General features: G+C 38.5%; 3 protein-coding genes and 3 pseudogenes across 3 annotated transcripts; 5 read left to right on the plus strand and 1 right to left on the minus strand.

The window, feature by feature from the left end:
• The first annotated feature begins 5,194 nt into the window (after window positions 1-5,194).
• LOC122912660 (cyclin-dependent kinase 8-like) lies at window positions 5,195-7,466 on the plus strand. The gene has a single exon (XM_044258701.1). The coding sequence runs from the start codon at window positions 5,531-5,533 to the stop codon at window positions 6,641-6,643; it is 1,113 nt and encodes a 370-aa protein (XP_044114636.1). The 5' UTR covers window positions 5,195-5,530; the 3' UTR covers window positions 6,644-7,466.
• A 7,328-nt stretch (window positions 7,467-14,794) lies between these two features.
• On the plus strand, window positions 14,795-16,417 carry LOC122913556 (annotated as a pseudogene).
• Window positions 16,418-30,114: 13,697 nt separating this feature from the next.
• Window positions 30,115-31,080, plus strand: LOC122914243 (olfactory receptor 688-like). Its single transcript, XM_044260873.1, has one exon. It carries the CDS (start codon window positions 30,115-30,117, stop codon window positions 31,078-31,080), a length of 966 nt encoding a protein of 321 aa, XP_044116808.1.
• Window positions 31,081-39,023: 7,943 nt separating this feature from the next.
• Window positions 39,024-41,397, plus strand: LOC122913557 (annotated as a pseudogene).
• A 164-nt stretch (window positions 41,398-41,561) lies between these two features.
• Window positions 41,562-42,527, plus strand: LOC122914244 (olfactory receptor 688-like). Its single transcript, XM_044260874.1, has one exon. It carries the CDS (start codon window positions 41,562-41,564, stop codon window positions 42,525-42,527), a length of 966 nt encoding a protein of 321 aa, XP_044116809.1.
• A 14,942-nt stretch (window positions 42,528-57,469) lies between these two features.
• LOC122913558 lies at window positions 57,470-58,425 on the minus strand (annotated as a pseudogene).
• Window positions 58,426-59,654: the final 1,229 nt, after the last annotated feature.

Raw genomic sequence — 59,654 nt, forward strand, 5'->3', positions numbered from 1 at the left:
GAGAGAGAGCATCTAATTATACCTGAGGGATCAGGGAAGGCTTCACAAATAAGGCAACATTAAAGAAGAAAGTTTAAGAGTGGAATAGAATATTCCAGAATGACTTACTAGCCTGAAAAGGAGCTCCAAATTCAAAAAGTGTGGAATTCTGGATGAACAGATAAGAGATCAATATTGAGGGAACAGTGCAGAGGGATGAGGCTTGAGAGGAAGGAATGTAGTAAGTAGATTCAAAATGGTTACTGCCAGTAAAGTTCAGGTGATGTTTTTCTTTGATCAACTATGATATGAGTCAAATCACCAAGCTGCACATTGTAGCTTCAGATATCAGTAGGGCTTTTTGAACCTATGAATAAGTGATATTATTGTAGTATCAAATTCATAAATATTTTGCTGGTGGGCAGGCACTGGGTTTTCATAAATCTACCCATTACATTTCATAAGAGAGACTCCCTGTTTTCCATTGCCTATAGCTCTTGTGCTAATAAAGGCATGGATCAAGATGCATAGTCATCAAATCTTAGCCAGTTTATTTTCAAATTTTCATTATACTACTGAGTCTGAATGATATGGATAAAAAGATACCCTTTAATCTGTAAGGGGTTAGAAGTTTTCTTTATAATCTGAACTGGAGAATATGAGCCACATCACTCAATATTATCATAAATCTTAGAATAGAATATACTTCCATAGTACTTATATAGAAAGGTAAAAGAGTAAGCTCTTACAAAAAGTCACTATCAGCCATACTACCATATCTCTAAAATTTCTTTAAGACATTATTAAACTCACCTTCTCTGCTACATGCTCTTAGCTTTTCTAATGATCCTTCCTCTTTTAGAACTTGTGTCAGGTTCTTCTTAATCTTCACCATCCAGTCTGAATTTGTTTTTCTAAATAACCTCAACACTTACATATGTACAAGTTTTAGTATCTGAGTTCCAGCCTCATGAACAACTTTGGGCCTTCAAGGAACAAATGCATAAGGTCAACCCTCAATAAGAGAAAGAAAGTGAAAAACAAATTAATATAAAAATACACCTCTAAAATAGTTTAAATGATGATTTGGGGTTGATGTCCACTGGCAAAACCTCAGTAGTGGATATCACCCAAGAAAATAATGTAGACTAAGAAGAGATAGGTTGAGGAAAGAACACAGGGAAGTACAAGCATTAAACATAGGACACAAAAAGAAAATTCAGGACACTGAAAATATGCAGCGCTGAAGTTGAATTAATAAGAGTTGATGAAAGTAGCTGGATTCTATACTAATATTTTTACTATATGTTAAAATATATAATGGAGTACAGAGAGTATGGTGTTATAGGAGCAGAGAGAAAAATATTCAATATAACATTTGTTAACATCATTATCAGCCATCAACTCAGAGTTATGAGGAATAAAATAACGGATAAAACAGGCCCAGCTCCTGCTCTCACAGAGTGCAAAGCAGTGGAGAAAAGAGACACATAACGGCAATTATAATGCTATCCAAAGACTGATTAAAAGGGGAAATTTGGAGCATTATGGTAGTACACAGGAATGGGATCTTAAAAAGACCAGGAAAATCAGGAAAGGTTTCTTAGAAGAAGTGATACTTAGGTTAGAAGCCAAAGACTAGTAAAAGTTACCCACATGAACATTAAAAAAAAAAAAAAATTCATGAAGAAAGAAAAACATCTCTGGATGTATTTGAGAAACGAGGTTAAAGAAAGAGAAATATGAAAAACTTCCCATTTGATTGAATAGTGTGAAGTATTGTGGGTACACAAGCAGACTACACAGATCCCTCTTCAAGGAAGGACTTTCTGCCAGCAGGTAAGAGAGAAGACATCCTCCAGCTGTTATTCTTAGGGACTCCCTTGGGTATCAAAAGACCAAAGTCACACCAACCCCTAAGAAGACCCCGTTTAGTGACAGTGTGAAGTGGGGTTATGACAGCTGAGACACTTTGGTTTTCTGTGGATTAAACTGTGGTGGGCACAGTTCCCTACTTTGAGTTAGTTAGCTGAAGCTTTGTCATGCATTCATTACAGTTTGATTTAACAGATATACTCAGAACAGTCCATTCTAAAACAGAAGAATATGTATTCTCAAGTGTACATGAACATTCTCCAAAACAGATCACATGTTAGCCCACAAAACAAACCTCAACAAATTCAAAAAGACTGAAATTATACCATGCATATTTTCTGATCATAATGCCATGAAACCAGAAGTCAACCACAAGAAAAAATCTGCAAAGACCACAAATATATGGAGGTTAAATAAAATGCTACTAAACAATGAATGGGTTAAACAGAAATTTAAAGAAGAAACTAAAAAGGACAGGGAAACAAATGAAAACGAAAACACAATGATCCAAAACCTCTGGGATGCAGCAAAAGTGCTTTTAAGAGGGAATTTTATAGCAACACAAACCTACTTCAAGAAACAAGAAAAATCTCAAACAACCTAACCTTTCACCAAAAGGAAGTAGAAAAATAACAAACAAAACCTAAAACCAGCTAACAGAAGGAAATAATAAAGATTAGAGGAAAAATAAATGATACAGAGGGATGCCTGGGTGGCTAATCAGTTGAGCAGCTTCCTCTTGGTTTCAGCTCAGGTCATGATATCAGGGTCCTAGGATCCAGCCCTACATTGGCTCCCTGCTCAGTGGGGAGTCTGCTTCAGGATTCTCTCTCTCTACCCTCCCCACTCTCACTTTGCCCCTCCCCCTGCTTGTTCTGTCTCTCTCTCTCTCAAATAAATAAGTAAATCTTTTTTTGAAAAAAGAAAGGATCTGTACTTGAGGCACTATGGAACACTCATGAAAGAAATCAAAGAAGACACAAAAAGATGAAGACCATTTCATGCTCTTGGATTGGAAGAATAAACATTGTTAAAATGTCTATACTGCCTAGAGCAACCTATACTTTCAATACCTTTCCGATCAAAAGTCCACTGGTATTTTTCAAAGAGCTGGAGCAAATAATCCTAAAATTTGTATGGAATCAGAAGAGACCCCAAATTGCTAAGGAAATGTTGGAAAAAAAAAAAAAAAAAAGCAAAACTGGCGGCATCACATTTCCTGGTTTCAAGCTTTATTACAAAGCTGTGATCACCAAGAGAGCATGGTACTGGCATAAAAACAGACACATAGACCAGTGGAACAGAGTAGAGAGCCCAAATATGGACCCTCAACTCTATGGGCAAATAATCTTTGACAAAACAGGAAAAAATATACAGTGGAAAAAAGACAGTCTCTTCGATAAATGGTGTTGGGAAAACTGGGCAGCTATATGTAGAAGAATGAAACTCGACCATTCTCTTACACCATACACAAAGATAAACTCAAAATGGATAAAAGACCTCAACGTGAGACAGGAATCCATCAGAATCCTAGAGAATATAGGCAGTAACCTCTTCAATATCAGCCACAGCAACTTCTTTCAAGATATATCTTCAAAGGCAAAGGAAACAAAAGCGAAAATGAACTTTTAGGACTTTATCAAGATCAAAAGCTTCTGCACAGCAAAGGAAATGGTCAAGAAAACAAAGAGACAACACACAGAATGGGAGAAGATAGTTGCAAATGACAGTACAGACAAAAGGCTTATATCCAGGATCTATACTCAAACTCAACACACACAAAACAGACAATCCAGTCAAAAAATGGGCAGAAGATATGAACAGACACTTCTCCAATGAAGACATGCAAAATGGCTATCAGAAACATGAAGAAATGTTCATCATCACTAGCCATCAGGGAGATTCTAATTAAAACCACATTGAGGTATCACCTTACACCAATTAGAATGGCCAAAATTAGTAAGACAGGAAACAACGTGTGTTGGAGAGGATGTGGAGAAAGGGGAATCCTTTTACACTATTGGCGGGAATGCAAGTTGGTGCAGCCAATTTGGAGAACAGTATGGAGATTCCTTAAGAAATTAAAAATAGGGGCGCCTGGGTGGTTCAGTGGGTTAAAGCCTCCTCCTTTGGCTCAGGTCATGATCCCAGGGTCCTGGGATTGAGCCCTGCATCGGGCTCTCTGCTCATCAGGGAGCCTGCTTCATCCTCTCTCTGTCTGCCTCTCTGCCTACTTGTGATCTCTGTCTTTCAAATAAATAAATAAATAATCTTAAAAAAATTAAACCAAACATTTAAAAAAGAAATTAAAAAATAGAACTTCCCTATGACCCTGCAATTGCACTACTGTGTATTTACCCCAAAGATACAGATGTAGTGAGAAGAAGGGCCATCTGTACCCCAATGTTCATAAAAGCAATGGCCATGGTGGCCAAACTGTGGAAAGAACCAAGATGCCTTTCAACGGACGAATGGGTAAGGAAGATGTGGTCCATATACACTATGGAGTATTATGCCTACATCAGAAAGGATGAATACCCAACTTTTGTATCAACATGGATGGGACTGGGAGAGATTATGCTGAGTGAAATAAGTCAAGCAGAGAAAGTCAATTATCATATGGTTTCACTTATTTGTGGAGCATAACAAATAACACAGAGAACATAGGGAGATGGAGAGAAGGAAGTTGAGGGAAATTGGAAGGGGAGATGAACCATGAGAGACTGTGGATTCTGAAAAACAATCTGAGGGTTTTGAAGGGGCAGGAGGTGGGAGGGTGGGGGAGCCAGATGGTGGGTATTATAAAGGGTACATATTGCATGGAGCACTGGGTGTGGTGCATAAACAATAAATTCTGTTACACTGAAAAGAAATTAAGTAAATAAATAAAAAGAAATGATATAGAAACTGAAATAAATAAATAATAGAACAGATCAATGAAACCAGGAGATAATTCTTTGGAAAAAAAAAAAAAAGTCAATACAATTGCTAAACCTATCTCCAGACTTACCAAGAAAAAAAAAGAGAAAGGACTAAAATATATAAAATCGCAAATGAGAAAGGAGAAATAACAACAAACACCACAGAAATATGAATAGTTATAAAAAAAATTGTGAAAACTATATGCCAGTAAATTGGACAACTAGAGGAAATGGATAAATTTCCAGAAACATATAGACTACTAAAACTAAAACAGGGAGAGAGTGTATGGGAGAGAGAGTGAGTGAGTGAGTGTGAGCATGTGTGTGAGAGGGTGAGGCGTGAGTGCGAGTGTAAGAGAAGGAGAGCCGGCCGCGGCCGCCCCGCCGCTCCCCGCAGCGGGAGCAGAACGTGCGGCAAGAGCGAGCAGGAGAGCCGGCGCCCCGGGAGCCCGCGGGGACAAGGGCAGAGACGCCGCTCCCCACCCCCAGCCCTCGTCCCTCTGCTCTCCTTCGCCCGGGGGAACCTCCCCGTCCCCCCACGCTCTCGGCCGGCCTCTGCCCCGCCATCCCCCTGGATGTCCCCGGCGCTCTCGCGGGGCCTCCTCCTGTTCTTGCCGCATCAGTCGGGCTGGTGCTGCGGCCGCCGGGTGTAGAGCGGGCGGGTTCCCGGGGGCTGCGGCTGCCGGTGCTTCCCCGGTCCCCACCCCTGTCCCCCGGCCCCCCGACCCAGCTCCCCGGCCCCGGAGGCTGTGACAATGGACTATGACTTTAAAGTGAAGCTGAGCAGCGAGCGGGAGCGGGTCGAGGACCTGTTTGAATACGAGGACTGCAAAGTTGGCCGAGGCACTTATGGTCACGTCTACAAAGCCAAGAGGAAAGATGGGAAAGATGATAAAGACTATGCTTTAAAACAAATAGAAGGAACTGGGATCTCTATGTCGGCATGTAGAGAAATAGCATTACTTCGAGAGCTTAAGCATCCAAATGTCATCTCTCTTCAAAAGGTTTTTCTGTCTCATGCTGATAGGAAAGTATGGCTTCTGTTTGACTACGCTGAACATGACCTCTGGCATATAATCAAGTTTCACAGAGCTTCTAAAGCAAACAAGAAGCCAGTTCAGTTACCTCGGGGAATGGTGAAGTCACTATTATATCAGATCCTAGATGGGATTCACTACCTGCATGCTAACTGGGTGTTGCACAGGGATTTGAAACCTGCTAATATTTTAGTTATGGGTGAAGGTCCTGAGCGAGGAAGAGTAAAAATTGCTGATATGGGCTTTGCCCGATTATTTAATTCACCTTTGAAGCCTTTAGCAGATTTGGATCCAGTAGTTGTAACATTCTGGTACCGAGCCCCAGAATTACTTCTTGGAGCGAGACATTATACCAAAGCTATTGATATTTGGGCTATAGGGTGTATATTTGCAGAACTACTAACTTCAGAACCAATATTTCACTGTCGACAAGAGGACATCAAAACTAGTAATCCTTATCACCATGACCAGCTGGACAGAATATTCAATGTAATGGGATTTCCTGCAGATAAAGATTGGGAAGATATAAAAAAGATGCCTGAACATTCAACATTAATGAAAGATTTCAGAAGAAATACGTATACCAACTGCAGCCTTATCAAGTATATGGAAAAACATAAAGTTAAACCAGATAGTAAAGCATTCCACTTGCTTCAGAAGTTACTTACCATGGACCCAATAAAGCGAATTACCTCAGAACAGGCTATGCAGGATCCCTATTTCTTAGAAGATCCACTTCCTACATCAGATGTTTTTGCCGGTTGTCAAATCCCTTACCCAAAACGAGAATTTTTAACAGAAGAAGAACCTGATGACAAAGGAGACAAATAGAACCAGCAGCAGCAGCAGGGCAATAACCATACTAATGGAACTGGTCACCCAGGGAATCAAGACAGCAGTCATACACAGGGACCCCCGTTGAAAAAAGTGAGAGTTGTTCCTCCTACCACTACCTCAGGTGGACTAATCATGACCTCAGACTATCAGCGTTCCAATCCACATGCTGCCTATCCCAACCCTGGACCAAGCACATCACAGCCACAGAGCAGCATGGGATACTCAGCTACCTCCCAGCAGCCTCCACAGTACTCACATCAGACACACCGGTACTGACTGCGCTGGAATGTTGTCGATGCACTGTTGCTAGCGCTGCAGGACTGACGGGGCAGCTCTCTGCGGGAACCTGGTATGGGCCATGGGAATGTACTGTACACCCACATCCTCAAACTGTCCGGTAGCCAAGTTCCACCACTTTTCACAGACCGGGGTAGTGGCTTCCAAGTTGTACCTGTTTTGGAGTTAGACTTGAAAGAAAGTGCTAGCACAGTTTGTGTTGTGGATTTGCTACTTCCATAGTTTACTTGACATGGTTCAGACTGACCAATGCATTTTTTTCAGTGACAGTCTGTAGCAGTTGAAGCTGTGAAATGTGCTAGGGGCGAGCATTTGTCGTTGTATGTGGTGAATTCTTTCAGTGTAACAACATTATCTGACCAATAGTACACACACACACACACACACACACAAAAGTTTAACTGGTACTTGAAACATACAGTATATGTTAACTCAACAAAATAACCAAGACTCAAAGTGAGATTATTTTGGTACACCTTTCATTTTAGTGTCTTATCAGTGGGTTGATTCATTTTCTACATTAATCCGTGTTTTTCGACCAAGGCTATTGCTTGGGTTTTTTTGAAAGTACAAAAGCCACATAGTTTTTCCAGAAAGGTTTCAAAACTCCCAAAGATTAATTTCCAACTTATAAGTTTGTTTTTATTTTCAATCTATGACTTGACTGGTATTAAAGCTGCTATTTGATAGTAATTAAATATGTTGTCATTGATATAAACCTGTTTGGTTCGGCAAACAAACTGAAATGATTGTCATAGACAGTGTTTTATTTTTCCTGTTGGTGTTGCTGATTAGTGAGCATGCTTTAAGATGAAAAAAGCATGAATGATAACTTCCTCTGAAAGGTGCGGCATCCCATTCAGATATTTTGTCCTGATTTTAAAGCTGGTTGGTGTAGTGCTATTAAAATTTTGTTCAGTTAATTTTCCTTTTTAAAACTTGTTCGCACGTTGTTTAGGGTGCCCTTACTTCAGCAAAGGAGAAGGAGTAGGAGAGCCTTAGAATTTTTGAGGAAAAAAAAAAAAACCTATAACATACAATGTACTGTATCAAACTATTTTACATGAATGACACAAGTATTCTGAATTTAAAAAAAATTGAACATTGTTAAAAACAAGGTGTTATGTAATAAATTTATTTTTCATAAATCAAAAAAAAAAAAAAACTAAAACAGGGAGAAACAGATAATTTGAACAGACAGATAACCAGTAAAGAAATTGAGTCCGTAATCAACACACTCCCCACAAACAAAAGTCCATGTCCAGATGGCATTACAGGTGAATTCCACCAAATATTTAAAGAAGAGTTAATACCCATTCTTCTCAAAGTATTCAAAAAAAAAAAAAGAAGAAAGAAAGAAAGAAAAAAGAAAAGAAAGGAAAACTTCCAAATTTATTCTATGAGGCCAGCACTACCCTGATGCCAAAATTTGATAAAGACTCCATTAAAAAAGAGCACTAACTATATAGGTCAGTATCCCTGATGAACATAGATGAAACAAGTCCTCAAAAAAATACTAGCAAACCAAATTCAACAATACATTAAATAAATCATTCACCACAATCAAGTGGGATTTATTCCTAAATTGGAAGTGTGATTCAATCCTCACAAATCAATCAGTGTAATACATCACATTGATAAGATACAGGATAAGAACCATATGATCATTTCACTAGATGCAGAAAAAGCATCTGACAAAGTCCAACATCTATTCATGATAAAAACTCTCAACAAATTAGCTTCAGAGGGAATGTACCTTAACATAATCAAAGACCATCTATGAGAAACCCACAGCTAACATCATCCTTAATGGGGAAAAACTGAGAGCTTTTCCCCAAGATCAGGAACAAAACAAAGATGTCTTTTCTCACCACTTTTATTCAGCATAGTACTAGAAAGTCCTAGCCACAGCAATCAGACAACAAAAAGAAATAAAAAGCATCCAAATTGGAAAGGAAGTAGTAAAACTTTCACTATTTGCAAATAACATGATACCATATATGGAAAACCTGAAAGAACAACAAAGAAAGAAAGAAGGAAGGAAGTTCTATCAGCTAGAACTGATAAAGCAATTCAGTAAAGTTGCAGGATACAAAGTCAATGTACAGAAATCTGTGCATTTCTAGACATCAATAATGAAGCAGCAAAAAGAGAAATTAAGGAAACAATACCATTTACAATTGCACCCACAATAATAAGACACCTAGGAATAAATCTAAACAATGAGGTGAAAGACCTCTGCTTTGGAAACTATAAAACACTGATGAAAGAAACTGAAGAGGACACAAAGAAATGGAAAGACATTCTATGCTCGTGGATTGGAAGAACAAATATTGTTAAAATGTCTGTACTACCCAAAGTAGTCTATACACTTAATGCAATCTCATTCAAAATACCAACAGCATTTTTTACAAAACAAGAATAAACAATCCCCAAGTTTGGATGAAACCACAAGTCCCCAAATACCCAAAGCAACCCTGAAAAAGCAAAGCAAAGCCCAAGGCATCGCAATTCTAGATTTCCACATTCTATTACAAAGCTGCAGTGATCAAGATAATATGGTACTAACACAAAAATAGACACATAGATTAAGAGAACAGAATGGAAAATCAATAAATAAACTCAAAATTATGTGGTCAATTAATCTTCAACAATGCAGAAAGAATAGCCAATAGGAAGCTAATATCTTCACCAAATGGTGTTGGGAAAACTCGACAGCAAGATTCACAAGAGAGAAACCTGACCACTTTCTCATGCCAAACACAAAAATAAATTCAAAATGATTTGCAAATGACACCTTCAATAAGGGTTACTATCCAAAATACATAAGGAACTCATAAAACTCAACATCTAAAAAAAAATCCAACTTAAAAAATGGGCAGAAAACATGAACAGACGTTTTTGCAGAGATAAAGATGACCAACAGATACATGAAAATATGCTCGACATCATTCATCATCAAGGAAATGCAAATTAAAACTACAGTGAAGTATCACCACTTACATGTCAGAATGGCTGAAATCAACAATATGAAAAGCAGCAAGTATTGAGGATGTGGGAAAAAAGGAACAGTAGTGCAATTTTGGTGGGAATGCAAACTGGTCCGGTCACTCTGAAAAACAATAAGGAGGTTCCTCAAAAAGTTAAAAATAGAGCTACCTTATGATCCAGCAATCACACTACTGGGTATTTACCCAAAGAATACAAAAACTAATTCAGGGGGATACATGCAGCTCTATGCTTATAGCAGCATTATTTACAATAGCCAAGATATGGAAGCAACCCAAGGGTCCTTCAATTGATGAACGGATAAAGAAGATGTGATACTTTACCTCTTTGGTCAGGTTTATTCCCAGGTATCTTATGGTTCTTGGTGCTATAGTAAATGGAATCAATTCTCTAATTTCCCTTTCTGTATTTTCATTGTTAGTGTATAAGAAAGCCACTGATTTCTGTACATTGACTTTGAATCCTGCCACATTGCTGAATTGCTGTATGAGTTCTAGTAGTTTGGGGGTGGAGTCTTTTGGGTTTTCCATATAAAGAATCATGTCATCTGCAAAGAGAGTTTGACTTCTTCATTGCCAATTCAGATACCTTTTATTTCTCTTTGTTGTCTGATTGCTGTTGCTAGGACTTCTTTTTTTTTTTTTTTTAAGATTTTATTCATTTATTTGACAGAGATCACAGTAGGCAGAGAGGCAGGAAGGGAAGCAGGCTCCCCACTGAGCAGAGAGCCCGACGTGGGGCTCGATCCCAGGACCCCAAGATCATGACCTGAGCCAAAGGCAGAGGCTTTAACCCACTGAGCCACCCAGGCACCCCGCTAGGACTTCTAACACTATGTTGAACAAGAGTGGTGAGAGTGGGCATCCTTGTCTTGTTCCTGATCTCAACGGGAAGGCTGCAAGCTTTTTCCCATTGAGGATCGTATTTGCTGTGGGTCTTTCATAGATAGATTTGATGAGGTTCAGGAATGTTCCCTCTATCCCTTTACTTTGAAGCGTTTTAATCAGGAACGGATGCTGGATTTTGTCAAATGCTTTTTCTGCATCAATTGAGAGGACCATGTGGTTCTTCTCTCTTCTCATATTAATTTGTTCTATCACATTGATTGATCTGTGAATGTTGAACCATTCTTGTAGCCCAGGGATGAATTCCACCTGATCATGGTGGATAATCTTTTTAATGTGCCGTTGGATCCTGTTTGCTAGGATCTTGTTGAGAATCTTAGCATCCATATTCATGAGTGATATTGGTCTGAAATTCTCTTCCCTATGACTCTGCAATTGCACTACTGGATATTTACCCCCAAAGATACAGGTGTAGTGAAAAGAAGGGCCATCTGTACCCCAATGTTTATAGCAACAATGGCCACGGTCGCCAAACTGTGGAAAGATGCCCTTCAATGGATGAATGGATAAGGAAGATGTGGTCCATATACACTGTGGAGTATTATGCCTCCATCAGAAAGGACGAATACCCAACTTTTGTAGCAATATGGAGGGGACTGGAAGAGATTATGCTGAGTGAAATAAGCCAAGCAGAGAGAGTCAATTATCATATTGTTTCACTTATTTGTGGAGCATAACAAATAGCATGGAGGACATGGGGAGATAGAGAGGAGAAGGAAGTTGAGGGAAATTGGAAGGGGAGGTGAACCATGAGAGACTATGAACTCTGAAAAACAATCTGAGGGTTTTGAAGGAGCAGGGGGTGGGAGGTCGGGGTACCAAGTGGTGGGTATTAGAGATGGCACAGATTGCATGGAGCACTGGGTGTGGTGCAAAAATAATGAATATTGTTATGTTGAAAATAAATAAAAAATAAATTTTAAAAAAATCTATGACAAAAAAGAAAAACATAGATTCTGATTGGAGAGAATCAATGGATAAAGACATCAGCTCTTCCATAATCAATTCGCATTTTTAAATGTAATACTCCAAAAAAAAATAGCATTTAAATTAGTATTAATTTAAAACATATTTTTGAGGTTATTACTAAGAATGTCCCCTATCATGTGGTAAATACATGATTCAATTGGTAGCGATACTAAAAACAGGAAAGATTGTCCTGGAAGGCAGTGATTTTTGAATACAGGCTGAAATTTAATATATGAAAAAAGGGCATTTAGAATAATAGGAAAAAAGAAGTCTCATTTATTGAATGATGCTGAGATAATAGTTTAACTATTAGTGGTGAGAAATTAATTTAGATACTTTTTCACCCCATGGGAATTTTCTATTATTTATTTATTGATTGATTGATTTTAGAGAGAGGGTTAGGGAGAGAGGCAGAGAAAAAAGGAGAGAGAAATTCAAGCAGACTCCCCACTGAGTATGGTTTAGAGAGAGAGAGGGTTAGGGAGAGAGGCAGAGAAAAAAGGAGAGAGAAATTCAAGCAGACTCCCCACTGAGTATGGAAACTGACCTGGGGCTCAATCTCACAACCCTGAGAACAGACCTGAACCAAAACCAAGAGTTAGACACTCAACTATGCCACCCAAGCACCCATGAAATTTCTACTTTTTTAAAAAACTAAGTTAAAATAAATTTTCATAAAGAATATGCTAGTAAATATTTATTAAAATAATGGATTTTACATCATTAAAAGTTTAAAAGTCACAAAAAAATATAAAAGGTAGAGTTTGTTATGACTACATAAAAGTTTGTGTATGCATGTGTGTAAATCATTTTTTAGAAAAGACAGACTTTAATGGAAAATGAATTGAAGGAAATATTTCCAAAAAACTCAACAGAGGTAATATCCTTAAGATATAATGAAATTTAAAAAAAAGTTATAGAGAAACCCATACAGTGAGCATTTGAAAAACATTATTTCATTTAATACTGTAAGTTTCACATAAAGACAAAAGAGAAAATTAGTAAAGAAGCATGTAAGTGGAAAATAAATCCTTGAAAATCTCAAAGTTCAAAAAAAGAAAGAAAATGTCAACAGTCACTCAACAGTGAGGTGAAAACTGAACCAAAATTGAAATACCAATTTTTACTTACTCTATTAATAAAGATTTTTAAATTAAAATTCCTAATTTGGGATGTGATGAAATGGATGGATGTGGTGATATAAACACAGTCCCAAGCAAAATTGTATATGTATGTATACATAAAGTGCTACAGCATATCTATGAAGCAACACTTTAGTATACATCAAAAGCACTTAAAATATACATATTTTCACACAGGGGCAGAATAACTTCTTGAAAAACAATCTGGCAATATCAATCAAAATCTTTGTTTTTCATTTCATCCCCCCAATTCATTCAGAAATTACCCTATCAATTACCCTATAAATAAACTTACACATATGCATAAAGATATATGAACAGTACAGTTAGTACATAATTTTTTACAGTAACAAAATCCTGGAAACAAACTGAAAGTCAGAAGTTCTTATTAAATTATCAGATATCCATGTGGTAGAAAATCATGTACAGTGAGGCATATCTAGTTTGTGATATGGAGCAGTCTCCAAGATAATTAAGTAAGAAAGAAAAGGAAAGGAAACAAAGGCTAAAGGCTATGTTTAGTATGCTAACATTTGCATTTGTCTTTTATAAGAAAAATAAACATATATTCTTACTCATGCAAAAACTATCTCTGGAAGGATTCCTAAGAAACTGTGTTACTGGCTGCCTCTGGTGAAAAAGAAGGGATTTAGGAGACCCAAGCATAGAAGTCCTACTGTCTGTTGTTTATATTTTTTTTAATTTTATTTGACTTCCCTATGACCCTGCAATTGCACTCCTGGGTATTTACCCCAAAGATACAGATGTCGTGAAAAGAAGGGCCATCTGTACCCCAATGTTTATAGCAACAATGGCCACGGTCGCCAAACTGTGGAAAGATGCCCTTCAATGGACGAATGGATAAGGAAGATGTGGTCCATATACACTATGGAGTATTATGCCTCCATCAGAAAGGATGAATACCCAACTTTTGTAGCAACGTGGACGGGACTGGAAGAGATTATGCTGAGTGAAATAAGTCAAGCAGAGAGAGTCAATTATCATATGGTTTCACTTATTTGTGGAGCATAACAAATAGCATGGAGGACAAGGGGTGTTAGAGAGGAGAAGGGAGTTGGGGTAAATTGGAAGGAGAGGTGAATCATGAGAAACTATGGACTCTGAAAAACAATCTGAGTGGTTTGAAGTGGCGAGGGGGTGGGAGGTTGGGGTACCAGGTGGTGGGTATTATAGAGGGCATGGATTGCATGGAGCACTGGGTGTGGTGAAAAAATAATGAATACTGTTTTTCTGAAAATAAATAAATCAATTTTTTTAAAAATCAAAATATTACAGAAAATAAAATGTTAAGATGGCTATGTTCTTTTTATGTATCACTTCTTTATCATTTTTAAAATTCTACTTAAAGGAAATAATCTGAAAATAAGATAGTGGTGAGTCAGTTATGGTACAGCCAAATGTAGAAATATAAAATAGTCATCCAAATTAAGATTCTACCTTACTTTTAATGATAATGGAAAAATTGTGGTTTATTTATTCATCCATGCCATAAATTTTTACTGAGTGCCTACTTTATGTCCTAGAACACAATACTAAAATACAAAGGCAAGATACAACATTATCCTCATATAATGATATAAACTGCTTAAATATAAAATGGAAAAATGGAAGGAAACCAAATATTAATAGCTGTTATCTACTAGTAAGAAGATTATTCTTGATATATATGTATTTGAACATGCTTATTAGATACACAAGGGTACTGATAAATGGTTATTCCAATCCTTCTGTTTAGAAAAAAATTTGGCTTGTTTTATTACTCTCCCGTGGAATATTTCCAGGAGAAAAAAAAAAAGTCACACATGAAAGAAACTGGATCACTGGTGAGAGAATGCGTTATGAGGACCCTGAGCTGAACTCTCAAATGCACTCTTCTTCCTATTTCAGTTTTATGGACAGACACTGAGAACGGAGCACCTATACCACGAATCCCTCCACTAGAGTTACCAACCGTTTCAGCCTCCAGATTCCCACTTCATCCTGATGGAGCTCCCAGGCATTCATAAGTGGCAGCCCTGGCTTTCCCTGCCCCACCTCTGCTCTACTTCTTAGCTCTTTGTGCCAACCTCTTTGTCATGGTCACCAACCAACATGAGGCCACACTGCACACGCCTATGTATTCTGGGTCTACTGGCAGTTGTGGACATGGGGCTGGCCACCACCATCACGCCAAAGATCCTGGCTATCCTCCGGTTGGATGCCACGGCCATCAGTTTCCCTGAGTGTGTTGCTCAGATCTACGCCATCCACTGCTTCTTGTGCATGGAATCTGGTATCTTCCTCTGCATGGCGGTAGACAATGTAGTCATCTGTCACCCCCTTCATAGTCACGTAAGTTTTTGTGATCAAAACCACAGGATTTATGGTGCTCAGGAATGGCCTGTTTACTACCCCAGTACCTACACTGGCTGCCCAGCAAGGCTACTGGTCCAAGAATGAAACTGATCACTGCCTGTGCTCTAACTTGGGAGTCACCAGTCTGGCTTGTGATGACATCACTGTGAACAAATTTTATCAACTGATTTTAGCATGGGTCCTGATTGGGAGTGATATGGCTCTGGTTTTTTCTTCTTATGTATTAATCCTTTGCTCTGCAATCCAGTTGAACTCATCAGAAGCAATGTCAAAGGCTCTGGGTACCTGTAGCTCCCACCTCATCCTCATCCTCTTCTCCTACATAGGTATCATTGCACTGTCTGCCATACACCTTGCAGAGAAAAAGATCCCCCTGATCCTGTACTCCTTAATGTGCTGCACAACGTTATCCCCCCTGCACTCAATCCCATGGGCTACGCACTCAGGATTAGGGTTAGGGTTAGGGCAATTTGAAGCAATTTGATAAAATTTACTGAAATGTTCATAAATATTCATATTCTTTTATCCAGCTATGTTATATTTAGAAAAACATCCAAAGGAAATAGTCTAAATGTAAGCAAAAATTTATTCAAGAAAATTCATTAATACTAATGGAAAATGAAAACTGTTTGTATGAATTAACTCTAACTTGCACATATTTATGTGTTTTACATGTCATTTTCATAAAATGGAAAAGAAAATAAATAAATGTCTATTTTAGAAGACAGAAAAAAGTTTAAATTCATACCAGATAATCTCAATAATAATAATAATAATAATTAGTTAGTTAGTCATTAACAAGTGCTAAGTACTTCTCATAAGTCAAAGAACTGAGATACACACACACACACACACACACACAATCTAATTTAATACTCACAATAACCCTGTGAGGTGCAAACAGTATTATTCCCAATGTATAGCTAAGGGATCTAGGCACTGGGGGTTACAGAATTTTCCACCAGCTGTGATTCTACTCCTTGGAAGTCTGATTTCGAAACCTTTGCACTCTTTTCCCTGTTCCTCTTGCTCTGTTCCAGAATCTCTACACGATCTTGAGGAACTTGTGAAAGCTCACTCTGCTTCAATTCTTCAAGTTAAAGTAGTAATAATCATAGCATTTTGTTGATTCACAAAGTCACAGCATGCCATGACAAGCAAAAGAGATAATAAAGAAAACAGGCTTTGAGATATGATATACACAGGGAAAAACTGATCTAATTATGCAGCAAAGTTTTCTTTCTAGGAAAGGAAGAAAATAGTCCCAGAAAATGCCCTAGAAAAGTAGCTACAAATAACCAGTTAAATCTAATTTAAATTTTATCATTTGCCCATCTAACAAAAATGTACACTTTTTGGGGTACCTGGGTGGCTACGTGGGTTAAGCCTCTGCCTTCGGCCCAGATCATGATCTCAGGGTCCTGGAACGGAGCCCCACATCGGGCTCTCTGCTCTTTCTGCTTCCTGTTCTGCCTACTTGTGATCTCTATCAAATAAATAAAGTCTTTTTTAAAAAATATACACTTTTGAGGGACGCCTGGGTGGCTCAGTTGGTTGGACGACTGCCTTCGGCTCAGGGCGTGATCCTGGAGTCCCGGGATCGAGTCCCACATCAGGCTCCCAGCTCCATGGGGAGTCTGCTTCGCTCTCTGACCTTCTCCTCGCTCATGCTCTCTCTCACTGTCTCTCTCTCTCAAATAAATAAATAAAAAATCTTTAAAAAAAAAAAAATAAAAAATATACACTTTTGAGTATAAGAACGCTGATCCATGTTCATTTTGTACCTTCTCTAAGCCTAGTACAGGAACTCCGCACATGACAGATGCTTAATACTTGATTCATCATGTGGCTGGTCAGCAGTATAAGTTAGTCTGTGGACCTACGTATCAAATATCCTGGACCATGATATGAAGAATGACATCAAAAAGTTTGCATGAGTCCACCTTGGAAGTCTTAGAAGACTGCTCAGAGCTTAAGCAATGCCATGAGCTCATCCTACCAGAGAAGTGAGCACTGGGCAGGGCAGCAGAACTGGGCAGAAGTCAGTTCATATGTTGTACAAGCCATCCTAGGAGTAATGCTTGAACACTTACTCAAGAACAGAGACTATAAGCTTTCTCCAAAAGGAGCTATTACTTCACCCTTGACCAACAATGGCCGCTGATTCAGACTGAAGCACTCCTCCAGTAAGAAAAGGTATGCAAGAGGCAGTCACAGAAAAGGGCTTGAACTTAAGCCAACTTCCACTGTTTCTACCCCAAAGGAGTAGGGCAATAACATCTAACCTTAAAGACTTCTTTACACTTTCCCACAATGGATCAACTAATTTCATGTAGTCTTCATAGCAGCCTTCTTAGATAGGAAACATAGTATACTATTAACCCTTTTTCACAAAGAAAAGGCACTCAGGTTGAATGATTATACAAGTTCATCAACTAGTAAATTGTTGGGAGCCATGAGGCGTGGTCGAGGGCGCTGCACCACTAGGTTAAGGTTTGAACTAAGGCCAGCCTAACACCTGCCCTGCCGGTGACAGCTGAGGGTGGGACAGCCTCACAGATAAGCCTGGTCTGTTAGTCTCTTACCTCTTCCTCTGATCCCCGTTCTCTCTCTCAAATAAAGAGCCCCTTGCTAATCTGAGGCAAACATCTCTCAGGCTTAAGGACTGGAGCAACTCCAAGGAGGTAAATTATTCTGTACCTACAACAATGGAGAACTTTAGAGGTGTACCGCAGTAGACAGTTTCCTATCTAAGTTGATGTTTGTCCAAGGCTTTCACAAACCGAGTCATTAAAATATACCCTGCCTCCTACAAAGGTAACGCCTTCTCATTCCTACTTCCCTCCCTACTTAGTTTCTCCAGATAGCTTCTCATTTTCCATTAATCTGTCTCCTGTTTTCCTGCAGTTCCTTACTATCTAGTTCATCACTAAAGCTTCTCGTTTTCCATTGACCTATATCCTGTTTTCCTACAGTTCTTTATTATCTAGTTCAACCCTATAGCTTCTCGTTTTTCATTAACCTATATCTTGTTTTACTGCAGACCCTAAAATAAGTTACCAAAAAGCACATATCTGTGCTAACTTCCATGGCTTTCTGAGGGACGTGATTACTCAAGAAGCAAGACCCTGTCTCCCATCCCTGGCACCAATCTGTACCATTATGGTTTAACTAAAATAACGTGTGGTGAACAAAGAGAAATTATATGATGAATGCTTGGAACCCCCTACCCCAATTAAACTGCCTATATAAGAAGCTCGATAATCAGAATAAAGATGGAGATGCCTGACTACTGACCAGAACTCGCTATGTGGCTCTCTCGTTCATCTCCCCAATGCCACCCCTCCTTCAGGGACACCTGTACCTGCCAAGGCTGGATCCCGGCAGTAAAGCAGTGTTGAGCCATCCTCAAAGCTGCCTCCAAGCTTTCATTCACATATTTATTTCATTTATTTATTCATTCATTCAAAAACACACAGCATGGGTCTATGTGTAGGAGCCCCAAGTTCCACTTTCAATAACTTGCTGGGGATGTGTCTCTCAGTTCCTTTGAAAATATGCAAACATCTCACATCCAACCTGGAAAACTCTGACACAACAGAAAGATAAGAGCAGCTACTTATTCTTTCCACTCACTCTATGTGCCATGTGTATAAAAAGGGATGTGCACTCCGTTTTATCTTTATAAACTATTCCTCTTTGTCACATGCTTTACATTTACCCATTTGTTCTGCCCTTTGTGATTTTAATACTGTCACACTATTTTATTTTTAATTGCCTATCTGTCTTTTCTAGAACATTTATTTTCATACCAGCTGACAATTTCATTTGAACCTGTCATTTCGAAACAGCATTAGCTATGTCTTCATTACCGTGTAGAACAAAACCACAATGAGATACCACTCCCACCTACCAGGATGTTTATAACTCTAAATACGGAAAGCCAGTGTTGATGAAGTTATGGAGAAAATAAAACACTCACACGGTGCTGGTGGGGACATAAACCAATGCAGCAGTTTCGGAAAAGAGGCAGGCAACTCTTGGGGGTGATTAACAAGTCACCCCATGACCCAGCAATTCCACTCTTAGGTACCACCCAAGAGAACTGAAAACATGTATGTCCACACAAAAATTTGGACATGAATATTTATTCCTAAATATTCCTAATAGTCAAAAAATGAAGACAACTCAAATGTGCATCAACTGAGGAATGCATTTAAAAAATGCAGTATACCCATGCAATGGAAAATCAGCCAGCTGGAAGAGTACTGATACTTGCTACAACATGGATAAAACTCGAAAACATTAGGCTAAATGAAAGAAAGTCAGACAGAAAAAGATACATATCGTATGATACCATTTTTATGAAATATCTAACATAGGCAAATCCGTAAGGACAGAAAGGAGCTAAGTAATTACCATGGGCTAAAGGAAAGGGAAAGTGAGAAACAACTATGTACAAAAGGGTTTCTTTGGAGATGGTGAAAATTTCCGTAATTAGAAGTGATAGTAGTACAACATTGTGAATGTACTAGAAGCCACTGAATTAAATACTTTAAAATGGTTAAAATGCTGAATTGTATGTTGTTTGGATTTTACCTCACTTAAACACTAACCAAAAAAACCACAAACCTCTCTTCTTATGATGTCTCTCCAGTGCCCTCTACTGCCAAAGTTTAGCATCGTTCCAGCGGATAAAGGCATATTACTGACGGACCTAAATCCACTTGCAGAGAGCAGGCCAAACAACAGGATTTGTAGCTGAGGCACAAGAAGTTGATAAATATCCTGGTTCACACCTTTGACTACTCAGCTTCCAAATGCACTATTTCACGCACATCTGAACTCCCAAACAACAATAAAACAACTCAATACTTCTACTTTTAAAAAGACAGCTAAAAAATAATAATTAATAAATAATAATAAACATAAAAGATAGAGCTATTCTTCATACAAAGAGGTTGTCACTTTTTCCCCAAAAATAACAAGATGCACAATCCCGAGAGTCAGTGTATACACTGCTGGAAAGATTACCATATTCCTCAAATTCAGTCAGAGTCCAATCAAATATTCTGTCACCTACCAAAGACTGAACTATTCAGTTAGCTTTCAATAACATACATAAAATAAAAATGGAAAGGAAAGAGAAGGATCATATATAAAAATAGAAGTTCACAAATAAAAAGCCAATATACAATATTCAAAGCTACTATAGCTCTAATTTCTGTAATTGTTCACAAGGTCATTATTGATCTCTACCATATTTATACCAACTCTGTCAAAACTTGGCAGAGTATCGAAAACCTTCATTCTTAAAAGGTCTGAATTCTCAGTCATCCTGCCCTTTATCATCAGTATACTTTTCCATTAACCCTTACTAGTGAGCATGGAAGTACTAAGAGGCACCTCAGGGATATCCTGGGTTCCCAACATAGTCTTCCTGTCCCCATTGCATAGAAGCAATCTAATTTCCCCTTAGTTTTGGGGTTTAATCACTCCAGGTAATAGATTAATCTCTTTTTCTCCTCTGGTTCTATGGTGTAAGGCAGTAAGATGGGTACCCTTTTTTTTTTAAGTTTTATTTAAATTCCAGTTAGTTAACATACTGTGTAATATTAGTTTTTAGCTGCAGGTGTATAATATAGTGAATCAACACTTTCATACAATGCCTGTGCTGATCATAACAACTGCACTCCTTAATCCCTATCACCTATTTCACCCGTCTCCCCTCTGGTAACCTTCAGTTTGTTCTCTATAGTTTAGAGTCTGTTTCTTGGTTTGCCTCTCTTTTTTTTTTTTTTTTCTCCTATGATCATTTGTTTTGTTTCTTAAATTCCACAGATGAGCGAAATCAAATGATATTTCTCTTTCTCTGACTTATTTCGCTCAGCACACTACTCTCTAGCTCCATCCACATTCTTGCAAATGGCAAGATTAAATTCTCTTTTATTAGCTGAGTAATATTCCATTGTATTTTTTTACCACACCTTCTTTATCCATTCACCAGTCAATGAACATTTCAGCTTTTTCTATAATTTGGCTGTTATTTATAATGCTCTTATAAACATCAGGGTGCAAGTATCCCTTCAAAATCAGTATTTTTGTACCATTTGGGTAAATACCTAATAATGCAACTTCTGGATCATACGTTAGTAGTATTTTTAACTTTTTGAGGAACCTCCATACTGTTTTCCACAGTGGCTGAACCAGTTTTTATTTCCACCAACAGTGTAAGAGGGTTTCCCCTTTCTTGATATCCTCAGCAACACCTGTCATTTCCTATGTTGTTGATTTTAGCCATTCCGAATGATGCATGGTGATATCTCATTATAGTTTTGATTTGTATTTCCCTGATGATGATGTTGAGCATCTTTTCACTAGTCTGTTAGAAGATGGTTCCTTGATGTAAAGATCTATAAACAGAGGATCCAAAATAAAAAAACTTTCTGTTCTAATATTTGAAGCATTTGCTTCCATGACCAAATATGCAAATTGAAATCCAGAATATGTCCCTATCACATCAGGAACCATCAATACTCTCCACTTGCTAGCTACATGTTGGTCTCATAGTGACCAATAGTTGTTTTGAGTCTCTGCTTGTCCCTGTTGACAAACAGAACAATGTTGAGCTTCAGAAGGAGTCAGTGGATTAGACTGATTTATTTATTTATTGCCGATGATATCATGATACCATGATAGAATAATCTCATGACCATTCATCTCAGGTAACCCAAGAAGACTCCACCAGGAAGTGGATTAAAACATCTAATTGTTGATGCTACACCACTTCTGAGTTCACAAAAGGATTTTGCTAATGAGAATCAATATGCCCATTTGTACATTCTCTTTTTCCAAGTTCATAGTGTTCCATAATCTTGCATGCCATACTGAGATTCATTTTATCAAAGGTCCAGTTCAGACCACATTGCCAGTTCATTGTCTGTGATTGAAAATATGCATAATTCCATCCTCTTCTATTGTCATTATCACTTAGTCCTTCAGATACAGTGAAGAAACCCACTGAGCATATTTACCTTTCCTTTGGGCAAGTTCATTAGTTAAAACAACAAGACAGCAGTCATTCTGAGTTCAACTGACATTCTATTAGAGAAGATAATTTTAGATATTTGTAGGTTCCCTGAAATACCTCGTGATTTCAGAGTAGAGAATAAGCTATGAAATGTTTATCAATGTTCTTCCTTCAGAAATCTATACCATATCTCTCCACAGCATTTCTACAATGTCCTGAACAAAAATTTTTTTTAAGATTTTATTTATTTATTTGACAGAGAGAGAGATCACAAGTAGGCAGGGAGGCAGGCAGAGAGAGAGGAGGAAGCAGGCTCTCCGCAGAGCAGAGAGCCCGATGTGGGGCTGGATCCCAGGACCCTGGGATCATGACCTGAGCCAAAGGCAGAGGCTTTAACCCACTGAGCCACCCAGGCGCCCCTGAACAAAATATTTTTATTCCCAAACCTTCTTGTCTTGGTTGTGACTTCACATTTTTTATCAATATACAAATTTATTTTTACCAAAACATCTTTACCAATTTTTTGGTAAATTTACCAAATCTTATGAATATTTTACCAAAATATAAATAATTGTTGTTCTACCAGAATTACTCCCCTGACCATGCTTTTTTATAGTCCAGAAGCATAATTTCCCTAATGTGCTGGCAATTCTTGACTCTCTTTGGCTATAGCTTGACAATAATAATTTATGACTTTGTATATCTTAATTTTAGCAAGCTACACCTCATTTTGCAATGTATTACTAAACCTTAACAGTACAATATTCTATTAAACAAAATTGCTAAGTCATTACATAACTTTGATTATAGCAAAAACAAATGAATTTTCACACATGGATCAAAATATTGATTCAATTCCAAAACTGGGCAGCAACATGCAAAAGAATGATCCTGGACCACTTTCTCACACCATACACAAAAGTAAATTCAAAGTGGATTAAAGACTTGAATGTAAGATCTGAAACCATAAAAAAACGAGACAAGAGCAGAGGCAGTAACTTGTATGACATATGTCATAGCAACTTCTTTCTAGATATACCTCCTGAGACAAGGGAAACAAAAGTAAAAATAAACTATCAGGACTACATAAAAAGAAAAAGCTTTTGCACAGCAAAGGGAACAATCTGCAAAACTAAAAGGCAACCTACAGAATGGAAGAAGGTATTTGCTAATGACATATCCAGTAAAGAGTTAGTACCCAAAATACATAAAGAACTTATAAAACAACATCCAAAAAACAATACAATTAAAAAATAGGCAGAACACATGAACAGACATTTTTCCAAAGAAGACATAAGATGGCCAACAGACACATGAAAAGATGCTCAACATCACTCTTCAGGGAAATACAAATCAAAACTACAAAGAGGTACCACCTCTCAACTGTCAGAAGGCCAAAAGCATTATTTATAACAGCCAAGATATGGAAGCAAGCCACTTTTTCATTAATTAATGAATGGATAAAGAGGATGTAATACACATACACACACACACACACACACACACACACACCCCGAATATTATTCAGCCATGAAAGAGAATGAAATCTTGCCATTTTCAACAATATGGACAGAGCTAGAGTGTATCGTGCTAAGCAGAGTAAGTCAGTCAGAGAAAGAAATAAACACCATTTGATTTCACTAATATGTGGAATTTAAGAAACGAAACAAGCAAAGGGAGAAAAATAAGAGAGAGAGAAAAATCAAGAAACAGACTTTTAGTTATAGAGAACAAACTGATGGTTACCAGAGGGGAGATGGGTAGGGTGATGGGTTAAATAGGTGGTAAGGATTAAGGAGTGCACTTAACTTTATGAGCACAGAGCAATATATGGAAGAGTTCGATAACAATATTGTACACCTGAAATTTAATGTAACACTATATGTTAACTAACTGGAATTAAAATAAAAACATTAATATATATTGATTCCATTCCACCACAATGTTACTGTATTTTGAGTAATTTTTGGCTGTTAGAATCTCTGACAGCAGCCGTTAAGCAACAAAGAAGTAAATGGGAGTTTAAGCTAATTTGAGAAAATTAAAATAAAAATTAAATTTTTATTTAATATAGTATATGTAGCTAGAATACATGTATTATTAAACAGAAAAGGGTAAAATGTCACTGCCTATGAATGTAAGCACCACACTTTGAAACTCCTTGAGACTGCTTCTCTATTCACTCTTCTCGATATTCATTCGTCTATTTGACGAATATTCATAAAATATCTACTATGTGCCAAGAACTGGTCTAGGTGCTGGGGACAGAGCAATGAACAAAAATTACAAGAAGCATGTTTTTGGGGAGCTTATATTTTAATGTGAAAAAGAAAAAAGATACAAATAAATGACTTGATAACATGACATGTTGTGATATGTGCCATAGAGACAAATAGAGCAGAGAGATAGAGTCAGGTCTGCTATTTTAGATAAATTGATCAGAGAATGCATCTCTGATTAAGGAACATTTGATCTGAATACAAATTCTACATAACTCTTTTATTCCAGTTTAATTAACACTAAAATTACAATGTCATAAAAGATAAGAGAGGCAAATGGTCCTGAAAAGGAACTGATCAACACAAATAATAGAGAGGGCTCTAGTAAGATTACCTGAGTAATCTGGGTATTTATAAAAAATACCCAGTTCTTTTGGCACTTGAGATCATTAGCAAGAGCAATGTCTATGCATGCTAAAACAAAAGTTAAATTGCAGTGAGACAAGAAAGCTATAGGAATTGAGGATGAGGAAGCAACATGAACAGGTTACTCATAGTGTTTGTGATCAGGAAATAGGGGCAATCTCTGAAAAGAAGACAAAGTAAAGATATATTTTGAGATAGGCAGACTTCAAAACCTTCCTAGAATGAAGAGCACTATTCATCAGACAAGACTGAATTAATCCTTGAGTGAAAGGCTGTCCATTTTGTGGGCTGCTCTGGGATTAGAGGTGAACGGACTCAAACATTTTGTGACTAACCCCTAACAACACTTGGGTTGTATTCCCATTGCAATGCCAAAAAAGACCCCGGAAGATGTTTGTTATAAAGCAGGGAGAGCCTGGAGAGCACCGCACCAGGATCAGACATCTCACGGACCTAATTTATAAAAAAACCCCAGACTCCAAGGGTGGCAAGCAAGGATACGAATCTGTTCTGAACAACAAAAGGCTGACAAAGGCAGCTGAAGCCAGGAGAGCAGACACAGCTACAGAAGGCATTACAGGTATCTTCCAAGACCTCGAAGTACTAAGTAAACAAGTCAATGACCTGTACCCTAAAAGTGAGGGGATGGACGTTTCCCACCATCCTGTAAGAAACTCCCTTCCTCCTGCCTTATCCTTGCCTTCTATGGCTTTCCTTATTTGATTCTTCACCTCTAGTACCTCCCTTCTCTCAGGCTCTTGACTCGTAGAAACGAAATTCTGTGACTAGGAAACAGGAAAGAAATGAGACTGAGTTCTAGGATTTTCAGTAAATCAATGATAAACCAACAGGCCTAGAATAATAAATTCTACACCCAGGATTCCTAGAACAAAAAGCAACTTTAAACAAAACATTGCTTTATTCACTCAATGAAAAGACATGATTTTTTTAAAAGACCTCATATTTAATATAAATTGAAGCTGAGTTCCCGCTAAATCAACCAAAAATTGAAGATATTTGCCATCATACTTATTTTATATTGATCATGAATTTCCAACTGTTTCAATGAGATATAAAACAAAGATTAAAATATATTAATATTTGTAAAGAGGGAAAATAGCACTGTTCATAAGCAACTTTTTTTTAAAGGTATTTGTTGCACTTTTTTTTTAAAGATTTTATTTTTAAGTACTCTCTACACCCAGCATGGGACTCTAATTTACAATCCTGATATCAAGAGTTGTATGCTCTGTGAACTAAGTCAACCAGATGCCCTAAAAGCAAATTTTTGCTATACCCAGAAAATCAGGAAAAGAGTATTAATGAGAAAAATTTAAACATTGACAACAGTTTAGCAAAATGGCTGATACACAAGACAGAAATAACAAAACAAACAAAATTGCAATTTATAAAATGATAAACCCCAAATATTTGGTTTATCAGCAATGATTAATTGGTTGAGATAATACAGAAAAAAATCCATGAAGTATTGAAAAGTAGCACAAATTTAGCAAAATGAATGAATGCAAAAGGAAATAACAAAAACCAATATAATAACACTAAAAAAAGGTAAATTCACTGGATTTCCATAGGTCATAAATACACAATGGAATACATAATGAAAAAACTCATATTCATTCAAAATATCTCAAAATACTAATAATAAGAACACTGCAGAAGTACAAAATTTTAATAAAATTTTTTTGAAGATTTAAACAAAGGCAGAGAGAATCCACATTTGATGAATAAGCAGACTTGACAGTATAAGGATGTCAATTTTTTTTCCAAAATTTTTTTTTAAAGATTTTTTTATTTATTTGTGAGAGAGAGAGGGAGAGAGAGCGAGCACAGGCAGACAAAGAGGCAGGCAGAGGCAGAGGGAGAAGCAGGCTCCCTGCCGATCAAGGAGCCCGATGTGGGACTCAATCCCAGGACGCTGGGATCATGACCTGAGCTGAAGGCAGCTGCTTAACCAACTGAGCCACCCAGGCGTCCCTTTTTTCCAAAATTAAGTTACAAATTTTGAACAGTCCCAAACAAAATTGCTATTTTAGTATTCAATATAAGAAATCAAATTTAATCTGAAAAACAAACACATGAAAAGGACTTTAAAATTAAAGAGAATAGGTAATAAGGGATTATAGTCTTCTTTTTTTTTTTTTTTAAAGATTTTATTTATTTATTTGTCAGAGAGAGAGGGAGAGAGAGCAAGGACAGGCAGACAGAGAGGCAGGCAGAGGCAGAGGGAGAAGCAGGCTCCCTGCCGAGCAAGGAGCCCGATGTGGGACTCGATCCCAGGACGCTGGGATCATGACCTGAGCCGAAGGCAGCCGCTTAACCCACTGAGCCACCCAGGCGTCCCGGGATTATAGTCTTCTTGTGTGTTAAATTTATTATAAAACTAAAATGTTTGACTCAGCTTGATATTGGCACAAAATTAACCAGAAAAAAATAGAAAAGACTGAGTGCTACATAGAACTTATACATATAAAAATTTACTATGTTATGAAGAGGCATAATAATGGCTTGGTAAGACATGTAGAAACCACTGTTTATGCAAAACCACTTTATTTACATACTTCTCTTTAACAGAAAAACTAATCCCATATAAGTAAGTTGCATCACAAAACCAGAAGGTCTACCATTAAAAATTAAAAGTCATAGAGAAGTGAGTCCTGGTCAAAATTATCAGTGAAGAATGGTCTTTTGTAACTGTGTTTTGGTTGAATAATAGAATATTTTGAGAATTTGATGAAAGCTGAACAGCTCCTCTCCTAAGAATAATATAAATGTATATGAATTTTTCATATAAATTTAAGAAATTAAAGAATTTCATGGAGACAACCCATAAATTCTTGATAAAAGAGTTCTACTTGAGTTTATAAGACCTAGAAATAAAACATTTAAAAATTGTGTAAGGTACAATATAAATATATCCAAATATATATAGATAGATATAAATATAGATATATAACATATATTTTTAAATTTGTAATAAAACCAAAGAAAAATTAGGGAAAATATTATAAAAGCCATATGACATCATTTAGTGGCCACTGAAAAAAATTGTTTCTAAAGCTTCCCAATGCATCAGAAAATTTATATGTACCAAGAAATTTATATGTACTATGGGCACCTGGGTGGCTCAGTGGGTTAAGTCTCTGCCTTCAGCTCAGGTCATAGTCTCAGGGTCCTGGGATTGAGCCCCACATCGGGCTCTCTGCTCAGCTTTCCCCTCTCTCTCTGCCTGCCTCTCTGCCTACTTGTGGTATCTCTCTCTCTCTCTCTCTGTGAAATAAATAAATAAATAAATAAATCTTTAATTAAAAAAAAGAAATTTACATGTTCTAAGAAAAAGCACAGGATGAAGAATTCCACTTACATGAAACTTTATAAAACATATTATCTTTCAGCAAAAAAGTGCTGAAAATTAAATATTCTAAAACGTTAAAAACCATTACCTTTGCTTGTTGGGATTTTGATTTATAGTTACTTTTCTTAACTTCTGTTTTTTGTTTTCTAAAAGTGCTACTGCTTAATTTTTTATTTTTATTTTTCAATTTCATGAGTACTGTATGTTTATTATAATTATAAAAGGCATGGTCATTCATTCTTCACAGAGGCAGTGAGGGATGGAGGCTTCTCTTATACTTAATGCCATCAATGAAGCAAAGATAGAGATTTGGAAAGGCAATATTAATACCTAAATATTTGACAAGGGAAGGTATTACTCACGAATAAAGGTAAAAAAAAAAAAAAAAAGAATTCTCAGGTATTAAAGTTTTCCAAAACCATAATGCCTGTATGCTTTTTGATACAAATTTTTGAAAATAGTCTACAATAGTTCAAGAGTATAGAGGGCACGGCTTGCATGGAGCACTGGGTGTGGTGAAAAAATAATGAATAATGTTTTTCTGAAAATAAATAAATTGAAGGAAAAAAAAAAGAGTGAACAAAACTGAGACTGTGAGAATGAGGAGGACAGAGTGTATAAAGGACCAATAATGAGCTGCAAAATCACTTAAATGAAACGGTCTAAACGTGTGTGATAAATGCCTACTGCTTTAAACCTATACCACACAAAACTCTGAAAGTGTTGGGAAGTCTGGTGGTAATTTTCTCTCCTTAAATCTTTTACTAATAAAATTGATGACTCTAAAATATAACTTTATGTATGTCTTTAATTTACTTTCATAATCAGAAGATGAAATAGTGATATCCCTACAGATATTAACCTTTTAGCTAGGATTTGATGCCAGAGATTAATTTTTGCTCAAGTTTTCTCACTTATTAGTGTTTTCAGAAATGATTCTTATCTAGACAAATCATTCAACCTCTATATCCTTATGTGTAAATACCAACTCCTGCTGGGTGAAGATTAAATGACTTGATTTTTGTGGAGATATCATTTGTCAACTACAGGCATTGTTTAAAAGAAAAACATGGTCAGGTTCTCCCTGTGGTTGCTTGGTCTCTTTGTGAAGATCCCCAACAATGGAGAAAACACCTCTGCCCTCTAAATTTGGGTTCTTTATAAGGTACAAGTCTTCTGCTATGTGTCTGCATTATACACACATACACACACACACACACACACACATCCACCCAGAATTTCCAGAAAACAAAGCCAATAAATCTTCACTTTTATTCTGCTAAAAATCTTTATGTTAGAATATATTTTGGCTCTTCTATTGTTCTTTTTTTTTTAAGATTTTATTTATTTATTTGACACAGAGAGAGAGAGATCACAAGTAGGCAGAGAGGCAGGCAGAGAGAAAGTGGGAAGCAGACTCCCTGCTGAGCAGAAAGCCCGACATGGGGCTCGATCTCAGGACCCCGAGATCATGACCTGAGCCGAACGCAGAGGCTTAACCCACTGAGCCACCCAGGTGCCCCTCTTCTATTGTTCTTATCCAAACTTTTCTCAGGGGTCCAAGTGGGTTGAGGATACATTATCTTAAAAAGGACTTCTTGAGTTATAAAGGAAAAATCTTCTACACCTACACAAATTTTGAGCCTCAGCTGAGCTTACCATAGCCTATGCTTATTTCCCCTTAATTCACAGATAGATGCTGAGAAGACATCCCACAATATGGATACCACCTTGAGCATATACAATAGCTCCAGTTTCCAGGTGTCTGAGTTCATCCTCATGGGGTTCCCAGGCATTCACGAGTGGCAGAACTGGCTCTTCCTGCCCCTGGCTCTGCTCTACATCTTAGCTCTTGGTGCCAACATCCTCATCTTAATCACCATCCAACATGAGCCTTCTCTGCACCAGCCCATGTACTGGCTCCTTGGTATCTTGGCTATAGTGGACATTGGCCTGGCTACCACCATCATGCCCAAAATACTGGCCATTCTATGGTTTGAGGCCAAGGCCATCAGCCTCCCTGAGTGCTTTGCTCAGATCTATGCCATCCACTCTTTTATGGGCATGGAGTCAGGCATCTTCCTCTACATGGCTGTCGATAGATATGTAGCCATCTGCTACCCACTTCGGTACCCCTCCATAGTCACTGAGGCTTTTGTGATCAAAGCCACACTGTCCATGGTGCTCAGGAATGGCCTCTTGACCATCCCAGTGCCTGTACTGGCTTCCCAGCGACACTACTGCTCCAGGAATGAAATTGACCACTGCCTGTGCTCTAATTTGGGGGTCACCAGTCTGGCCTGTGATGACATCACGATTAACAGATTTTACCAGTTGGCCTTGGCATGGGTTATGGTTGGAAGTGACATGGGTCTGGTGTTTGCTTCCTATGCTTTGATTATTCGCTCCGTGCTGAGGCTGAACTCTGCTGAAGCAACATCAAAAGCCCTGAGTACCTGCAGCTCCCATCTCATCCTCATTCTCTTTTTCTACACAGCTGTTATTGTTGTGTCTGTCACCCAGCTGGCAGGAAGAAAGCTCCCTGTCATCCCTGCTCTCTTCAATGTGCTACACAGTGTCATGCCCCCAGCCTTTAACCCCATGGTGTATGCCCTCCGGACCCAGGAGCTGAGAGCAGGCTTCCAGAAGGTGCTTGGTTTGGGCGACAACATGTCCAGGAAGTGAGCCAACTTTAAATGGCAGTGTTTTATAACTGGTGTTACAGAAAGAGCACAGGCTTTAGCGTGTAACAGCCCTGGGTTAAGATTGCATGTCTCCCAATTGTTAGGAACATCAATTCATATTAATTCACCTATTTGGTACAGCGTATACTAAGTGCCAGGCACTGTTCTAAACATTTCACAAATATTAACTCATATAATTGCATAACAACCCTCTGAAACAAGTACAATTGTTATTTATATATTTTGCAGATGAAGCAAGAAAGTTGAGAAACTTGCCCAAGGTCAAATGGGAAGTTGCAGAGTGAGGTTAGAACACACTTCTCTCTATTAAAACTCACTACTAACTTTTAAAAACAGAAATTAAGATGATAAAAAAAAAGGAATGATATTTAACTAAAGGAAATTGTAAATCACTTCTCCATTAATAAAAGAAAATTCCATTTAAAAGTTGGCAGCAATTTTCCTTCTAATGGAAAATACAGTACGTTTTAAATGCTATAGAGTCACTCTAGATAACCCTATTAGTTATCCCTCATCACACACACACACACACACACACACACATACAGCTGTGTGTCTGAGAATTGGAACCAATTCTAACACTACTGCTGGGAAACAGCATCAGATTTCACAGGTTAAGGGTTCAGTCCCACAAGACTGCCTTTACCCTACCCTCTGCTTCAGATGCCTAGTTGTAAGGCCTAGACTGTCCAGCCTGTGCTTCTGCCCAATCAGATATAGACTGGAGATTCCAAATGATGGGAGAGCAGAACGTTGGCTGAAGACAGAGCGTAAGGGGACACCCTGCAACCTCCCCACCTCCTCCACTCTTGGGTGAGACCTGTGTGACATTCTTCCAGGAATCTCCCAACTATCTTAATGTTAATGCCTTGCTAGAAGGGAAAAGCCTCCAATATCCTGTGAGTCTTCTTTAGTATATGAAATTTCTTTCAGAAATCTCCCTTTTTCCTTACCTCCCCCAACCCCATAGTATATAACCAAGCATCCCTCACAAGCCCAGGCAACAGCTCTTTCCGCCCACAGGTCCTGTCCCTGTGCTTTAATAAACCACCATTTTACACCAAAGATGGCTCAAGAATTCTTTCTTGGACATTGGCTCCAGACTCCAACCTACCGAACATCACCTATAATTACAAAACCACATCACAATGACCCTTCCTTGGGTTTCAGACAGCAGTCACAAGTCCAGGTTGTTACCTGTACTTCTGACAAACTTGCTATGATCAGAGATTTCCAGGACCTCTTTCTCAAGTTCCATTAATTTGCTATGGCAGCTCACAGAACTCAGAGAAACCTTTTTTTAGCTAGATCTCCAGTTTATTATAAAAAGTTATGTCAGAAATAGCCAGATGGAGGAGAAGCAGTGCAATGTATGTGTTAAGTGATGTGGACAACAAAGCAAAAGAAAAAAATAAACTTCCTTATACCTTACAGCCCATTGACAAGTACTTGAGACATGTTGGGGCAGGGGTGGGGCGGGAGGGGTCAGTGACCTTCCTCCAGGAATTTACCTGCCTTGATGTTATACTTTGTTAGAGGCAAAGACAACTTTGGCATGACATTAGCCTAGATTTTAAGGATCCTGTAAGTCTTCTTTAACATATAAAAATCTCTTTGGAAACTTCCTTTCTTTCTACCCCCCAGGATGTATGTTAGCAATCTTCTTCCAAGCATATAGCCCACTGATACACATCTGAAGGGTCTCATGACTAAAGTTTTACTAGAACGTAGTAAATGACCTTTTCCTAACAACAGCTAGCTCCTCAAGGTCCTGGAAACCTTGCTTCCAAATTCCTTAGACTTATGCTATCCCCAACCCCTTCCCAACTTGAAAGCATATAATCAGCCACTTCTTACAACCCCAGTGCAGCTCTTTTTGTGCACATGTCCTGTCCCAGTGCTTTAATAAAACCACTGTTTTTGCACCAAAGACATCTCAAGAATTTTTTCTTGACCATTCACTCCTGAACCCCAGTGTTTCACATCATTAGGGCACAGAGCTTCTGTACCCTCTCCAGGCACAACACTCTCCCCATATCAACATGTGTTCACTGTTGGGTCCATGGTCAAAGGAACGAGACTGATAAAAAGTGAAGGTCAAGCAAAGGTTTATTTCATGCCAACCACCGAGAATCAGACTGACCAGCCAGGGCCGTCTCTTGCAAAGAGGCGACCTCTCTCTGCCTTACAGACTAGCTTTTAAGGGCAAAGGCCATGTGGTTGGACCTGGCCATGCACAGGTGGCCAATGAAATTATAACACACAGAGAAAGCTGCACAGTCATGCTAGGTCACACATAAGTGACCAATTGAATCAATTGGATTACAATTTACCCTAGTAGATATTTGAACTAGCCTATCACCTTGGTCAGAATTGGTGCCCAAAAGGCACCCAAAGGACAGGGCCCATACTCTTTGGGTAGCTAGGGAGAGAGTTTGCGCCCCCATTGATTGGATACCTCCACCTGGCCTGACCCATCCTTGTATTTGGGCTTTGTTACCTGGGACTGGTTTCGGGGACTTGTTTTAAAGTAAGCTCCCTGGGGGGAGGGGGAGACAGGGACAGTTTAAGTTTTACTGTATAAACAACAAAGTCATTCAAAGTCATTGCTTAACCGGATAGAATCACTCTGGCTGAATAGGCCCTTACATTCACCAGCTGGGAAGAAATCTGAATCCAGGCATTTTTTGTGGGGATTCCATTACACAGTCATAACTGACTAAGTCATTGGCCATTTGCTGACTCAGCCTCCAGTTCCCACCACCCCCACCCTACCCTTCCCCAGATGTGGGCCCATCCTCAGATTACAGAAGGACAGTCCAAAAGTCACCTCATTAACATAACAAAAACAACCTTTAGCTCCCTTACCACAGGAAATTCTAAGGGTTTTAGGGGCCTTGAGCTGGGAACAATGGATGAAGACCAAACACACAGGAAAAAACCCTTTGGTCACCTGAGTGACCAAAATATATATCCCTTAGAAATCACAGAATGAGAGACCAGGACTGAGAAACTGAGGCCATTAAAATTCAAGAAATTATCTTTCTTTTAACAGAATGAGTTAGATAGCAGTTCTATGTTATATCTATAGACAAGGCAGAATTGGGCCATGTGCTTTTCACCTGTTTTTGTTCTTGTTTTTGTTTTTGTTTTTGTTTTTTAAAGATTTTATTTATTTATTTGACAGAGAGAGATCACAAGCAGGCAGAGAGGCAGGCAGGGAGAGAGAGGAAGGGAAGCAGGCTCCCTGCTGAGCAGAGAGCCCAATGCGGGGCTCCATCCCAGGACCCTGAGATCATGACCCGAGCCGAAGGCAGCGGCTTAACCTGTTTTTTTTTTTGTTGGTTTTTTTTTTTTTTTGGTTTTTTTTTTTTTCCCAATTTATTTATTTTCAGAAAAACAGTATTCATTATTTTTTCACCACACCCAGTGCTCCATGCCAGCCGTGCCCTCTATAATACCCACCACCTGGTACCCCAACCTACCACCCCCCCGCCACTTCAAACCCCTCAGATTGTTTTTAACAGTGATCTTTGTAGAGGCTGCTTTTAGGTAAACAGGGTTGAGCAAAAGAGAAAGGTCCCACAGTGACTACTTGGCTAAATACAGACAGACCCACCAAACCACCGACCTCAAAATAGCCATAGACCCTAACCGAACAATGAGCTATTTACAACCAAGCACAGTTACCAAAAAGGGGAGAATTCCACACATTGCCATACCAACTTATTTTAACCCCTTTTTAAAAAGCCCCCATCCACCACATCCTTGCAGACAGTCCTCTACTATCCCGTCCACAGCTCCTTTGCTGTGTAGTCAATAAACTTCTATCTCCTTTGTTCTGCCTCAGCTGAATTCTTTAACCACCTTGCCACTGGTTTCCTCCCAATCATCACCCAACATACAAACTAATATAATACTATATGTCAATTACACTTCAATTAAGAAGTTTTTCAAATTACTCTAATTTGAGTGGGCCATCTGTTCCCTATTAGTACTCGATCTACTGCAATGCTCATTCAATTAGGCAATATGGAAGTCATTAGCAAAACCAGTTTCAATATAGCAGTAGGATAGATTCTTAGTTATAAGTATAAAGGTGAGGAGTTGAGAGCAATATACAAAGATGACTCTTACAAGAGACTGAGTCAGGGAAAGATAGATGCTGGGGATACAGGGTGTGACTGAGAAGTGCCATGGAAAGACCCAGGCAGAAGTGTGTACAAAAGAGATATTCTGTGAAGTGTTCAGTCCTTGGAATCCTCAAACTCTGAGGTAGAAGATTCAGGAGAGTAAAAGACTGTGGACACAGGGTACGGAAGATACAGTCCCTTCTGTTATATCACTTGGTTTGATACATTACAAAACAGAGGATAACCAGATTTCACCTTTGCCTTTGTGCAATCCAAACACAGAAAACTGCATCAAGCTAGGAGTGAGCATCCTAGGATATAACACACACACACACACACACACACACACACACACACACACACTCCTAACACCCACCAGATTCCTACCCTCAATCACAACCTTCTGAGTTCAGACAAAGCTCTTTTTACCACTTCACCATAAGCTCATAAGCTACAGCCCTTCCGCCCACTTTCACAGTCAAATTTCATGTCCTTCTCAAAGTAAAGTGTTGTCTTCATTACAGTATTTGTATTTCCTTAACCATTTAACATGTATCAAAATCTGCTAGGTTTATCCTAGTTCTCTATCTTTTTCATGTGTCACTGGTAACATTTCTGAGTATTACATTCCTAATTCCATTTTCCTCATAAATCCTGTGGTTTCTCATGTGGAGCTTTGCATAGCACAGTGATTTTGAAAAACTCCTGCATTCCATTACAACAGAACTGACTACTTGCTAGAGTGAGTGGGGAGGAAACCAAGTTTAGACCAAAAGGGCAAACACACTTTCTTCTGACAGTTCAAACTGGCAGAGCTGTCCACCTCCTGGGCCCATGTCCTTGGACTAGGTTTGTTCCCAGAGCAGCCAAGACAGGCCTCCAAGTCACTTGGGAACCTCCTGTTGGAGTGAGACATCTGCTCCAGGGGCAGCCAGATGGCAATGAGGAGTGCCATGGGGTGAGCCCAGGTTGGGGTGGGGGTCAAACCAAAACCAGGTGATTTCAGACCTGTGATTCACATCCAAAACCCCAGGAGTGGTAGGAAAGGGACACATCTGCTCTGAGCAACAAAAGGCCCAGCATAAGCAGCAGCAGCCAGGAGAAGGGAAGTAGCCCAGAAGGATGAACCAGCCTGGAGGCATCTTCATGGCCCCTCCTGCAGTAGTAAGTAAATCAGCCACTATCATGGACTCTGGGAGGGGAATCAGTGGAGACAGTTCTCCTCTCAGGATTCTGTCCCTGTCTATGAATCTGGCTCACTGTCCTTGGATTTCTCAACTTGCCTTTCTTTACCTTCCAACAGTTCCTTCACCTGGGCAGAGGTTAAGAGCTCTAATCTGGGAATTTGTGGCTGAGTTCTGACATGGCTATATTGCAGACAGTGGGGCTCTCCAGCCAGGGGAATGTGCAAAGAAAACCCCTTGGTTGCCACAGTGTCAGGCACACAGGAGCTGCTCAGTAAAGCTTTGGTAAGTAAATGACCAAGCTAAGTGATTCTTGAATGATAAATTATAAGGCAAAGATCCCCAAAATTAAAGGATATTATGAATCATGAGTCTCAGTTCTTCAATGATCTGGAACTATTGCAGTATATAAAACACATTCTTAATTGGTTTTATTTGTAAAACACAAAAGCCAGCACCATTCTCAAAGTAGAATATTTTATTAAATCAACCAATGGGGGAAAAATGAGATTGGCTGGTAGCACTGTTTTATGTTGTTCTGATTAAAACAAAGCAGAAAAACATAAATGAGAGCTATATTTGGAAAAGAGAGCTCCAAATTATCATATTTATAACACTAGTGAGGTCTTACTAGAAAATCAAAGAGAAAAAAATGGAAAAGGATTTATAGTGAACAATAAAATAGTGAAGTTAATCCAAAGCAAAATAGATATCAGCAAGTTTCAAATGTACTAGCAACAATTAATTAGAAAATAAACTCTAGAGGGGCACCTCAGTGGCGCAATCAGTTGCATGTCCAACTTTTGATTTCAGATAAGGTCATGATCTCAATAAATAAAATTTTTTAGAAAAGAAACTCTAGGGAAAAAAATCCATTAATAAAACTTCAAATATGGAGGGAAGACAGTTTGGGGTTTTTTGTTTTGTTTTTTAATTTTAAAATGTTGGGATGCCTGGGTGGCTCAGTTGATTAAGCGTCTGCCTTCAACTCAGGTCCTGATCTTAGGGTCCTGGGATCAAGTCTTACATTAGACACCTTGCTCAGCAGGAAGTCTGCTTCTCCCTCTGCTTGTGCTCTTTCTCTCTCTCTGACAAATAAATAAAATCTTTAACAAATAATTAAGTAAATAAAGTTTGAAATGTTGAGACATTAAATAATAGCTTTTAGTGATAGATGTATATGAAATTTAAGTAAAGACAAATCAGGAATGCCTGGGTGGCTCAGTCAGTTAAGCATCTGCCTTTGGCTCAGGTCATGATCCCAGGGTTCTGGGATCAAGTCCCTCATCAGGCTCCTTGTTTACCAAGGAACCTGCTTCTCTCTCTGCCTCTGCCTGCCACTCTGCCTATTTGTGTTCTCCCTCTCTGTCTCTGACAAATAAATAAATAAAAGCTTAAAAAAAAATCAAATTGCTGAATAAAAGAAAAAAACTTTAATTAAAAATAGAACTACTATAGGATCTATCAATTCCACTTCGGGTGGAACTGACTACGCCACTGAGGTGCCCCTCTAGAGTTTATTTTCTAATTAATTGTTGCTAGTACATTTGAAACTTGCTGATACCTATTTTGCTTTGGATTAACTTCACTATCTTATTGCTCACTATAAATCCTTTTTCATTTTTTCTCTTTGATTTTCTAGTAAGACCTCACTAGTGTTATAAATATGATATTTTGGAGCTCTCTTTTCCAAATATAGCTCTCATTTATGTTTTTCTGCTTTGTTTTAATCAGAACAACATAAAACAGTGCTACCAGCCAATCTCATTTTTCCCCCATTGGTTGATTTAATAAAATATTCTACTTTGAGAATGGTGCTGGCTTTTGTGTTTTATAAATACTTCATTTTACAAATACTTCGGGTATTTATCCAGGAAAATAAAAACACTGATTCAAAAAATATATACATATATACTCCATGTTTATTTCAGCATTATTTACAATAGTCAAGATATAGAATGTGTTAGTTCATAAATTAGTTTTCATATTTTATAGGATCAAAATTAAATTGTTTTTTTTTTTAAACCAACAAAAGAATTTACAGTGTTGCTAGCAGGCTAAACGTAAGAGTTTTAAAATTTTAAATGTAAAATATTGAGTGAATAAAAGATCTATTATATGTCAAATTGATGTGGGGAACAAAGGCAAAAGAAAAAAATTGAATTCCCTACAACTTACAGCCCATTGACAAGTCCTTAAGACAGGCAGAGTGACCTTTGTCTAGGAACTCAACTGCCTTGATGTTAACACATTGCCAAGGGCAAAAGACAATCTTACCTTAACATCATCCCAACCTCCAGGATCCTGTAAGTCTACTATTACATATAAAAACTCCTTTGAGGGCACCTGGCTGGCTCAGTGGGTTAAGCCGCTGCCTTCGGCTCAGGTCCTGATCTCAGGGTCCTGGGATCGAGCCCCGCATCGGGCTCTCTGCTCAGCAGAGAGCCCGCTTCCTCCTCTCTCTCTCTCTCTGCCTGCCTCTCTGCCTGCTTGTGATCTCTGTCTGTCAAATAAATAAATAAAATCTTTAAAAAAAAAAAAACAACAAAACTCCTTTGAACTTTGGTCTTTTGGCTCAGAGTAGGCAGAGGTACAATTGACTTCAGTCATCCTGAATCCTGGTTTATCAGACACCAGCTGCCTCAACCATGCCACCCACATTCAACCCCAATGAGATCAAAGTCATATTTCAGATGTTCACCGGTGGCAAAGTTGATGCCACATCTCTCTGGCCCTGAAGATCAACTTCCTGGGTCTGTTTTCAAAAAGCGTTGGTGATGACATCCCTCCTAGTGACTGGAAGTGTCTGAGGATGACAGTAAAACTGACCATTCAGAATAGACAAGCCCAGACTGAAGCAGTACCTTCTGCCTCTGTCCTAATTATCAAAGCCCTCAAGGAATCATCAAGAGATAGAATGAAGCAGAAAAACAGTAAGCACAGTGGAAATACCACTTTTGATGATATTGTCAGTATTGCCTGGCAGATACGGCACTGATTTTTAGCCAGAGAATTCTCTGGAACCATTAAAGAGATTCCGGGGACTGCCCAGTCTATGGGCTGCCATGTTGATGGCCATGACCCTCATGACATCCTAGATGGCATCAGAGTGGTGCCGTGGAATGCCTGGCTAGTGAAAAACTACAAAGGAAAATATTTTTTTTTCCAATTTATTTATTTTCAGAAAAACAGTATTCATTATTTTTTCACCACACCCAGTGCTCCATGCAAGCCGTGCCCTCTATGATACCCACCACCTGGTACCCCAACCTACCACCCCCCCGCCACTTCAAACCCCTCAGATTGTTTTTCAGAGTCTATAGTCTCTCATGGTTCATACAAAGGAAAATATTTTAATAAAGGATCATTTGACAACCAGAAAAAAAATTCCTTTGGAAACTTCTCCTGTCCTTCAAGATACATGCTGGCAATCATCCTCCAAGCATATGGCCCACTGATATACATCTGAAGGGTCCCATAACTAAGATTTTATTAGACAGTAATAAATCACCTTTTCCTAACAATAGCTAGCCCCTCAAGGTCCTAGAAACCTCACTTCTAAAATTCAGAGACTTACACTATCCCTCATCCCCCTCCCAACTTGAATATAATCTGCCACCCCTCACAACTCCAGTGCAGCTCTTCCTGCCCATAGGTCCTGTCCCTGTGCTTTAATAAAACAACACTTTTGCACCAAAGATGTCTCAGAAATCCTTTCTTGACAATTCACTCCAAACCCCAGCATTTCCATCTCAAAATCTCTTATAAATCTAGAGAAGTTTTGCTCACTATGGTAATACCACAATGCACAGATAGAAAAGTGAAACAGAAAAAATATAAAAACTTACTGCAAACAAAAGGAGGAGTTAGTAGTCGATGGGAAAAGAAACTAAAAGAACTGTTTTGCTATTTGAAGAAAAATAAAACAATATAAATATATTCTTCCCATTATAGATCAAAATCTATTCAAGATAAATGAGTTACATTTTTGTAATGAACCATTAAAAACAGGAAAAAAGAGCAATGAGAATAATAATCAAAATTCTGAAGATGATTTTCTTATTCACTCAAGATTTACTGCCCATTTTCCCTTGCTGTTAAAATAACTTTAAAATGTTCTACAGCCAAGCAAGATTTGAATAAAAATAAAGACCTCACAAATGGGGAGGTACTGTTACAAAAAGTTATTATGGTAAACACTGATTTCACTTAAGTATAATTATCTAAATATTTAAATGTCAAAATATATACAGAAATTATGAATATTAAATCTAGTAAATGAATTAAAATTCATTTAAGGAAATACATGGCATTATCCACTTTTTAAAACAATGCTCTTGGAAAAGTCCTACTAAAATCTGGAAGTGCTAGGAAAGTTGTTACTAATTTAATCATCTTATATATCTTGTATTTAAAAATCAATAAATTGAAAAATTAGGTTTTAATTTGTTTTCAATTTAACTTTTATAATCAAAAAGGGAAGAGGGGTTATACCTTAAAAGAACCATTTTTACTAAGCCATCAGGAATAGTTTAACAAAATTTGCATAGTAGCTAAATACAGAATACTAGGATTTTTAGTTCCAGTGCATTTATCATTTAAAACTTTAGCCTCAAATAAATCACTTAACTTCTGTGAACTTCAATTTCCTCAAATTTGAAAAAGTCCTCTTTCAAAGGATTTTTTTTGAAAACATCTAAACCCTATTCAAAACAAAACCGTTATGATAATTCCTGTTTTGATTTCTTGTTCTTCCTTGGAAGACCTCCAGGAAGGGCTGTATCTATTCTGTCCTTAGTTTAACTCCTGAGAAATCAGAATATTCATGACTGTGTCTCCCACTTTGTCTATACCCTCTTGCTCCAGGTAGAAAAATGCCACTGAGTGACATGAAGCCTGTAAATGATTCCCCTCTGACTTTCCTTCTTCTGTATCTTCCTCTTAGAGTTCATGTTGGCCATCTCTGTTACTCTCTTCTGAACATTTTCCACAGACAAGGGACATAGTGTATTATCTTGAAAGGGACTATAAGTGAATCTTATATTTTTAAATTAAATCTGAATCTCAGCTGGACACTTAACCAAGCTTCCTTTTTGTTTCCCTGGATCTACAGGCAGACACTACCAATTCAGATTCCACAAGATATGGATATCTCCCAGAATGCACCCAACAGCTCAAGATTTCAAGTGTCTAACTTCATTCTGATGGGGCTCCCAGGTATTCACGAATGGCAGCACTGGCTCTCCCTGCCACTGGCTCTGATATACTTCTTAGCTCTTGGTGCCAACACTCTCATTGTGATCACTGTTCACCATGAGCATAACCTCCATCAGCCCATGTATCTGTTCCTTAGTATCCTGGCTATAGTGGACATTGGCTTGGCTACTACCATCATGCCCAAGATTCTGGCCATCTTCTGGTTTGATGTCAAGGCCATTACCCTCCCCGAGTGCTTTACTCAAATTTATGCTGTTCACTGCTTTATTAGCATGGAGTCAGGCATCTTCCTCTGCATGGCTGTGGATAGATATGTAGCCATCTGCCACCCACTTCAGTACTCCTCCATAGTTACTGAAGCTTTTGTGGTAAAAGCCACAGTGTTCATGGTGCTTAGGAATGTGCTGTTGACCATCCCAGTGCCTATACTGGCTGCCCAGAGACACTACTGCTCCAAGAATGAAATTGAGCACTGCATGTGCTCCAACCCAGGGGTCACTGGTTTGGCCTGTGATGACATTACCATTAATAGGTTTTATCAGTTGGCTTTGGCATGGGTCCTTGGTGGAAGTGACATGGTTCTAGTCTTTATTTCCTATGTTCTGATCTTTCGCTCCGTGCTGAGGCTGAACTCCACTGAGGCAATAGTCAAGGCTCTGAGCACCTGCAGTTCTCATCTCATCCTAATCCTCTTCTTCTACACAACCATTGTCGTAGTGTCTATAGCCCATCTGGCAGGAAAAGCAGTTCCCATCTTCCCTGTTCTTCTAAATGTGCTCAACATTGTCATCCCTCCAGCTCTCAACCCCATGGTATATGCTCTTAGGGCCCAGGAACTCAGAGTAGGCTTCCAGAGGGTGTTTGGGTTAGATAAGAATGTGTCCCAAAAATGACACAAACTTGAAGAATGTGATATGTCATATTACAAAAGAGCACAGGTTTTGAAAACCAACAGACCCAAGTTGCAGTCCAATTTCCCTCTCTCATTAGGAAATATCATTTTTTTAGCTAACACATGAACAAAAATTCAGACTGTCTAGAAATAAAAATGTTGTCAACAAAATAAATATGAGAGGTAGTTCCTGACTAAGTAGAACTACCCACATCGTTTTTAATGGAAGCAATTTACATTTAAAAGTTACAATCATGGAAATAACTCAAACATGCATCAGCTGATGAATGAACAAATAAAATGAGGTATATCCATATTTTGGAATATTATCCAACAATAAAAAGGAATGAAGTTAAAAACAAAACAAAACAAAAAAGGAATGAAGTACTGACACATGCTACAATGTGAATGAACCTTTAAAACATTATGTTAATTGAAAGAAGCCAGACTTAACAGATCATATATTGTATAATTTTATTTATAGGAATTGTGTGTAATAGGCAAATCCATAGAGACAGAAAGTAGATTAGTGTTTGTCAGAGGCTGGGGATGTTGACTGTGGAGGAATGGCGATGACTACTAAAGGATAACATTTATTTTGTGGGGATGAAAGTGTTCTGGAATTACGTAATGGTGATAGTTGCACATTTCTATGAATATACTAAAAACCACTGAATTGTATACTTCAAAAGAGTAAAGTATACTCTTTTGTATACTCAAAAGAGTAAAACAGTAGCATGTACAATAAGTTTCTATTTTTTTAATGTTGCCAGATGTTTGTCTAACACTAAAGGCAGCAGATTTTCCTTCTTCTAGAAATCACTACAATAAAAATTAGTTGTATATGGAAGAATGTCACATAAACTATTTTGCGGTTTGACAAAGCTTGATCTCTCTCACTATATATGGAGGAGCCAAAGAAGCTTTCTGGAAGAAAAGTAATGAGATTACCTGACTCCATAACCTTTCATTTTGGATTTTAATATAATGTGATTTTTCCCAAAGAGTGGATGATGATCCCAACAGACTCTAGATCTTCTCTGCATCAAAGATCATATAAAGAGAAATCTCACCAGAAGAGAAGAGAGTGAGAAAGAAAGAGAGAGAGAGAGAGTACTGGGAGGAAGTAAAACCAATGTCCTAGGACCAGTATCAAAATCCAAATGGATAAGGGATAGTTGCCAGTTTCAGCAAATAAAGATACAGAATGTCAGTTGTTTTATTTTCAGATAAATAGCAAATAATTTTTTAGTAAAAGTATGTGTCATGCAATATTTGGTATCTATTCATACTTAAAAAAATTAGTCATTGTTCAACTATCATATGATCTCCCTGATATGAGGAAGTGGTGATGCAACATGGGGGCTTAAGTGCGTAGGAGAAGAATCCATGAAACAAGATGGGATAGGGAGGGAGACAAACCATAAGTGACTATTAATCTCATGAAACAAACTGTGGGTTGCTGTGGGGAGGGGGGTTAGGAGAAGGGGGGTAGGGTTATGGACATTGGGGAGGGTATGTGCTTTTGGGTAAATTGGAAGGGGAGGTGAACCATGAGAGACTATGGACTCTGAAAAACAATTTGAGGGGTTTGAAGTGGCGGGGGGGTTGGGAGATTGGGGTACCAGGTGGTGGGTATTATAGAGGGCACAGCTTGCATGGAGCACTGGGTGTGGTGAATAAATAATGAATACTGTTTTTCTGAAAATAAATAAATTGGAAAAAAAATTAGTCATTGTTTATTTGAAATTCAAACTTAACTTGGTGACCTATATTTTATCTGGAATCCCTAAAGGTAGTAGTATGCTCACAGGTCCCCACATGGCTGAGGGTGGGACTCTTACTGACTTAGTCTTTCCAACTCTATGGGAAGAGTATTTGTCATAAGACTAAGCATGTAACTAGCTAAAGGGTTGTCAATTTGGAAGTCTGAGTATGGAGAATGCTTGGCCAAACATAATACTGAGGAAATGTGTTCATCTTACCACAAAGGAATTTTTAGACAGTACAAAATGGTTTGGAGAGGTCATAAATCTTCTTCTTTAAAATTAGAAATAATTATCAGAAATACTCATATCATGGTTCTGAACACCAACGACAAACTGAGAGACAAAATTTATTGAACAGTTGCTGAATGTCAGCTAGAAGGGACATGACTCTGTTGCTCTTGCCTGGGGTGGCTCCCGTCTAACCTCCTCCAAAGCCAGCTTGGTCAGTATGACCAAGAGGAAGACTGGACATAAAATCAATAGCTTCACTACTGGAAGGGGCTGACTTGATTTGGAATGAAGAGTGGAAAATTCATATCCAGTGTTGAATGGGAAAACCCTGCAGTCATCCTAGCCAGAGGATGATGTTCTGGTTGGATTTAGCCCCAGACTGGGAGACTGGCCAAAGGTGAGAGAAATTTAGAGGGTTTAATAAGCTCTTCACACATGTCCAGCTGACTTGAAGGTTGTACAGACATTCAAGGGAAAACAAGGAGAACCCAAACTCTCCACACATCCTAACCTGTCCAGAAGCTGAGTACACATGAGAAGACACTTAAAAAAAAACAAAGGAAAATTAAAGCAGGGGCAGACCTGAAAACTGCCTGAACTTTGGATGTGCTTCCCAAGCTGAACACAGATCCACAGCAGAAGAGACAACTCTTACTAGCTCAAGGTATTTAGACACAAAATCTGGTAAATCACTGGTAGCCCACTAAGCTACGCAGACACAGGGAAACCCATTAAATTCCAGGCTTAACAGTAAAATGTTAAGTTTAAAAATATCTGAGGAGAGAAGTCAGGTGAAAGCTATGAGAGAGATGCCAGGAAAAGCCACTCAAAACAAACAAAATAGCAACAACACTTATGTGGGTTTGGGGGAGAATCAGAAAAGATACTTAAAATGCCTAGTTTTAAAAAGTTCTTTTTTAAGCAGGAGACATGTAGAGAAAGAAGAAAGTATGACCTATGGGCGTGGGGGGAGGCAGCAGTCATCAAAACTGACTCTCAGCAGACCTAGATACTGTGTTTCTCGAAAACAGGATTCATGGATTCTTCTCCTACCCACTTAAGCCCCCATGTTGCATCACCACTTCCTCATATCAGGGAGATCATATGATATTTGTCTTTCTCCGCTTGACTTATTTCGCTAAGCATGATACGCTCTAGTTCCATCCATGTTGTCGCAAATGGCAAGATTTCGTTTCTTTTGATGGCTGCATAGTATTCCATTGTGTATATATACCACATCTTCTTGATCCATTCATCTGTTGATGGACATCTAGGTTCTTTCCATAGTTTGGCTATTGTGGACATTGCTGCTATAAACATTCAGGTTGGGATAGGGAGGGAGACAAACCATAAGTGACTCTTAATCTCACTGTGGGTTGCTGGGGGGAGGGGGGTTGGGAGAAGGGGGGTAGGGTTATGGACATTGGGGAGGGTATGTGCTTTTGGGTAAATTGGAAGGGGAGATGAACCATGAGAGACTATGGACTCTGAAAAACAATCTGAGGGGTTTGAAGTGGCGGGGTGGTGGGAGGTTGGGGTACCAGGTGGTGGGTATTATAGAGGGCACGGCTTGCATGGAGCACTGGGTGTGGTGAAAAAATAATGAATAATGTTTTTCTGAAAATAAATAAATTGGAAAAAAAAAAGAAAACAGGATTCAGAGCAGCCATTATAAACATGTTCAAACAATAAAAGGGAACCACACTTAAAGAATTAGAGAAAAATATGAGGACAGTGACTGTACAAACAGAGAATCTCAATAAAGAGATAGAAACTATACATATTAATCAAATGGAATTTCTGGAGTTGAAAAGTATGATAACTGGGATAGAAGGAACAGCTCATTGACAGGCTCAACAGCAGATCTGAGAGGGCAGGAAAGAAAAACAAAACAAAACAAACAAACCCAGTGAACTTGAAGATAAATCAAAGGAAAGTATACAATCTGAAGTACAAAGAGAAAAAAAAATGAACAGAGACTCAGAGACCTGTGATACAACAAATATACCAACATAGACATAATACAATTCTCAGAAGAAGAAGAGAAAGCAAGGATGGGGCAGAAAAATGTATTAAAGAAATATTGGTAGGAACAATTTATGAAAAAACAATAATCTACATATCAAAGAACATCAGAGTCCCAATTAGAGACCTATATCTCCTTAATCTACACACATAAGAGTCATCCTACTAAAGACAAAGAGAAAAATCTTGAAACCAGCAAGAGAAAAGTAACTCATCACAAGCAAACACACATTACAACTGATGACTCCTAGAGGCCAGAAGAGAATAACATGACATATCCCAAGTTCTGACCATTCTTGGTGTAAACCAAGAATTCTATATCCAGAAAAATTAGCCCTCAAAACATAAAGGCAAATAAACACTATCATAGACAGAAAAAAAAAAAGACTGAGAAAATTCATTGCCAGACGACTTGCCTTATAGGAAATACTAAAGAAAATACAGAGGAAAGTAAGTAACACCAAACAGTATGTTGAAAACATAGGAAGAAATGGAGAAAATAAGAACGTTAAATATGTAGGTAAATATAATGACTGTATAAAATATATTTTATTTTTTTCTCTCAAAAGTTCTTTAAAAGATAAGACTATAAGAGCAATAACAACAACACTCTGTTGGTGGGTTTGTAACACATACAGATAGAATATTTATGCAATAGTGAAAACAAAGGAGGAAGTAATGTAGATATATTAAAACAAAGTTCTTATATTTTATCGGAATCAAGTTTTTATTCATATAAATTATGATAAAAAAGAGTATAAAGATATAAAGTGGGGGGGGTGGGACAAGATGGCGGGGAAGTAGGAGGAGGTGCCTTTTCAACTTGTACCCTAAAGTGAGCTGAGTGCCTACCAAAGAACTCCATTCACCCATGAAATCAGCCTGAGATCAGAATTATACACGTCTGGATCTCTACAGGGGCAGAAGACGCCAGTGGGCAGGTAAAGCAGAATAGGAACGGCGACTGATATCGGAAGATAAACAAAAGGGGGAGGGAGCCACCAGAGGTGACCAGTTGGAAAGTAATATCCCTAACACTAGTGAGAGTGCCCTGCGTCTGGGACCAGCATTAACTTGGAGACTGGTTGAAAGCACTCCAAAGAGCAAAGGATAGCGGGGGGGATATTGTGGGAATCAGGGCGGCTAGGGACAGGGGCTTAAGTCCCCGGTCCCAGGACAGCCTCCCCTGGCACTGAGCCTGAGAGAGTTTGGTGGAGAAACCAAGTCTTGGTCCCTGAGCTGCCAGCGCAACCGAGATTGTGTGGGTTCTGGCTCCTGTGAGGGGATGGAAGCCATACCGGAGGGCAGAACGCAGGAGCCCTGCTATAGAGCCTGAGATGTGCACGCCCCTCATCCTCCCCTGAGAGAGGTACAAAGGCCCAGCCGGCGCTCTTTAATATGCGCCATTGTTTCAGAGCCTAAAACACAAGCCCCAAACTCTCCCCTGAGAGAGGTGTGCAAAGGCCCAGCCTGGTGCTTTCGGACCTGTGCCCCATTCTCAGAGCCTGAGATGCGCACGCAACCCACAGACTCCCCCGAAAGAGGTGCATGCAAGCCAGGCATTCTTAGACCCAGAAATACCAGGCACTCCCAGCCTGGGCCAGAAGGAAAATCTCAGTGTGCAATTGCTGCTTGGAAACTCTCTGGTGGTCTGGAGTTCCCAGACAGCCACTGCTGCCGTGGTTTTGGGTACAAGCAGAAGATCCTGCGTCCCCAGGGACAGTGACTCAGAACCTGCACTGCCAGTGGTCAAGGGGAAATTTATATGGGCTCTGCAACACCCACAGAAGAACAGACTGAGGCTTCTCTCTGATAGGGAGGTCAAGGTGCAATTTGCTTTCCTCTAAACCTACAAAAACCATCAAAAGCGGTCAAGGCGAGAGGGGGGGAAAAAAAAGGTAAACAAACATAAGAACCTCCAGAGAACCAAAGCCTGAAAAAACCTGTTTCCTTAGAGCCCACCCTTTTGAGGAGGACTGGAGGACTTAACTCAGGGAACATCATTGACTGAAAAACCCACGTGGCAGGCCCCTACCCCAGAAAACCAACCAGGAAAGAAAAAAAAAAAAAAAAAAGACTACAAGAGAACCAACACCACTACTTCATAGGACAACTTTTATTTTTAATTTGTTCCCACAATTCTGGTTCATTTTTTTAATATAGATAATTTTTTAACCTATTTACTATCACAGCAAGCTGTCCAGTACATCAAATTCCATAATAACCTTCTAACCTAAACTTTTTGATACATACACCTGTGTTATTCTTTTGCATTTCTATTTTTTTTATATTTTTTAATTTTAGTTTAGTTCAGTCTAGTTTATTCCTTTTTTATTTTTATTTTCTAATATTCATACAGAGTTAAACTTCAAAGTAATCCCCTTTCGCCAATCAATACTATCCCTATAGGTAAACCAATTTTTAATCCCCCTTTATCCTAGGAAGTTGAGTCCTTTAACAAAGATATCAAGATACATCCAGGAAGGATCAAAACAAACTTCCTTACCCACACTGAAATTTATAACCACTCTCCCATCTTTTTCTTCCACCAGTGTTTCTGTGTTTCTGTGTTTGTCCTGTTTGTATATAAATCTTACATTTGGGGTTCTTTACGACGAGGTTCTTCCTTTATTTGCATATATATTTTTTTTCTCTTGTTATATATTTTAACAGTCTTTTTGTTTCTCTGTTTTTGTTTGTATACCTCATAAATCTTACCTTGGGGCCCATTTGGGCTGAACCTTCTCTTTCATCTTCCTTTTATTTCCTATCTCTCTCTCTTTTTTTTTTTTTCTTTTTTCTCTCATTTGGGTGGGGAATCCTGATTGCTGAAAAGTGTTCCAGGGTGCACCCGGACTGCACCATGGTCGATACATCCAGCTACATCTGTTCAGTCATCTCTCATCAAAATTACTAGGAGAAGGAATGCCCAACAGAAGAAAAATACAGAGGATGAACGTTCTGCAACAGAGCTAATGGCTATCAACATAGACAATATGTCGGAAAGAGAATTCAGGCTAACAATTATCCAGGCAATAGCTAGGTTGGAGAAAGCCATGGATGACCAAACCGAATTGATTAGGGCCGAGCTGAAAGCAACCAAACATGATGTTCACAATGTTAGGGCAGAGCTAAAAGCTACCAGGGCTGAGGTACACCAGGCTCTCAATGAGTTCCAATCTAATCTAAATTTTCTCAAAGCTAGGGTAACTGAGACAGAAGATAGAATTAGTGATCTGGAGGACAAACAGATAGAGAGAAAGGATCAGGAGGAAGCCTGGAACAAACAGCTTAGAAACCATAAAAACAGAATCAGGGAAATAAATGATGCCATGAAACGTTCCAACATCAGAATTTTTGGAATCCCTGAAGGGGAGGAGAAAGAAAGAAGTCTAGAAGATAGAGTGGAACAAGTTCTTCATGAAAATTTTCCCAATCTCGTGAATGGAACCAGTGTTCATGTACTTAGAGACTGAACGGTCTCCACCCAAGATTATAGATTCCAAAAAAACATCAAGACACCTGATAGTCAAATTGAGGAATCATAATTGTAGGTATAATCTCTTGAAAGCCACTAGGACAAAGAGGCTCCTTACTTACAGAGGAAAGTCCATCAGAATAACGTCAGTCCTGTCCACAGAGACCTGACAAGCCAGAAAGGGCTGGCAAGATATATTCAGGGCATTAAATGAGAACATGCAGCCAAGAATACTTTATCCAACAAGACTGACATTCAAAATGGATGGAGAGATAAAGAATTTCCAAGACCGGCAAGGCTTAAAAGACTATGCAACCACCAAGCCAGCACTGCAGGAATTATTAAGGGGGGGTCTATAAAATATGGAAAAGCCTAAGAATAGCATTAAACAGAAATATAGAGACAATCTACAGAAAGAAAGACTTCAAAGGTAACACGATGTCAATAAAAACGTATCTATCAATAATCACTCTCAATGTAAATGGCCTAAATGCGCCCATAAAATGGCACAGGGTTGCAGATTGGATAAAACGACAGGACCCATCCATACGTTGTCTACAAGAGACGCATTTTGAACCTAAAGATACACCCAGACTGAAAGTGAAGGAATGGAGAAGCATTTATCATGCCAGTGGGCCTCAAAAGAAGACTGGGGTAGCAATTCTCATACCAGATAAATTAAACTAAAGACTGAAGTCTGAGATACAGAAGGATACTACATAATCCTTAAAGGAACTATCCACCAAGATGATCTAACAATTGTAAATATCTATGCCCCCAATATGGGAGCAGCCAATTATATAAGAAAACTGTTAGTCAAGATAAAGAGTCATATTGATATGAATACACTAATCGTAGGAGATCTTAACATGCCTCTCTCAGAAATAGACATCATCGAAGCAGAAAATCAATAAAGAAACAAGAGCATTGAATGACACATTCGACCAGATGGGCCTCATAGATAAATACAGAACATTCCACTCTAAAACAACAGAATACTCATTCTTCTCAAGTGCACACGGAACCTTCTCCAGAATAGACCAAATACAGGGTCACAAATCAGGACTCAACTGATACCAAAAGACTGAGATTATTCCCTGCATATTCTCAGATCACAATGCTTTGAAACTGGAGCTCAATCAAAGGAAAAGTCCAGAAGGAACTCAAACACCTGGAAGCTAAAGATCACCTTGCTTAAGAATGCTTAGATCAACCAGGAGATCAAAAAAGAACTGAAACAATTCATGGAAACCAATGACAATGAAGATACTTCGATCCAAAACCTATGGGATACAGCAAAGGTGGTCCTAAGGGGGAAATACATAGCCATCCAAGCCTCCCTCAAAAAAAATTGAAAAATCCAGAACACAACAGCTGTCTCTACACCTTAAAGAACTGGAGAATCAACAACAAATCAAACCAACTCCACACATAAGAAGGGAAATCATCAAGATTAGAGTTGAGATCAATGCGGTAGAAACCAGAGATACAGTAGAACGTATCAATTAAACTAGAAGTTGGTTTTTTGAAAGAATCAATAAGATCGATACACCATTGGCCACACTAATCCAAAAGAAAAGAGAGAAAGCCCAAATTCATAAAATTATGAATGAAAAGGGAGAGATCACAACTAACACCAAGGAAGTGGAAACAATCATCAGAAGTTATTATCAACAGTTATATGCCAATAAGCTAAGCAACCTAGATGAAATGAATGCATTCCTGGAAAACTATAAACTCCCAAAATTGAACCAGGAAGAAATCGACAACCTGAACAGACCGATATCTAATAACGAGACTGAAGCAGTGATCAAAAACCTCCCAAAAAACAAGAGCCCAGGACCTGACGGATTCCCTGGGGAATTCTACCAAACTTTCAAAGAAGAAATAACACCTATTCTCCTGAAGCTGTTTCAAAAAATTGAAGCAGAAGGAAAACATCCTGACTCTTTCTATGAAGCCAGCATTACCCTGATGGCCAAATCAGGCAAAGACCCTACCAAAAAGGAGAATTTTAGACCAGTATCACTGATGAATATGGATGCTAATATTCTCAACAAGATCCTAGCCAACAGGATCCAACAGCACATTAAAAAGATTATCCACCATGATCAGGTGGGATTCATCCCTGGGCTACAAGGATGGTTCAACATTCGCAAATCAATCAATGTGATACAACAAATTAATATGAGAAGAGAGAAGAACCACATGGTCCTCTCAATTGATGCAGAAAAAGCATTTGACAAAATCTAGCATCCGTTCCTGATTAAAACGCTTCAAAGTAAAGGGATAGAGGGAACATTCCTGAACTTCATCAAATCTATCTATGAAAGACCCACAGCAAATATGATCCTCAATGGAAAAAAGCTTGCAGCCTTCCCATTGAGATCAGGAACAAGACTAGGATGCCCACTCTCACCACTCTTGTTCAACATAGTATTAGAAGTCCTAGACACAGCAATCAGACAACAAAGAGAAATAAAAGGTATCCAAATTGGTAATGAAGAAGTCAAACTCTCTCTCTTTGCAGATGACATGATTCTTTATATGGAAAACCCAAAAGACTCCACCCCCAAACTACTAGAACTCATACAGCAATTCAGCAACGTGACAGGATACAAAGTCAATGTGCAGAAATCAGTGGCTTTCTTATACACTAACAATGAAAATACAGAAATGGAAATTAGAGAATCGATTCCATATACTATAGCACCAAGAACTATAAGATACCTGGGAATAAACCTAACCAAAGAGGTAAAGGATCTGTACTCAAGGAACTACAGAACACTCATAAAAGAAATTGAAGAAGACACAAAAAGATGGAAGACCATTCCATGCTCTTGGATCGGAAGAATAAACATTAAAATGTCTATACTGCCTAGAGCAATATATACTTTTAATGCCATTCCGATCAAAATTCCACCGGTATTCTTCAAGGAGCTGGAGCAAATAATCCTAAAATTTGTATGGAATTGGAAGAGACCCCGAATTGCTAAGGAAATGTTGAAAAACAAAAATAAAACTGGGGGCATCACGCTACCTGATTTCAAGCTTTACTACAAAGCTGTGATCACCAAGACAGCATGGTACTGGCATCAGTGGAACCGAGTAGAGAGCCCAGATATGGACCCTCAACTCTATGGTCAATTAATCTTCGACAAAAGAGGAAAAAATATACAGTGGAAAAAAGACAGTCTCTTCAATAAATGGTGCTGGGAAAACTGGACAGCTATATGTAGAAGAATGAAACTCGACCATTCTCTTACACCATACACAAAGATCTACTCAAAATAGATAAAAGACCTCAACGTGAGACAGGAATCCATCGGAATCCTAGTGGAGAACATAGGCAGTAATCTCTTCAATATCAGCCACAGCAACTTCTTTCAAGATATGTCTTCAAAGGCAAAGGAAACAAAAGTGAAAATAAACTTTTTGGACTTCATCAAAATCAAAAGCTTCTGCACAGCAAAGGAAACACTCAAAAAAACAGAGAGACAACCCATGGAATGGGAGAAGATATTTGCAAATAACAGTACAGACAAAAGGTTGATATCCAGGATCTATAATGAAATCCTCAAACTGAACACACATGAAACAGACAAACATATCAAAAAATGGGCAGAAGATATGGACAGACACTTCTCCGATCAAGACATACAAATGGCTATCAGACACATGAAAAAATGTTCATCATCACTAGCCCTCAGGGAGATTCAAATTAAAACCACATTGAGATATCACCTTACACCAGTTAGAATGGCCAAAATTAACAAAACAGGAAACAACATGTGTTGGAGAGGATGTGGAGAAAGGGGAACCCTCTTACACTGTTAGTGGGAATGCAAGTTGGTGCAGCCTCTTTGGAGAACAGTGTGGAGATTCCTCAAGAAATTAAACATATAACTTCCCTATGACCCTGCAATTGCACTCCTGGGTATTTACCCCAAAGATACAGATTTCGTGAAAAGAAGGGCCATCTGTACCCTAATGTTTATAGCAGCAATGGCCACGGTCTCCAAACTATGGAAAGAACCAAGATGCCCTTCAACGGATGAATGGATAAGGAAGATGTAGTCCATATACACTATGGAGTATTATGCCTCCATCAGAAAGGATGAATACCCAACTTTTGTAGCAACAGGGACGGGACTGGAGGAGATTATGCTGAGTGAAATAAGTCAATAAGAGAGAGTCAATTATATGGTTTCACTTATTTGTGGAGCATAACAAATAGCATGGAGGACAAGGGGTGTTAGAGAGGAGAAGGTAGTTGGGGTATATTGGAAGGGGAGGTGAATCATGAGAGACTATGGACTCTGAAAAACAATCTGAGGGGTCTGAAGTGGCGGGGGTAGTGGGAGGTTGGGGTACCAGGTGGTGGGTATTATAGAGGGCACAGATTGCATGGAGAACTGGGTGTGGTGAATAAATAATGAATACTGTTTTTCTGAAAATAAATTAATTATTTTTTTAAAAAAAAAGAAAGAAATAGAAACAGTCAAGAAAACAAAGAGGCAACCCACAGAATGAGAGAAGATATTTGCAAATGCCAGTACAGACAAAAGGTTGATATCCAGGGTCTATAAAGAACTCCTCAAACTCAACACACACAAAACAGATAATCATATCAAGAAATGGGCAGAAGATATGAACAGACACTTCTCCAGTGAAGACATACAAATGGCTATCAGACACATGAAAAATATTCATCATCACTAGCCATCAGGGAGATTCAAATCAAAACCACATTGAAATATCACCTTACACCAGTTAGAATGGCCAAAATTAGCAAGACAGGAAACAACATGTGTTGGAGGGGATGTGGAGAAAGGGGACCCTCTTACACTGTTGGTGAGAATGCAAGTTGGTGCAGCCTCTTTGGAGAACAGTGTGGAGATTCCTCAAGAAATTAAAAATAGAACTTCCCTATGACCCTGCAATTGCACTACTGGGTATTTACCCAAAGATACAGATGTAGTGAAAAGAAGGGCCATCTGTACCCCAATGTTTATAGCAACAATGGCCATGGTCACCAAACTATGGAAAGAACCAAGATGCCCTTCAACGGATGAATGGATAAGGAAGATGTGGTCCATACACACTATGGAGTATTGTGCCTCCATCAGAAAGGATGGATACCCAACTTTTGTAGCAACAGGGACGGGACTGGAGGAGATTATGCTGAGTGAAATAAGTCAAGCAGAGAGCGTCAATTATCATATGGTTTCACTTATTAGTGGAGCATAACAAATAGCATGGTGGACATGGGGAGTTATGAGAAGGGAATTGAGGGAAATTGGAAGGGGAGGTGAACCATGAGAGACTATGGACTCTGAAAAACAACCTGAGGGGTTTTAAGTGGGGGGGGGGGTGGGAGGTTGGGGGAACAAGGTGGTGGTTATTAGAGAGGACACGAATTGCATGGAGCACTGGGTGTGGTACAAAAACAATGAATACTGTTATGCTGAAAATAAATAAAAATAAATTTTAAAAAAAGACATAAAGTATATAAGGTAATAGCTAAGAAAATAACTAAAACATGGTTTAAGAATCAATTATGTAAGATTTTGCTTCAAACACTTGGGGCTATATGGATAGGTGCCAAACATTTATAGATAATGTACTTTCTAAGGTATTGGTCCCTCTAGCATTATTAAATAACTCTAGAAATACTTGTTTTAAAGTTTGTTTTATCTGACTATAATATAGTCACTCAAATACTTATGAATTTTGTTTGTATAGCTTATATTTTTACTTTTTACATTTCAAACTGTACTTTTAAGAGTACTTTCAATCGCAGTGTTCAGTACCTGCACATTTGATGTTACTGTTTATATGTTTGGATTTATATGTGCCATTTTGCTTTTTGTTTTCTATGTCTCTCTCTCTCTCTCTCTCATAAATAAATAAATACATATCTTTTTAAAAAGAATTTATAATTACAAGGAGAAATGCTCATGAAATAATATTTATTTAAAAAGAAAACTATAAAATATCTTCAATAAGATATTTCTCTCTCTTCTCTTCTATTTCTTTCTCTCCTATTTACTATTTTACATGCTTTGGTGAAAGACTGATAGGACTTTTGGGGTGCCTGGCTGGTTCTTTTGGTAGAGCATGTGACTCTTGATCTTGAGGTTGTGAGTTAGAGCCCCATGTTGCATGCAGAGTTTACTTTTTTTAAAAAAGGGTAAAAATAAAAAAGAATGGCAGAGGCTCTTGGATTGAGTGTGAGATGCTGTAGAAGAAATAGTAAACAACGAAGACATGACCTCGCCCCCATACTGTTTACAGTCTAAAAGGGAATATAGACAGTAAACACATAAATACACTTAAATAAATAAATCAAGAAATTTGGATCCTTTGCCTTTCTGCCTCTCATCTGCCACATAACAGTAGCTGACTGCTTTCAGTAACTGCTTTTCTGAAAAATGTCCTCCCTACTCATATGGTTGACAAGGAGGCACCACCACTCCTTCCTCCCAACACTTTGGACTATGAGTAAACATATGACTTCAACTGAACCAAAGAGATCCTTCTTCAAAATTTTTAGGCAGTCACTCCCCAGTGGACAAAATTTCTAAATATAACACTCAGAAACTGTATTTCCAGGCTACAGAGAAAACCACTAATGGCTCTCCCTCAAGTGTTATTCTCCCCAGCTTTATTCAGATATAATTGACATATAACACTGTTTAAGCTTGAGATGTACAATGTGTTGATTTATATACTTATATAATACAGAATGATTGCCACCACAGTGTTAGCTAACACCTCTATTACATCCCATAATTCACATAATTATCATTTCTTTTTAGTGGTGAGAACATTAAGATCTACTCTATTAGCAACTTTCAAGTATATAATACAGTATAATGAGCTGTAATTGCCATGTTGTGCATTAGATCCCCAGAACTTATTTTCTTATAACTAGAAGTTTGTACCCTTTGACCAGCATCTCCCCATTAACCACCCCCCATGCCTGGTTAACACTACTGTACTATTTCTATGAGTTTGGTTTTTTTAGATTCCACATCCAGCCTCCAGAAATACTGGATATCTCACATATATCAAATCTAAAACATCCTCCTCTGGTAATAAACTTCCAAGTTAGAATTATGGCTAATATCGAGAGCCCACTAAGTGCTAAGCAATGTACCAAGTAGTTTATAAATTTTAGTCCTTACAAAACCATTACAGCATAGGTACAGTTGGTTCCATTTTATAGGTTAGGACTAAATTTCCAAAAGGTGAGAACCTAACTATGGTGAAAAATCAGGAGATAAGGGAGCTAGGATTTGAATCCAGACACATTTTATTCCAAAACTATGTACTTTCTGCTTCAGCAAACTAAGGTGCCTACACTTGAGAACTAGGTTGCTAAGTTCTTTCTTCTCCTGCTGATAAGAGAAAATTGTGAAAGAAACATGACCTTTCTCAAGACCTCCCCACAACAGATAACATGTGAACCATACCTGTCCCTGATTTGCTTGGTTTTTGCTCCATAGATGATGGGATTAAGGATGGTGGGGGGTGAGGAATTAACACACAGAGATTTGCCAGAAGGATGTAGACATGGTGGGGATATTCTTGCCAAACTAATGGGTCAAGAAATTAAAACAGGATGGGATAAAAAGAGGAGAATGACTCCAATGTAGGAACCACATATATTGAGAGCCTTGTGCCAGGCATCCAGGGAAGGAAGTCTAAACACAGCTTGGAGAATCAAAGTGTAGGAAATTCCAATGAGTGCAACATCTTCCAAAACTGATGCCATTGGCAAGGAGAAGCCATACCAGATACTGACAATGATGTCAGCACAGGCCAATCTGGCCACTCCAATGTGCTTGTGAACATATGTGTGGGGGATGATATTAGTTTGAAAGTATGGCAGCCTCTTTAGCCATAATATGATAGGGAAAATAGTCCCAATGCTTCATCCCCAGATTGTCAGTCATTTTTCCAATTTCCATAGGAGTTAAGATGGCTGTGTATCTCAAGGGAGCACAAACGGCCACACAGCAGTCAAATGCCATGGCCAACAGGATACCTAACTCAGCCACAAAGGCAGAATGGATGAAAAACACCTGAGTGATGCAGGCATCAGACGCAATCTCCCCAGCATGAAACCAAAATATAGCCAGGGCCTTGAGAATGGTGGTGGTAGACAGCAGGATGTCAGTGCCAGCCAACATGGAGAGGAAGACATACATGCGTTCATGGAGGGTGCGTTCACTGAAGACAACAAGGTCAAGGGCTCCATTTCCCAATACTGCAGTGATGTACATAAGGCAGAAGAGGAGAGAAAGCCAGGTGTGATAGTTCTCCAGTCCCAGAACGCAAAGTAGAGTGAACACAGTGCAGCGGAAGGTGATGAAGTTAGCACCAAACATGCCTGCTTTGGGAGTCTCTCTATGAAGACTACATAAAGAGAATCAGTGGGCAAAACCAACAATAAGTTTCACTAAAATTTGAACATTAGATAATTAAATCAATCACTAATGCCTTGACTTAGAGTAGAGATTATTGTGCTTTTATTTCCTACATTATCATTACAAACACAAATATAAATGAAGGTTCCTGGTCACGCCTCAGCAATGTCCAGTAGCCATATATGCCTCCCCATTCTCACTTACATGTTCCTATTCTGGCTTTAAGCATTCTTCATTTGTTCTGGTGCAATGGCATCCTAACCAACTGGGCTCCCTATCTCCCAGCTTCCTATTCTCAAAGCCCTCCTCCCCACCATACCCATCAGCTATGTTGCAGCCTGGCTGGAATGCACAAAAACAAAAATCTTATTGGATTTTCACTTAAAACTTTTATATGATTTTCTCATTACAAGATAAAGCTCAAACTTCTCAAACATGCAAAGCCTTCCACAATCCCACTGTTACTCTCATTTCTAGCTTTAGTCCCCTTTAGGCACTCTGACATTAAACTACATGGACATTAAATAGACCATGTTCTATTCTCCACACAAAGACTCAGTTTTCCAACCTTCGTGACTTTTTTTAAGCTTTCCTCTTAATCTGGAACATACTTTTCTACCTTTGACGTCTATTAAATCTACTGAGCTTCCAATTCACAGGCTAAATATTTATCATTTGAGAAGCCTTCTCCAGGTCCAAATTGTGGGCTTCCAACCTCCTGATTATTGACAAAAGGCAAGTTTTTCACACTGCAGAAATTTAGGCTAATCCATGAAAATGAGCTATTCCTAATTATCTTGCAAGGATCAAATCAAATGCTTTCTTTAAACTGCCTAGTATAATGCCTAGCATAAAAATACTAAATAAATGCCAGCTATTATTAGTCAGCAGATCAATAAAACTACACAGAGAGCCCAGAAACTAATATATTTGGAATTTTAAGTGTAATAAAATACCATTTCAATTTAGTGGGGGAAAGGAAGGCCTAGTCAACTAATGGCATTGGGATATTGAGCAATGATATTTTTATAGAAGAATAAAATTAGCTCACACCTCACTCAGTAAACAAATAGAAATCTTAGATAAATTAAAGATGTATATTTTAAAAATAAAATCAAAAAATATTAAAAATTAAAGTGAAGGTCTTAGGAGAAAACCAGAAAATACATTTTTAAGTTAGGAAAGATCTT

Source organism: Neovison vison, chromosome 7, assembly GCF_020171115.1.
Source record: "Neovison vison isolate M4711 chromosome 7, ASM_NN_V1, whole genome shotgun sequence".
In the NCBI taxonomy this organism is placed as follows: domain Eukaryota; kingdom Metazoa; phylum Chordata; class Mammalia; order Carnivora; family Mustelidae; genus Neogale; species Neogale vison.

Coding starts and splice junctions, on each gene's coding strand:
- LOC122912660 (XM_044258701.1), top strand. CDS start 5,531: ATGGACTATGACTTTAAAGTGAAGCTGAGCAGCGAGCGGGAGCGGGTC.
- LOC122914243 (XM_044260873.1), top strand. CDS start 30,115: ATGGATACCACCTTGAGCATATACAATAGCTCCAGTTTCCAGGTGTCT.
- LOC122914244 (XM_044260874.1), top strand. CDS start 41,562: ATGGATATCTCCCAGAATGCACCCAACAGCTCAAGATTTCAAGTGTCT.